Raw genomic sequence first — 72,089 nt, forward strand, 5'->3', positions numbered from 1 at the left:
ATCGGGGTGCTGCCCCCGTCATTGTTCTGGAGCACCAGGTCCAGAGTTGGGTGCGGTCTGCGCCGGCATGCCGATCTGAGGGTTCTGCTGAGCCCTCAGTAGGTGACCCAGATCCCGCGCCATGTTTTGAACCTGGCGCTCTAACTGGGAAACCCGCTCAGGCTGATACGGGGCCCTGTTTTCTCCCCTGGGCTGATCCCGGGAAGGGCAGCTATCCCTTCTTTGGTAGTACCCCTGGTTGGGAAGATTTGGGTACCCCTCCACTCTTGGCCTCCCCTCTCCCGGATTAGGTTGTCTGGGCTCAGGGAATTGGGGAAAGAAGGATGGATGATTTTGGGGTTGGAAATTGGGTGGATACCTGGGGAAAAAGTTCGGCCCAGGATTTGGAGAATGTCTGCCCTCCGGTGGGAAGTTAGGAGGGAAGTTCCCTGGGTTAGGTGCTTGGCTGGATCCCCCCCCCTTGGGCTGGAGGAGTCCACACATAACCCAGGATGGGTCGATTTCCCTTGTAACGGGGACTTACATAATCAGGAGAGCGAGGGACCCCATTTGTGGGGCTGCCTCCCTGGCTCCCTGTCTGTGACTGGCCCGAGGACCTTCTGGGCCTAGCATTATTAGGTGCAGGTAGGTTTTTAGGCCCCCCCATCTCCAAATCCAAAACGTGGGTGACCTTTACCTCTGCCACCTTGGCAGCAGCAGGGGTGCTGTTGGCTTTGGGGTTTTTCTGGGCATTACTTTTGCTATCTACCGGTTTCTGCACCTCATAGATCCGGGTAGCCTGTTCAATGACCCAGTCTAAAGATCTTTTCTCGTGAAAATCCCTCACGAGCTGGGTCATTATATATTTGGGCAAGGCATGGAAAAAAGTATTAACAAATTCTCTGCTGTCTGTGCGCACCCTTCTGGTGGTCTGCGCAAAGGCACGTTTCAGTTCTTGCACAAACTCTTGTGGGGCCTGATCCTCCCCACACTGCAAATTGTAGGCTGCCTTGCGAGCCTCTTGAGGATTTCTATGAGTAGAAAAATGTTTCAAGATGGCCGCCTTATAGGTGGACCATCTTAAATGATTTTGGTCCTCCAGCCCCGCAAAGAAACTGGAGTATTCCGGGGAGAAGGTCCACTTTACATATTGGATACAGCTTTGGCTGTCCTTCAAATGAAAAGTCTCCATCATTTGCTCAAACAACTCTAAGTGCTCCCAAACAGAATACTTGGCGTTCTTATGATAAGGCGTGATGACGCTCCTGATTGCCTTAATCTGTTTCAATGGGTCCTTAATCAAGGCCCTTTTTGCCTTATTGGCCTTTTTGGTTCGGGCAACCCTTGTCCATTCATCTTCTGACTCAGAGGCACTGCTCCCAGAGGTTCCCGTCTGTTCTTCCCGGTTTTCCAGGATTCTGCAAGCCTGGGAATGGCTGGCAGAATGTGGGGACCTGGTCTCCTGTGTCCTGTACCGCTCAGAGGAGTCTTCAGATCCCTCCTTGCTGCCAGGATTTGATGGGTACCCCCCCCACTGACCTAACTTGGCAGAGGTTTTCAGGATGCCCTTAATGGGCCTACTCTCCTGGGGTTCCCCATCAAATTGCACTGTGCTTGGGTGCCCATACCCGGATGCCCGCCCCTCCATTCCTGGGTGGTACTGGCCTATGAGCCCCATGCTTCTTGCTAGATAGTAATCTGCCATCCCTGTGGCCCTGTGCTCATGTGCGCCAGGGGACATGGGGGTGGCAGAGTCCAGGGACTGAGAGAAATAAAGGCCTCTGGTACTAGGGCTCCTGGGGTTATGCTCAGGAGTTTCTCTTTCCCAGCGAACCTCATCTCTATCCGCCCCTGCTCCCTGTTGCAATGCAAGAGCCTGCGCCTTCAGTTCCTCAGTTAAGGCCTTACTACACTCTATCAGTCTCTCCTGCATCGCTACCTGTTGTTGGAGTCTATCATTGTGCTGGCAGAGAGCCTCATTCTCTCTCTGCGTTTCCTGATTGGTCCTGGAGCACTGGGCCAGTCTTTGCTGCAGGAGGGTTACCTCCTGAGCTGTGTCCCTATTGGCCTGCTCCTGTCTTGCCAGAGCATCCTCCACCCTCCTGGTGTGCTCTAGCAAGTCCTGGTGTTCTTTTTGGAGGTCACCCAGTCCCTGGAGGGCCAGGTGATTTTCTTCCATTTTCCTTTTTAAGTGGCAGACTTCCTGGCCTAGGGTATCCCTTTCCTGACTAAGAGCCTGCATCTGTGCCGCCAGGTCGTCCCTTTGCCTTTGGAAGGCACCAGCTTTCTGGCGCTCCAGGTCAAATTCTGCCTGGGTATCCAGGTCTTTCAAAATCAGTTTATTGCTCTCTGCCTTCTCCCTATCTAGGTGGCTTTGCAGGGTGACTACCTGCTCAGCACATGCCCTATTGAAGTCTAACTGTTGCTCCAGCTTTTTCTGGCTCTGCAGTAGGGAGTCCAAACCTTCTTGGTACTCCTTCTGCAAGGCCAGAAATCTGGTATCCTGGTCAGCCTTTTCCTGTTGCAGGATGTCCATATCCCTCTTTTATTTAATGATGTGCTGTCTACTCTCATTTTCTGACTCCTGGCTCCCCTGCAGCCTCTGCTCAGAAGAGACCAGGTCAGATTGGACCTTCTCTAACGCCATCTGTCGCTTATTCGCCAGATCTTGGCTTTCAGTACATTTATCCTGCATGTCTCCCATATATAGGTACAGGTATGCGGCTATCCTAACCATCTTGTCGTGTTCATCCTTAGCTTTAGGAGCCATGTATAGTTCACTCAGGGCCACATGTAGGGGACCCTGATCTCCCCATATATCTGACCCTGTTTCAGTGACCTGTTGCGTGATGGCCTGCAACCAGACCATGCGGTCCTGGTGAGTCCACTCACCTCTCACAAATAACTTATGTAAGAAGTGCTCTCTGGCTATTTTAATGTCTACTAAGGTCGTCATTCTAGAGATTGGTCTCTGTCCTGACTTACAGAAGTTTGTATTTTATTTTTGCAAAACAGACCTTTTTCTTACAGCGTTCTTTTGAGGAGTGCTTTACAGCGTAACACAGCGTGGTGATCCGACCGGATATGTGTATCTGGTCAGCTGGCACGCTGTATTAATCTGCACAAATGGTAGATCTAACCCAAACGTCCGGCACGAGCCCCCAATTTGTAAGAGGATTCAATTCAACACTACAGCTAAGTCAATGCCTAGTCTGGGATACTGAATGGAAACCCTTATTGATATATCTTTATGTCCAGTTCATGCGTTCTGAATGACTACCCCTATATAACACCCCTCCCTTGGAATCCCCCTGACCCCACTGAGCCAAGAAGTAGTTCTGTTTTGCAAGTTAAAAGGTTTATTAAATAATTTAAACAATATATATATATATATATATATATATATATATATATATATATATATATATATATATATATATATATATATATCACACTTTATAATAAATTAATAATTGGATATCACACTTAATCTGATATGATAAAGATTACAACGGAGAATCTGGCACTAGCACACTTGTGAATAGGAACAGAAGAATAAGGTGGTAGAGAATACTTTATATAAGTTCAGATGGATGTAATGTTGAATGAAAAATGCAATACAGAAAATACTCAATATGATTTCAACAAAACAATGTAATCACTTTTCTCTGGCAATCCCCTTCCCCTTTATGCAATGCAGGGAAATGGAAGGAAAGCACACAGTTCTCAGAAATGCAATCAAATGTAATTCAGTTCACCCCAGCAAGCTTAGGTTACAGATCGGAGTTTTAAACACAAGCCCAAAATGCTTTTATATGTGCTGGCAATGAAGTGAAAAATATACTAAAATGCTTTTAATTCCCTCTAGGAGGTTCAGGGTGAGTGAAATCAAGTTAATATTAGTCCAGGCTCACCTTAGCAAGGATCTAGGAGTAATTGGTAGGTTAAACGAATTTTTGGCAAATGAAAGCAAGAAAACTGCTGTTTTCACACGTTGAGAAATTTTCAATTCGCGGCAAAATTCGCGAGTGCGTCTTTCGCGATTACGGCAAAACTATAGGGGGTAGGAATGCGCTTTTAGGTTCGTAGGAAAGCCACGATTCGAAGCTTTCTGAGGAAAGTTACTGCTGGTCTGGTCTGGGTTTCTGGTTCTGGATATTGATAGATTTGAAGTCTGGATCTTTCTGCACAGCTTTCTCTAGAGATTGATGGAGGTAAAGTATGGATTTTCCAGCAGAGCGTCCTGCAGCAAATGGATTTGAAGGTCCCTATCTGTCCTGTCTGTCTGCTTTTATGTGTTTTGAAAATGGGTGTGTGTGCAGCATCACTAGACCCTACCCCTCTCCACTTGTCATTGGCCACTTCATCCGCTTCCACTTGATTGGGGGAATTAAATGAAGTGTCATCATGATGAGGTCTGTTTATGATACAGAGAACCCACCCCTGTCAACTTTACACACCATCTATATTTGCTCAAAAAACATATTTGCACAGGTACACATTTGTTTAAAATTACATGCACCCTTCACATATCACAGGAGGTATACCCTGTCCAAATCTGCTCTTTCTGGGGGCTTGCATTCAGAAATGGCAATATTTTGCACTTTTTAACTGGTTTGCAATTTTGGACATTAACCCAAATTTACACACATGTGCGCAAGGAGTATGGACATTAGTTGATGAAGTGTCAGATTTTTCACATGCACACATTTTGAGTAATATCCTCTTTTCCGTTAAAACCCCCCTGAACATACCACCCGGTCCTAACATGTCTTATAATGTGGGCAGAAAAATCACAAGAATTATGGTGTCATTTAAATAATTTTCACAAGTCCGTACTTTGAGTTATTCATCTTTTTAGAGTTATGTTCTGGCCCCAAAGGGGTGTGGTTTCCCCCCAGCACAAGGTTGAATTTCTGGTTTTTCCAGTTCTGCCAAGCCAGCTTGCTCTCACAGGCAGTGCCCCTCCCCTGTCCTTCCAGGAGGAAGCTCCATTTACGACTCCCGCCAATAAAACATTTGCCTGAGTCAGGACAGGGCTTTGTTCAGAGCTCCTGTATTCTGTGGGGGCTCCCCTTAATTCAATTATCAGAGAGATGGCATATCCTTAGTGTGGCCAGCAAAAGGCAGGTAGGCCTGGGAACACAGCTGTGACTCAAGTTTCACTCCTGATGGGGGGTAGTTGCCAGGCAAAATCGGAATCTCTTTAAGCCAGTTATTAGCTACATGTCATTTCTGTTCCCCAGTTTTCTGCATTCAAATAAAACTAAACATTTTTACATATGCAGCTAGAATGCTGATTCTAAGTTTAAAACTATGACAATTAAACAATTGAAACCTATGTGACACTCAAAAGTAGGTCACTCAGTCAATTTAAACATTTAGATTTTTAGTGTCTTTCAGTCCAAATTTACTTAAACTGCTGAAATCCACAGCTCAGCCAGTCTTGTTATAAACCTTCAAGTCACTTCAGAATATAACTTTACATTGGATCCACCTCTCAGTAAGTCTTTCTTTGGCCTGCTTTGGGTTCATTTATTCAGTTTTATACAAAAAGTAAAATCTGGTGTTGTTATAAAACGCCGACTTTTGGATAGTGGTGAGTACTGGTACTGCACCCCTTTTTGGGATTTAAGAAAATGAATTCCCAACAGTTATGGGTTTGCTTTTGGCAATCAGCATTGCCACTCCCAATGGTTTCAGACTACTGTGTGGGTAGTCCAATGGTGGTTTTAGGCAGTGTCCTTCTGTGCCCATAACATCGGCAAAAATGAGTGGCAGCCTATTCTTCATGCATTTCCCTGTGCATTTTCTGGGAAGCTCTGGCCATCATGATGTTTTCCATGTCAGTACTGCACAGTTTTGAGGTAGGGCTTGGATGCGTGGATAAAAACATCCGACAAGCCCCCCTCTTGCGATGGCCATTCTGTTTCACTGATGGGACTCGCAAGACCTGGGATGTTTCCTCATCTTCTTCCAATAGATGGCACAGTTCAGCATCTTTTTCTCCATCCGGTCGGATCGATCGGTTCTCCTCGCCGGTCCTGATGGGAATATTGGGCGGTACACTGGGCCCCCTTGCGTCATCGTCCCAGTCTCCGGATCGTCCTCCTTGTCCCGTCTCCAGGTTTTCTTTCTCCTAGGATGACAAAGGAAGAGCGGCAATACCTATTCATAGACATTTTTCCACCACTGTTGAGATAGTGGGGCAGCATATGCATTTCATCATAACAAAACATTACATTCTTATTTTGAAAAAAAAACAGTATAACTAAGAGACAGTTTCATGCAAATCACAATATTTTAGAGACTAGATGTGGTATGTTTTATGGTTGGAACTGAATTAGTCTGAGACAGTACCCGCTAGGATTCCAGAGGATTCCTCCAGTTGTTGCAGAGTGTGCCTGGGATGGCAACATTTCAACTGGTTTATGTGGACCCACTTGTCTTCCCCCGCTGCCAAAGGACCTTTGGGGATGTGGATTTTGTAGGCCACAGGGGAGATCTTGTCGATGATCTCAAAGGGTCCCTTCCATGTAGGCAAGAATTTCCGCTGTTTTGCCTGGTTTCTTTGGAAGTTGTATAGATAGACCCGGTCCCCCACCTGATATTCCTTCCTGGAAGTCTTCAGGTCATAGTGGGTCTTCATGCTATCAGCCGATCTTTCTAGATTCCGCTGAGCGTAAGCAAAAGCATGTTGGAGGTGTTTCCTTAAATTCTCCACATACTCATGAGTAGTGGAGGCATTTATCAGTGTCTGCTCTTGGGTCCTGTAGAGCAAATGCTGAGGAAGCACCATCTTGCGCCCAGTCATCAACTCAAATGGTGACATTTTGGTTGCAGATGAAGGGGTAGATCTGATGGCCATTAGGACCAGAGGTAATCGGATATCCCAACTTGGCCCAGAATCTGCCACAAACTTTTTTAAGATGCTCACAATTGTCCGGTTATATCTCTCTACTGCCCCAGAAGAAGCTGGCCTGTAAGCAATATGCAACTTCCTTTTGACCCCCAGTATCTCCCACATCTTTGTCATTACTTCACTGGTGAAGTGGCTACCTCTGTCTGACTCAATCCTTTGAGGTAGACCAAAACGGGAAAAGATATGGTTAATCATCAGGGCAGCTGCGGTTTCTGCCTTGCAATTTGGGGCTGGGAGACATTCCACCCACTTGGTAAACAAGCATGTCACAGTCAACATGTACTTATTCCCCCTAGCAGAGCGAATCACGGGGCCTACAAAGTCGATTTGTAAATCTGACCATGGCAGTGTCATCCCCCGCTTTTGGAGAGGCGCACGGTGTGTGAGGGATGATGGCTGAAATTGTGCACACACAAGACACCCCTTCAAGTATTGGTCGAGGTCCTGCCCCATGTGTGGCCAGTATGCAACCTCTCTTAAGATTTCCAATGTTGTGTGAACCCCCCTATGACCGGCGGTGGCCGCATCATGGGTGTGACTTAACATCAAGCTTCGGATTGAGGTAGTAACCACCCACTGATCGTGGCCAGCTTTGGATTTCCTTACCAGCAAACCGTCTTGGATCCGGAACATTTTTGGACATTTCATCAACACTCTTAGGTCCTCTTTCCCAATGTAATCGGTATCCGTCAGGGGAAAGTTCTCAGGGTCCTCAAGGTGTTGGTAAAACTTACCAATAACTGGATCCCCCTTCTGAGCTGTAATCAAATCAGTATCAGGGGTCTCCTTACTCCATTGTGCAATTGAAAGGTCGTTGTGAGCATTTGTCTGGGACCTAGTGATAGCAGTGACCTGGATTTCCCCCAACAGGGACTCAATCTCAATTAGATCCCCTTGGATGGCCCCGGTTTTGGACAGCTGATCAGCTAAGTCATTTCCAGTTTTGTCTGGTCCCTCTACTTTGGAATGACCCTTGATCTTTTTCCAATAGATGGTCATCTCATTCGAGGTGACCAGATCATCAATGTTTTGGATCAACTTCCCATGTTTCAAGGGTTTGTTGTTAGCACATAACATGCCTCTGGTTTTCCAATTAACCAGGTGCTCCACAAACCCGTTCCGTACATAATCCGAATCTGTGATTATGACCAGTTCGTGGAGTTGATGCTGGACAGCAGTGAGGATGGCCTGATGCACAGCCATCAATTCTGCCACCTGACTACTTCAGGGACCAATTTTGTATCCAGCGGAGGGTTCTGGGGACTCATTCACCCATGCATTCCATACGCCGGCCACCAGTTCTTTCTCCCCGTTGTTGTCAACATGGTAAGAGCATCCATCCACATAGACAGTGAGCATTCCCTCACACTTGTCCTCTTCAAAGACTTTGTGTGGGGAATTAAGGTATGCCTCCGTGTTGTCCTTGATTTTTAGACTTTCGTCCTCGAGACAGTTTTCTCTGGCACAATCATGCAAGTCAGCCAGACCTTGCGCGAGGGGACTCTTCTTGTTTTGGCCATATCGGACCTCCACAGGAAAGCCTTGCATTGACAGAATCCAGGAAGTAATTCGGGAATTACTCACATTTCCGGCCCGGATTCTGTCACTTTGGAGATATTGCAGAGGCTGGTGTGGAGTCTCCACTATGATGTGTTCCCCCTGGGTAAACGGGCGGTAATTCTTCAATGCCCACACCGTTGCCAGGAGTGCCTTCTCACAATCGTTGAATTTTTCCTCCACAGAGGATAAAGTTTTGCTCGCATAGGAGATTACTTTATTGACCTTGTCATGCTTTTGGTATAATACTGCCGTCAAGCACGTATTAGAGAACCCCGTCTCCAGGAAGAACTCCTTGTTTCTGACAGGGTAAGCTAGGCAAGGCGCTTGTGAGAGGCTTCTTTTGAGTTGTCTTACTGCCTCGGATTGTTCTGGACCCCATTCCCACTTGACCCCCCCCTTCAGGAGATGAATCAGGGGTCTGGTGATCTCTGCGTAGCCCTCAATGAACTTTCTGCTGTAATTAGTCAGTCCAAGGAGGCTCCTTAGTTCCCGCAGAGTTGTGGGGTCTTTCAATTTTTGGAGGGCTTCCACTTTCTTTTCCTGGGGACAGAGACCCTGAGGAGTAATCTCATGCCCCAAGAAATTCACACGGGTTCGACACCACTGTGCTTTCTGAAAGGAAAGTTTTGCTCCGGCGGCCCTCAACTGCGTCAGAACATAACGGATCTCCGCTATGTGTTCCTCCACAGATGAACTTTTGATGAGGACATCATCTACATAAGCCAGGTTACCCCTCGCACCCAGGTCGGGCATGGCCTTATGTAGGAAAATATTGAACTCATTACCGGAGTTAAGGTATCCGAAGGGAGTCCGGGTCCATGTATACTGCTGGCCCCCAAAGGTAAAAGCCAGTTTGTATTGGTCCTCCCTGCTGACAGGCACGGTCCAGTATCCATTGGTCAGGTCTATATCAGTGAATACCTGTGACCCCTGGATCTGGGCCAGCCCTTGGTCAATGTAGGGCAGAGGCCATCGGGAAGTATGGACCCGTTTGTTGAGCTCCCTAAGGTCAGCGCAGAGTCTCCACTGGCCGTTTGGCTTCAATATTCCCAGCACCGGATTATTGAAGGTGCTGTGGACGGGACGGATTATTCCCCTGGACTCAAGGTTCTTAATTATTTCAGTAAGGGACTCCATGAATGCGAGAGGCAAACGATATTGTTTCACAAACACTGGAGTCATGCCCGGGTCCGTGGGGACTGTTGTTGTGTGGATGTCGGTGCGACCACAGTCATATGAGTCTACCGCAAAGAGATCTTGGAAATCCAAGAAAACTTGTTTCAACTTTTGCTTTTGTTCCAGAGTCACACAGGCATCAGCTAGGTTGACTCTCTCTTCCACCATCTGCCTGAAGCCTGGAAAGACTTCTGGTTCGGCTATTTCAGCGGCCTCCTCCAGCTGGGTGGAGAAGTCCCTGGTCAGAGTGCTGATTTGGACTGGGGGCTTCAGGTGGGAAAGGCAGCCCTCATGGACTTGGAAAATCACCTCATCCCTCCTGAAGTCACAAGTCACATCTTCCTTACCATAAGGGCAAGAAGTGTACACCAGGAAGTTCCCCCCATGCCGGGTAAAAATCCTGTCTGGTGTTGTATTGTCATCACTGTCACTGTCAACGCAGTCCTTGGGGATTAGCCCTAACAGTTCATTACCTAAATCTATGGAAAAATGTCGGTCATCCACCGCCATTCCAATAATGGTGCCTGCGGCTAGAGTAATACTCTTTAAGTCGCTGTTATCCACCTCTATTAGAATGGTGTCATGTTCTATGTTGACAAATGGTGTTGGGTTTACCCCCAACCCTTGCTGTTGGAGAGAAGCGTTTAGATGTATGTAAGCATCAGGGTTTTTCAAATGTTGTCCTCTTTTAGCTTTCACTTCCAGGGAGAATTGTCGGGTCCTTTCTGGGATGGTGACTTCCTCTTTGATCTGAATTTTAACTGCATAAGGTAGCAATTGAGCTGACCTAAAAGCTTTTTCTGGATCATCAAAGCCCATGGGATTATCCGCTACTCGGGACCAAGCTTTGAAGTTTATTAGGTCCAAACTAATGGCAAAGCGATTGAGAATGTCACTGCCTAAGTAAAAGGCGGCAGGGACGTCTCGCACGACCCAACAATTATGGACTATGCTCTTGTTGCCAATGGAGATTTTGAGCATACACCTGCTTGGCAGGAGATGTTTGGAATTAGGCGCTTCCAGGTCCATTTCCCATTTGTCTATCAGTTTGAATGTGGGTATGGCTGGATCTTTTGGGAGTTGGCGGAACATGGCTTCGCTGATGAAGCTCTTACCGTTGTTCACACACACTCGAGCGAGAACAGAGTCCTTCCCATCATTTAACTGAATAGGGATGAACAACTGCTCTCCAATTTGCTGAATATCAGCCAGGCTCTGAGCTGATTTCACATCTTTCTGGACTATAGGAGTGGGAGTTTCTGATTGTGGATTAGTATAGAATCTCAGAGTGTTTCCTTCCAGCGTGGAGTACCACTTTAGACTGGAAGGAAGGTTGATTTTCAGAAATAGAGAGGACCCCCCATCACCAGTTTGTTGTCCTACTGCTATTACTGTCACGTCTGGAATTTGGCTATTCTGGAAGTGAAATTCTACTTGGTCAGGTTTTTGTTCAACCATGTGGCAGGTGGCGTTTAAACTAACATGGTTGACACTCTGTTTTAATTTTATTGGTCGGCTAGTCTGGGTCCAGAGGACCTTGTTTACACAATCTATTAGGGGTGACAACCTTCTCAGGAGGTCATTCCCCAGTAAACAAGGGGTGCCCTCTGGAGTCACAACTATGACTGGGTGTTTCAACTTGTGTCGCCCAATTTTAATGTCCAAGTCTGCCGTCCCCTCGACGGGAATTTCCTTCCCGTCAAAGTTCTGGAGTTGTCCAGGAAGTGAGGTGAGAGGAATTTGGTAATTCTCTCCCCTTCCTGCATTCAGTTCATCAAAGGCCCTTCTGGACAGAAGGGTAGCTTGAGATCCCGTGTCCACCAGCGCTGAAATTGTACCCTGCCCCTGTACTTGTACCGGGGCATAGTATCTTCCCTCCTTCTCCTCAAGGGGGCACAGATAATGCACATTTTTGGACAACTGGTGGGCTAACTTTCTGGTTTTGGACATCGCTAGCGAAGAGATTTGGGCAGAATTCTGTGGAGAGCCTTGGGAATCTGAAAGAAAAAGTTGGCAACTGGAGATCAGAGCCATTGTGGGTTCCCTTGGCTCCGGTTCTGGGCCGCCCCCCCCTTTTTGGAGGCAGTCACCAGGATGGGTTTGAACCAGGGGATTTTCTTGCTGTTGGTTCTGGGATGAGATGGTGGGCGGCGGTAGCTCAGTCTCCACATCTCCCCAGTCTGGATTTGCATCCCTAGGGACCCAATTTTCTTTGGGAGGAGTTCCCCCCTCTCTGAAGGAGAAGATCCTTTTCCCAGGATCCTCTGAGGATCCCTCTCCCTCAAATTGGAAGATCTGTACCTCCTCCTCAAACTGAGTCTGTTTGGGTCTTTTGTTTCTCCTACCCCCCCTCTGCTCCTTAGGAGGCAGACTTTCAGGGGCAAGAGATTTTGTTTCCGGTTCCTGGGTTTCCAGGGGCTGTTTACAAGTGAGGAAGGAAGCTTCCTCCAAGGCTTTACACCCCCCTTCCCCTTGTGCCTCCTCCCTGGGAACCGGTGAGTTATCGGGGTGCTGCCCCCGTCATTGTTCTGGAGCACCAGGTCCAGAGTTGGGTGCGTTCTGCACCGGCATGCCGATCTGAGGGTTCTGCTGAGCCCTCAGTAGGTGACCCAGATCCCGCGCCATGTTTTGAACCTGGCGCTCTAACTGGGAAACCCGCTCAGGCTGATACGGGGTCCTGTTTTCTCCCCTGGGCTGATCCCGGGAAGGGCAGCTATCCCTTCTTTGGTAGTACCCCTGGTTGGGAAGATTTGGGTACCCCTCCACCCTTGGCCTCCCCTCTCCCGGATTAGGTTGTCTGGGCTCAGGGAATTGGGGAAAGAAGGATGGATGATTTTGGGGTTGGAAATTGGGTGGATACCTGGGGAAAAAGTTCTGCCCAGGATTTGGAGAATTTCTGCCCTCCGGTGGGAAGTTAGGAGGGAAGTTCCCTGGGTTAGGTGCTTGGCTGGACCCCCCCCCCCTTGGGATGGAGGAGTCCACACATAACCCAGGATGGGTCGATTTCCCTTGTAACGGGGACTTACATAATCAGGAGAGCGAGGGACCCCATTTGTGGGGCTGCCTCCCTGGCTCCCTGTCTGTGACTGGCCCGAGGACCTTCTGGGCCTAGCATTATTAGGTGCAGGTAGGTTTTTAGGCCCCCCCATCTCCAAATCCAAAACGTGGGTCACCTTTACCTCTGCCACCTTGGCAGCAGCAGGGGTGCTGTTGGCTTTGGGGTTTTTCTGGGCATTACTTTTGCTATCTACCGGTTTCTGCACCTCATAGATCCGGGTAGCCTGTTCAATGACCCAGTCTAAAGATCTGTTTCTCGTGAAAATCCCTCACAAGCTGGGTCATTATATATTTGGGCAAGGCATGGAAAAAAGTATTAACAAATTCTCTGCTGTCTGTGCGCACCCTTCTGGTGGTCTGCGCAAAGGCACGTTTCAGTTCTTGCACAAACTCTTGTGGGGCCTGATCCTCCCCACACTGCAAATTGTAGGCTGCCTTGCGAGCCTCTTGAGGATTTCTATGAGTAGAAAAATGTTTCAAGATGGCCGCCTTATAGGTGGACCATCTTAAATGATTTTGGTCCTCCAGCCCCGCAAAGAAACTGGAGTATTCCGGGGAGAAGGTCCACTTTACATATTGGATACAGCTTTGGCTGTCCTTCAAATGAAAAGTCTCCATCATTTGCTCAAACAACTCTAAGTGCTCCCAAACAGAATACTTGGCGTTCTTATGATAAGGCGTGATGACACTCCTGATTGCCTTAATCTGTTTCAATGGGTCCTTAATCAAGGCCCTTTTTGCCTTATTGGCCTTTTTGGTTCGGGTAACCCTTGTCCATTCATCTTCTGACTCAGAGGCACTGCTCCCAGAGGTTCCCATCTGTTCTTCCCGGTTTTCCCGGATTCTGCAAGCCTGGGAATGGCTGGCAGAATGTGGGGACCTGGTCTCCTGTGTCCTGTACCGCTCAGAGGAGTCTTCAGATCCCTCCTTGCTGCCAGGATTTGATGGGTACCCCCCCCACTGACCTAACTTGGCAGAGGTTTTCAGGATGCCCTTAATGGGCCTACTCTCCTGGGGTTCCCCATCAAATTGCACTGTGCTTGGGTGCCCATACCCGGATGCCCGCCCCTCCATTCCTGGGTGGTACTGGCCTATGAGCCCCATGCTTCTTGCTAGATAGTAATCTGCCATCCCTGTGGCCCTGTGCTCATGTGCGCCAGGGGACATGGGGGTGGCAGAGTCCAGGGACTGAGAGAAATAAAGGCCTCTGGTACTAGGGCTCCTGGGGTTATGCTCAGGAGTTTCTCTTTCCCAGCGAACCTCATCTCTATCCGCCCCTGCTCCCTGTTGCAATGCAAGAGCCTGCGCCTTCAGTTCCTCAGTTAAGGCCTTACTAGACTCTATCAGTCTCTCCTGCATCGCTACCTGTTGTTGGAGTCTATCATTGTGCTGGCAGAGAGCCTCATTCTCTCTCTGCGTTTCCTGATTGGTCCTGGAGCACTGGGCCAGTCTTTGCTGCAGGAGGGTTACCTCCTGAGCTGTGTCCCTATTGGCCTGCTCCTGTCTTGCCAGAGCATCCTCCACCCTCCTGGTGTGCTCTAGCAAGTCCTGGTGTTCTTTTTGGAGGTCACCCAGTCCCTGCAGGGCCAGGTGATTTTCTTCCATTTTCCTTTTTAAGTGGCAGACTTCCTGGCCTACGGTATCCCTTTCCTGACTAAGAGCCTGCATCTGTGCCGCCAGGTCGTCCCTTTGCCTTTGGAAGGCACCAGCTTTCTGGCGCTCCTGGTCAAATTCTGCCTGGGTATCCAGGTCTTTCAAAATCAGTTTATTGCTCTCTGTCTTCTCCCTATCTAGGTGGCTTTGCAGGGTGACTACCTGCTCAGCACATGCCCTATTGAAGTCTAACTGTTGCTCCAGCTTTTTCTGGCTCTGCAGTAGGGAGTCCAAACCTTCTTGGTACTCCTTCTGCAAGGCCAGAAATCTGGTATCCTGGTCAGCCTTTTCCTGTTGCAGGATGTCCATATCCCTCTTTATTTTAATGATGTGCTGTCTACTCTCATTTTCTGACTCCTGGCTCCCCTGCAGCCTCTGCTCAGAAGAGACCAGGTCAGATTGGACCTTCTCTAACGCCATCTGTCGCTTATTCGCCAGATCTTGGCTTTCAGTACATTTATCCTGCATGTCTCCCATATATAGGTACAGGTATGCGGCTATCCTAACCATCTTGTCTTGTTCATCCTTAGCTTTAGGAGCCATGTATAGTTCACTCAGGGCCACATGTAGGGGACCCTGATCTCCCCATATATCTGACCCTGTTTCAGTGACCTGTTGCGTGATGGCCTGCAACCAGACCATGCGGTCCTGGTGAGTCCACTCACCTCTTACAAATAACTTATGTAAGAAGTGCTCTCTGGCTATTTTAATGTCTACTAAGGTCGTCATTCTAGAGATTGGTCTCTGTCCTGACTTACAGAAGTTTGTATTTTATTTTTGCAAAACAGACCTTTTTCTTACAGCGTTCTTTTGAGGAGTGCTTTACAGCGTAACACAGCGTGGTGATCCGACCGGATATGTGTATCTGGTCAGCTGGCACGCTGTATTAATCTGCACAAATGGTAGATCTAACCCAAACGTCCGGCACGAGCCCCCAATTTGTAAGAGGATTCAATTCAACACTTCAGCTAAGTCAATGCCTAGTCTGGGATACTGAATGGAAACCCTTATTGATATATCTTTATGTCCAGTTCATGCGTTCTGGATGACTACCCCTATATAACACCCCTCCCTTGGAATCCCCCTGACCCCACTGAGCCAAGAAGTAGTTCTGTTTTGCAAGTTAAAAGGTTTATTTGATAATTTAAACTATATATATATATATATATATATATATATATATATATATATCACACTTTATAATAAATTAATAATTGGATATCACACTTAATCTGATATGATAAAGATTACAACGGAGAATCTGGCACTAGCACACTTGTGAATAGGAACAGAAGAATAAGGTGGTAGAGAATACTTTATATAAGTTCAGATGGATGTAATGTTGAATGAAAAATGCAATACAGAAAATACTCAATATGATTTCAACAAAACAATGTAATCACTTTTCTCTGGCAATCCCCTTCCCCCTTTATGCAATGCAGGGAAATGGAAGGAAAGCACACAGTTCTCAGAAATGCAATCAAATGTAATTCAGTTCACCCCAGCAAGCTTAGGTTACAGATCGGAGTTTTAAACACAAGCCCAAAATGCTTTTATATGTGCTGGCAATGAAGTGAAAAATATACTAAAATGCTTTTAATTCCCTCTAGGAGGTTCAGGGTGAGTGACATCAAGTTAATATTAGTCCAGGCTCACCTTAGCAAGGATCTAGGAGTAATTGGTAGGTTAAACGAATTTTTGGCAAATGAAAGCAAGAAAACTGCTGTTTTCACACGTTGAGAAATTTGCAAATCGCGGCAAAATTCGCGAGTGCGTCTTTCGCGATTACGGCACAACTATAGGGGGTAGGAATGTGCTTCTAGGTTCGTAGGAAAGCCACGATTCTAAGCTTTCTGAGGAAAGTTACTGCAAGTCTCTAGCACAAACGGTCACGGAGATATGAGCGATTAAATAAAGGTCGTTTTTCAGATTTGAAATTTTAAAGTTCAAAAAGACAAGTGCAGCTTGCAACTAGAAAATGACAAGTGACAGCTTTACAAATGACAGGTGACAGTTAGGAGACAGTTCTACTTAGATTAAAATAGGATTGAATTATATTATTTTAACTAAGAGATTGGTTCTGCACTGTCTGCTAGGTACTCACAATATATTTTTGAAATAGATGGGCCTCGCCACGGATCTGGTCAGGTTTTGGACTGGACTCCGGTCTGGTCTGGGTCTCTTCACAGTGATATGGGTCAGCTCTGCTCTGCTGGTCTGGTCTGGGTTTCTGGTTCTGGATATTGATAGATTTGAAGTCTGGATCTTTCTGCACAGCTTTCTCTAGAGATTGATGGAGGTAAAGTATGGATTTTCCAGCAGAGCGTCCTGCAGCAAATGGATTTGAAGGTCCCTATCTGTCCTGTCTGTCTGCTTTTATGTGTTTTGAAAATGGGTGTGTGTGCAGCATCACTAGACCCTACCCCTCTCCACTTGTCATTGGCCACTTCATCCGCTTCCACTTGATTGGGGGAATGAAATGAAGTGTCATCATGATGAGGTCTGTTTATGATACAGAGAACCCACCCCTGTCAACTTTACACACAATCTATATTTGCTCAAAAAACATATTTGCACAGGTACACATTTGTTTAAAATTACATGCACCCTTCACATATCACAGGAGGTATACCCTGTCCAAATCTGCTCTTCCTGGGGGCTTGCATTCAGAAATGGCAATATTTTGCACTTTTTAACTGGTTTGCAATTTCGGACATTAACCCAAATTTACACACATGTGCGCAAGGTGTATGGACATTAGTTGATGAAGTGTCAGATTTTTCACATGCACACATTTTGAGTAATATCCTCTTTTCTGCTAAAACCCCCCTGAACATACCACCGGGTCCTAACACGTCTTAAAATGTGGGCAGAAAAATCACAAGAATTATGGTGTCATTTAAATAATTTTCACAAGTCCGTACTATGAGTTATTCATCTTTTTAGAGTTATGTGAGTTATTAAAGGGGTGTGGTTTCCCCCCAGCACAAGGTTGAATTTCTGGTTTTTCCAGTTCTGCCAAGCCAGCTTGCTCTCACAGGCAGTGCCCCTCCCCTGTCCTTCCAGGAGGAAGCTCCATTTACGAATCCCGCCAATAAAACATTTGCCTGAGTCAGGACAGGGCTTTGTTCAGAGCTCCTTTATTCTGTGGGGGCTCCCCTTAATTCAATTATCAGAGAGATGGCATATCCTTAGTGTGGCCAGCAAAAGGCAGATAGGCCTGGGAACACAGCTGTGACTCAAGTTTCACTCCTGATGGGGGGTAGTTGCCAGGCAAAATCGGAATCTCTTTAAGCCAGTTTTTAGCTACATGTCATTTCTGTTCCCCAGTTTTCTGCATTCAAATAAAACTAACATTTTTTACATATGCAGCTAGAATGCTGATTCTAAGTTTAAAACTATGACATTTAAACAATTGAAACCTATGTGACACTCAAAAGTAGGTCACTCAGTCAATTTAAACATTTAGATTTTTAGTGTCTTTCAGTCCAAATTTACTTAAACTGCTGAAATCCACAGCTCAGCCAGTCTTGTTATAAACCTTCAAGTCACTTCAGAATATAACTTTACATTGGATCCACCTCTCAGTAAGTCTTTCTTTGGCCTGCTTTGGGTTCATTTATTCAGTTTTATACAAAAAGTAAAATCTGGTGTTGTTTTAAAACGCCGGCTTTTGGATAGTGGTGAGTACTGGTACTGCACCCCTTTTTGGGATTTAAGAAAATGAATTCCCAACAGTTATGGGTTTGCTTTTGGCAATCAGCATTGCCACTCCCAATGGTTTCAGACTACTGTGTGGGTAGTCCAATGGTGGTTTTAGGCAGTGTCCTTCTGTGCCCATAACATCGGCAAAAATGAGTGGCAGCCTATTCTTCATGCATTTCCCTGTGTATTTTCTGGGAAGCTCTGGCCATCATGATGTTTTCCATGTCAGTACTGCACAGTTTTGAGGTAGGGCTTGGATGCGTGGATAAAAACATCCCACAAGCCCCCCTCTTGCGATGGCCATTCTGTTTCACTGATGGGACTCGCAAGACCTGGGATGTTTCCTCATCTTCTTCCAATAGATGGCACAGTTCAGCATCTTTTTCTCCATCCGGTCGGATCGATCGGTTCTCCTCGCCGGTCCTGATGGGAATATTGGGCGGTACACTGGGCCCCCTTGCGTCATCCTCCCAGTCTCCGGATCGTCCTCCTTGTCCCGTCTCCAGGTTTTCTTTCTCCTAGGACGACAAAGGAAGAGCGGCAATACCTATTCATAGACATTTTTCCACCACTGTTGAGATAGTGGGGCAGCATATGCATTTCATCATAACAAAACATTACATTCTTATTTTGAAAAAAAAAAACAGTATAACTAAGAGACAGTTTCATGCAAATCACAATATTTTAGAGACTAGATGTGGTATGTTTTATGGTTGGAACTGAATTAGTCTGAGACAGTACCCGCTAGGATTCCAGAGGATTCCTCCAGTTGTTGCAGAGTGTGCCTGGGATGGCAACATTTCAACTGGTTTATGTGGACCCACTTGTCTTCCCCCGCTGCCAAAGGACCTTTGGGGATGTGGATTTTGTAGGCCACAGGGGAGATCTTGTCGATGATCTCAAAGGGTCCCTTCCATGTAGGCAAGAATTTCCGCTGTTTTGCCTGGTTTCTTTGGAAGTTGTATCGATAGACCCGGTCCCCCACCTGATATTCCTTCCTGGAAGTCTTCAGGTCATAGTGGGTCTTCATGCTATCAGCCGATCTTTCTAGATTCCGCTGAGCGTAAGCAAAAGCATGTTGGAGGTGTTTCCTTAAATTCTCCACATACTCATGAGTAGTGGAGGCATTTATCAGTGTCTGCTCTTGGGTCCTGTAGAGCAAATGCTGAGGAAGCACCATCTTGCGCCCAGTCATCAACTGAAATGGTGACATTTTGGTTGCAGATGAAGGGGTAGATCTGATGGCCATTAGGACCAGAGGTAATCGGATATCCCAACTTGGCCCAGAATCTGCCACAAACTTTTTTAAGATGCTCACAATTGTCCGGTTATATCTCTCTACTGCCCCAGAAGAAGCTGGCCTGTAAGCAATATGCAACTTCCTTTTGACCCTCAGTATCTCCCACATCTTTGTCATTACTTCACTGGTGAAGTGGCTACCTCTGTCTGACTCAATCCTTTGAGGTAGACCAAAACGGGAAAAGATATGGTTAATTATCAGGGCAGCTGCGGTTTCTGCCTTGCAATTTGGGGCTGGGAGACATTCCACCCACTTGGTAAACAAGCATGTCACAGTCAACATGTACTTATTCCCCCTAGCAGAGCGAATCACGGGGCCTGCAAAGTCGATTTGTAAATCTGACCATGGCAGTGTCATCCCCCGCTTTTGGAGAGGCGCACGGTGTGTGAGGGATGATGGCTGAAATTGTGCACACACAAGACACCCCTTCAAGTATTGGTCGAGGTCCTGCCCCATGTGTGGCCAGTATGCAACCTCTCTTAAGATTTCCAATGTTGTGTGAAACCCCCTATGACCGGCGGTGGCCGCATCATGGGCGTGACTTAACATCAAGCTTCGGATTGAGGTAGTAACCACCCACTGATCGTGGCCAGCTTTGGATTTCCTTACCAGCAAACCGTCTTGGATCCGGAACATTTTTGGACATTTCATCAACACTCTTAGGTCCTCTTTCCCAATGTAATCGGTATCCGTCAGGGGAAAGTTCTCAGGGTCCTCAAGGTGTTGGTAAAACTTACCAATAACTGGATCCCCCTTCTGAGCTGTAATCAAATCAGCATCAGGGGTCTCCTTACTCCATTGTGCAATTGAAAGGTCGTTGTGAGCATTTGTCTGGGACCTAGTGATAGCAGTGACCTGGATTTCCCCCAACAGGGACTCAATCTCAATTAGATCCCCTTGGATGGCCCCGGTTTTGGCCAGCTGATCAGCTAAGTCATTTCCAGTTTTGTCTGGTCCCTCTACTTTGGAATGACCCTTGATCTTTTTCCAATAGATGGTCATCTCATTCGAGGTGACCAGATCATCAATGTTTTGGATCAACTTCCCATGTTTCAAGGGTTTGTTGTTAGCACATAACATGCCTCTGGTTTTCCAATTAACCAGGTGCTCCACGAACCCGTTCCGTACATAATCCGAATCTGTGATTATGACCATTTCATGGAGTTGATGCTGGACAGCAGTGAGGATGGCCTGATGCACAGCCATCAATTCTGCCACCTGACTACTTCAGGGACCAATTTTGTATCCAGCCGAGGGTTCTGGGGACTCATTCACCCATGCATTCCCTACGCCGGCCACCAGTTCTTTCTCCCCGTTGTTGTCAACATGGTAAGAGCATCCATCCACATAGACAGTGGGCATTCCCTCACACTTGTCCTCTTCAAAGACTTTGTGTGGGGAATTAAGGTATGCCTCCGTGTTGTCCTTGATTTTTAGACTTTCGTCCTCGAGACAGTTTTCTCTGGCACAATCATGCAAGTCAGCCAGACCTTGCGCGAGGGGACTCTTCTTGTTTTGGCCATATCGGACCTCCACAGGAAAGCCTTGCATTGACAGAATCCAGGAAGTAATTCGGGAATTACTCACATTTCCGGCCCGGATTCTGTCACTTTGGAGATATTGCAGAGGCTGGTGTGGAGTCTCCACTATGATGTGTTCCCCCTGGGTAAACGGGCGGTAATTCTTCAATGCCCACACCGTTGCCAGGAGTGCCTTCTCACAATCGTTGAATTTTTCCTCCACAGAGGATAAAGTTTTGCTCGCATAGGAGATTACTTTATTGACCTTGTCATGCTTTTGGTATAATACTGCCGTCAAGCACGTATTAGAGAACCCCGTCTCCAGGAAGAACTCCTTGTTTCTGACAGTGTAAGCTAGGCAAGGCGCTTGTGAGAGGCTTCTTTTGAGTTGTCTTACTGCCTCGGATTGTTCTGGACCCCATTCCCACTTGACCCCCCCCTTCAGGAGATGAATCAGGGGTCTGGTGATCTCTGCGTAGCCCTCAATGAACTTTCTGCTGTAATTAGTCAGTCCAAGGAGGCTCCTTAGTTCCCGCAGAGTTGTGGGGTCTTTCAATTTTTGGAGGGCTTCCACTTTCTTTTCCTGGGGACAGAGACCCTGAGGAGTAATCTCATGCCCCAAGAAATTCACACGGGTTCGACACCACTGTGCTTTCTGAAAGGAAAGTTTTGCTCCGGCGGCCCTCAACTGCGTCAGAACATAACGGATCTCCGCTATGTGTTCCTCCACAGATGAACTTTTGATGAGGACATCATCTACATAAGCCAGGTTACCCCTCGCACCCAGGTCGGGCATGGCTTTATGTAGGAAAATATTGAACTCATTACCGGAGTTAAGGTATCCGAAGGGAGTCCGGGTCCATGTATACTGCTGGCCCCCAAAGGTAAAAGCCAGTTTGTATTGGTCCTCCCTGCTGACAGGCACGGTCCAGTATCCATTGGTCAGGTCTATCGCAGTGAATATCTGTGACCCCTGGATCTGGGCCAGCCCTTGGTCAATGTAGGGCAGAGGCCATCGGGAAGTATGGACCCGTTTGTTGAGCTCCCTAAGGTCAGCGCAGAGTCTCCACTGGCCGTTTGGCTTCAATATTCCCAGCACCGGATTATTGAAGGTGCTGTGGACGGGACGGATTATTCCCCTGGACTCAAGGTTCTTAATTATTTCAGTAAGGGACTCCATGGATGCGAGAGGCAAACGATATTGTTTCACAAACACTGGAGTCATGCCCGGGTCCGTGGGGACTGTTGTTGTGTGGATGTCGGTGCGACCACAGTCATATGAGTCTACCGCAAAGAGATCTTGGAAATCCAAGAAAACTTGTTTCAACTTTTGCTTTTGTTCCAGAGTCACACAGGCATCAGCTAGGTTGACACTCTCTTCCACCATCTGCCTGAAGCCTGGAAAGACCTCTGGTTCGGCTATTTCAGCAGCCTCCTCCAGCTGGGTGGAGAAGTCCCTGGTCAGAGTGCTGATTTGGACTGGGGGCTGCAGGTGGGAAAGGCAGCCCTCATGGACTTGGAAAATCACCTCATCCCTCCTGAAGTCACAAGTCACATCTTCCTTACCATAAGGGCAAGAAGTGTACACCAGGAAGTTCCCCCCATGCCGGGTAAAAATCCTGTCTGGTGTTGTATTGTCATCACTGTCACTGTCAACGCAGTCCTTGGGGATTAGCCCTAACAGTTCATTACCTAAATCTATGGAAAAATGTCGGTCATCCACCGCCATTCCAATAATGGTGCCTGCGGCTAGAGTAATACTCTTTAAGTCGCTGTTATCCACCTCTATTAGAATGGTGTCATGTTCTATGTTGACAAATGGTGTTGGGTTTACCCCCAACCCTTGCTGTTGGAGAGAAGCGTTTAGATGTATGTAAGCATCAGGGTTTTTCAAATGTTGTCCTCTTTTAGCTTTCACTTCCAGGGAGAATTGTCGGGTCCTTTCTGGGATGGTGACTTCCTCTTTGATCTGAATTTCAACTGCATAAGGTAGCAATTGAGCTGACCTAAAAGCTTTTTCTGGATCATCAAAGCCCATGGGATTATCCGCTACTCGGGACCAAGCTTTGAAGTTTATTAGGTCCAAACTAATGGCAAAGCGATTGAGAATGTCACTGCCTAAGTAAAAGGCGGCAGGGACGTCTCGCACGACCCAACAATTATGGACTATGCTCTTGTTGCCAATGGAGATTTTGAGCATACACCTGCTTGGCAGGAGATGTTTGGAATTAGGCGCTTCCAGGTCCATTTCCCATTTGTCTATCAGTTTGAATGTGGGAATGGCTGGATCTTTTGGGAGTTGGCGGAACATGGCTTCGCTGATGAAGCTCTTACGTTGTTCACACACATTCGAGCGAGAACAGAGTCCTTCCCATCATTTAACTGAATAGGGATGAACAACTGCTCTCCAATTTGCTGAATATCAGCCAGGCTCTGAGCTGATTTCACATCTTTCTGGACTATAGGAGTGGGAGTTTCTGATTGTGGATTAGTATAGAATCTCAGAGTGTTTCCTTCCAGCGTGGAGTACCACTTTAGACTGGAAGGAAGGTTGATTTTCAGAAATAGAGAGGACCCCCCATCACCAGTTTGTTGTCCTACTGCTATTACTGTCACGTCTGGAATTTGGCTATTCTGGAAGTGAAATTCTACTTGGTCAGGTTTTTGTTCAACCATGTGGCAGGTGCCGTTTAAACTAACATGGTTGACACTCTGTTTTAATTTTATTGGTCGGCTAGTCTGGGTCCAGAGGACCTTGTTTACACAATCTATTAGGGGTGACAACCTTCTCAGGAGGTCATTCCCCAGTAAACAAGGGGTGCCCTCTGGAGTCACAACTATGACTGGGTGTTTCAACTTGTGTCGCCCAATTTTAATGTCCAAGTCTGCCGTCCCCTCGACGGGAATTTCCTTCCCGTCAAAGTTCTGGAGTTGTCCAGGAAGTGAGGTGAGAGGAATTTGGTAATTCTCTCCCCTTCCTGCATTCAGTTCATCAAAGGCCCTTCTGGACAGAAGGGTAGCTTGAGATCCCGTGTCCACCAGCGCTGAAATTGTACCCTGCCCCTGTACTTGTACCGGGGCATAGTATCTTCCCTCCTTCTCCTCAAGGGGGCACAGATAATGCACATTTTTGGACAACTGGTGGGCTAACTTTCTGGTTTTGGACATCGCTAGCGAAGAGATTTGGGCAGAATTCTGTGGAGAGCCTTGGGAATCTGAAAGAAAAAGTTGGCAACTGGAGATCAGAGCCATTGTGGGTTCCCCTGGCTCCGGTTCCGAGCCGCCCCCCCTTTTTTGGATGCAGTCACCAGGATGGGTTTGAACCAGGGGATTTTCTTGCTGTTGGTTCTGGGATGAGATGGTGGGCGGCGGTAGCTCAGTCTCCACATCTCCCCAGTCTGGATTTGCATCCCTAGGGACCCATTTTTCTTTGGGAGGAGTTCCCCCCTCTCTGAAGGAGAAGATCCTTTTCCCAGGATCCTCTGAGGATCCCTCTCCCTCAAATTGGAAGATCTGTACCTCCTCCTCAAACTGAGTCTGTTTGGGTCTTTTGTTTCTCCTACCCCCCCTCTGCTCCTTAGGAGGCAGACTTTCAGGGGCAAGAGATTTTGTTTCCGGTTCCTGGGTTTCCAGGGGCTGTTTACAAGTGAGGAAGGAAGCTTCCTCCAAGGCTTTACACCCCCCTTCCCCTTGTGCCTCCTCCCTGGGAACCGGTGAGTTATCGGGGTGCTGCCCCCGTCATTGTTCTGGAGCACCAGGTCCAGAGTTGGGTGCGTCTGCGCCGGCATGCCGATCTGAGGGTTCTGCTGAGCCCTCAGTAGGTGACCCAGATCCCGCGCCATGTTTTGAACCTGGCGCTCTAACTGGGAAACCCGCTCAGGCTGATACGGGGCCCTGTTTTCTCCCCTGGGCTGATCCCGGGAAGGGCAGCTATCCCTTCTTTGGTAGTACCCCTGGTTGGGAAGATTTGGGTACCCCTCCACCCTTGGCCTCCCCTCTCCCGGATTAGGTTGTCTGGGCTCAGGGAATTGGGGAAAGAAGGATGGATGATTTTGGGGTTGGAAATTGGGTGGATACCTGGGGAAAAAGTTCTGCCCAGGATTTGGAGAATTTCTGCCCTCCGGTGGGAAGTTAGGAGGGAAGTTCCCTGGGTTAGGTGCTTGGCTGGATCCCCCCCCTTGGGCTGGAGGAGTCCACACATAACCCAGGATGGGTCGATTTCCCTTGTAACGGGGACTTACATAATCAGGAGAGCGAGGGACCCCATTTGTGGGGCTGCCTCCCTGGCTCCCTGTCTGTGACTGGCCCGAGGACCTTCTGGGCCTAGCATTATTAGGTGCAGGTAGGTTTTTAGGCCCCCCCATCTCCAAATCCAAAACGTGGGTGACCTTTACCTCTGCCACCTTGGCAGCAGCAGGGGTGCTGTTGGCTTTGGGGTTTTTCTGGGCATTACTTTTGCTATCTACCGGTTTCTGCACCTCATAGATCCGGGTAGCCTGTTCAATGACCCAGTCTAAAGATCTTTTCTCGTGAAAATCCCTCACGAGCTGGGTCATTATATATTTGGGCAAGGCATGGAAAAAAAGTATTAACAAATTCTCTGCTGTCTGTGCGCACCCTTCTGGTGGTCTGCGCAAAGGCACGTTTCAGTTCTTGCACAAACTCTTGTGGGGCCTGATCCTCCCCACACTGCAAATTGTAGGCTGCCTTGCGAGCCTCTTGAGGATTTCTATGAGTAGAAAAATGTTTCAAGATGGCCGCCTTATAGGTGGACCATCTTAAATGATTTTGGTCCTCCAGCCCCGCAAAGAAACTGGAGTATTCCGGGGAGAAGGTCCACTTTACATATTGGATACAGCTTTGGCTGTCCTTCAAATGAAAAGTCTCCATCATTTGCTCAAACAACTCTAAGTGCTCCCAAACAGAATACTTGGCGTTCTTATGATAAGGCGTGATGACGCTCCTGATTGCCTTAATCTGTTTCAATGGGTCCTTAATCAAGGCCCTTTTTGCCTTATTAGCCTTTTTGGTTCGGGTAACCCTTGTCCATTCATCTTCTGACTCAGAGGCACTGCTCCCAGAGGTTCCCGTCTGTTCTTCCCGGTTTTCCCGGATTCTGCAAGCCTGGGAATGGCTGGCAGAATGTGGGGACCTGGTCTCCTGTGTCCTGTACCGCTCAGAGGAGTCTTCAGATCCCTCCTTGCTGCCAGGATTTGATGGGTACCCCCCCACTGACCTAACTGGGCAGAGGTTTTGAGGATGCCCTTAATGGGCCTACTCTCCTGGGGTTCCCCATCAAATTGCACTGTGCTTGGGTGCCCATACCCGGATGCCCGCCCCTCCATTCCTGGGTGGTACTGGCCTATGAGCCCCATGCTTCTTGCTGGATAGTAATCTGCCATCCCTGTGGCCCTGTGCTCATGTGCGCCAGGGGACATGGGGGTGGCAGAGTCCAGGGACTGAGAGAAATAAAGGCCTCTGGTACTAGGGCTCCTGGGGTTATGCTCAGGAGTTTCTCTTTCCCAGCGAACCTCATCTCTATCCGCCCCTGCTCCCTGTTGCAATGCAAGAGCCTGCGCCTTCAGTTCCTCAGTTAAGGCCTTACTCGACTCTATCAGTCTCTCCTGCATCGCTACCTGTTGTTGGAGTCTATCATTGTGCTGGCAGAGAGCCTCATTCTCTCTCTGCGTTTCCTGATTGGTCCTGGAGCACTGGGCCAGTCTTTGCTGCAGGAGGGTTACCTCCTGAGCTGTGTCCCTATTGGCCTGCTCCTGTCTTGCCAGAGCATCCTCCACCCTCCTGGTGTGCTCTAGCAAGTCCTGGTGTTCTTTTTGGAGGTCACCCAGTCCCTGGAGGGCCAGGTGATTTTCTTCCATTTTCCTTTTTAAGTGGCAGACTTCCTGGCCTAGGGTATCCCTTTCCTGACTAAGAGCCTGCATCTGTGCCGCCAGGTCGTCCCTTTGCCTTTGGAAGGCACCAGCTTTCTGGCGCTCCTGGTCAAATTCTGCCTGGGTATCCAGGTCTTTCAAAATCAGTTTATTGCTCTCTGCCTTCTCCCTATCTAGGTGGCTTTGCAGGGTGACTACCTGCTCAGCACATGCCCTATTGAAGTCTAACTGTTGCTCCAGCTTTTTCTGGCTCTGCAGTAGGGAGTCCAAACCTTCTTGGTACTCCTTCTGCAAGGCCAGAAATCTGGTATCCTGGTCAGCCTTTTCCTGTTGCAGGATGTCCATATCCCTCTTTATTTTAATGATATGCTGTCTACTCTCATTTTCTGACTCCTGGCTCCCCTGCAGCCTCTGCTCAGAAGAGACCAGGTCAGATTGGACCTTCTCTAACGCCATCTGTCGCTTATTCGCCAGATCTTGGCTTTCAGTACATTTATCCTGCATGTCTCCCATATATAGGTACAGGTATGCGGCTATCCTAACCATCTTGTCTTGTTCATCCTTAGCTTTAGGAGCCATGTATAGTTCACTCAGGGCCACATGTAGGGGACCCTGATCTCCCCATATATCTGACCCTGTTTCAGTGACCTGTTGCGTGATGGCCTGCAACCAGACCATGCGGTCCTGGTGAGTCCACTCACCTCTCACAAATAACGTATGTAAGAAGTGCTCTCTGGCTATTTTCATGTCTACTAAGGTTATCATTCTAGAGATTGGTCTCTGTCCTGACTTACAGAAGTTTGTATTTTATTTTTGCAAAACAGACCTTTTTCTTAGAGCGTTCTTTTGAGGAGTGCTTTACAGCGTAACACAGCGTGGTGATCCGACCGGATATGTGTATCTGGTCAGCTGGCACGCTGTATTAATCTGCACAAATGGTAGATCTAACCCAAACGTCCGGCACGAGCCCCCAATTTGTAAGAGGATTCAATTCAACACTACAGCTAAGTCAATGCCTAGTCTGGGATACTGAATGGAAACCCTTATTGATATATCTTTATGTCCAGTTCATGCGTTCTGGATGACTACCCCTATATAACACCCCTCCCTTGGAATCCCCCTGACCCCACTGAGCCAAGAAGTAGTTCTGTTTTGCAAGTTAAAAGGTTTATTTGATAATTTAAACAATATATATATATATATATATATATATATATATATATATATATATATATATATATCACACTTTATAATAAATTAATAATTGGATATCACACTTAATCTGATATGATAAAGATTACAACGGAGAATCTGGCACTAGCACACTTGTGAATAGGAACAGAAGAATAAGGTGGTAGAGAATACTTTATATAAGTTCAGATGGATGTAATGTTGAATGAAAAATGCAATACAGAAAATACTCAATATGATTTCAACAAAACAATGTAATCACTTTTCTCTGGCAATCCCCTTCCCCCTTTATGCAATGCAGGGAAATGGAAGGAAAGCACACAGTTCTCAGAAATGCAATCAAATGTAATTCAGTTCACCCCAGCAAGCTTAGGTTACAGATCGGAGTTTTAAACACAAGCCCAAAATGCTTTTATATGTGCTGGCAATGAAGTGAAAAATATACTAAAATGCTTTTAATTCCCTCTAGGAGGTTCAGGGTGAGTGAAATCAAGTTAATATTAGTCCAGGCTCACTTTAGCAAGGATCTAGGAGTAATTGGTAGGTTAAACGAATTTTTGGCAAATGAAAGCAAGAAAACTGCTGTTTTCACACGTTGAGAAATTTGCAAATCGCGGCAAAATTCGCGAGTGCGTCTTTCGCGATTACGGCACACTATAGGGAGTAGGAAAGCCACGATTCTAAGCTTTCTGATGAAAGTTACTGCAAGTCTCTAGCACAAACGGTCACGGAGATATGAGCGATTAAATAAAGGTTGTTTTTCAGATTTGAAATTTTAAAGTTCAAAAAGACAAGTGCAGCTTGCAACTAGAAAATGACAAGTGACAGCTTTACAAATGACAGGTGACAGTTAGGAGACAGTTCTACTTAGATTAAAATAGGATTGAATTATTTTAACTAAGAGATTGGTTCTGCACTAGGTACTCACAATATATTTTTGAAATAGATGGGCCTCGCCACAGATCTGGTCAGGTTTTGGACTGGACTCCGGTCTGGTCTGGGTCTCTTCACAGTGATATGGGTCAGCTCTGCTCTGCTGGTCTGGTCTGGGTTTCTGGTTCTGGATATTGATAGATTTGAAGTCTGGATCTTTCTGCACAGCTTTCTCTAGAGATTGATGGAGGTAAAGTATGGATTTTCCAGCAGAGCGTCCCGCAGCAAATGGATTTGAAGGTCCCTCTCTGTCCTGTCTGTCTGCTTTTATGTGTTTTGAAAATGGGTGTGTGTGCAGCATCACTAGACCCTACCCCTCTCCACTTGTCATTGGCCACTTCATCCGCTTCCACTTGATTGGGGGAATGAAATGAAGTGTCATCATGATGAGGTCTGTTTATGATACAGAGAACCCACCCCTGTCAACTTTACACACAATCTATATTTGCTCAAAAAACATATTTGCACAGGTACACATTTGTTTAAAATTACATGCACCCTTCACATATCACAGGAGGTATACCCTGTCCAAATCTGCTCTTCCTGGGGGCTTGCATTCAGAAATGGCAATATTTTGCACTTTTTAACTGGTTTGCAATTTCGGACATTAACCCAAATTTACACACATGTGCGCAAGGAGTATGGACATTAGTTGATGAAGTGTCAGATTTTTCACATGCACACATTTTGAGTAATATCCTCTTTTCCGCTAAAACCCCCCTGAACATACCACCGGGTCCTAACACGTCTTAAAATGTGGGCAGAAAAATCACAAGAATTATGGTGTCATTTAAATAATTTTCACAAGTCCGTACTATGAGTTATTCATCTTTTTAGAGTTATGTTCTGGCCCCAAAGGGGTGTGGTTTCCCCCCAGCACAAGGTTGAATTTCTGGTTTTTCCAGTTCTGCCAAGCCAGCTTGCTCTCACAGGCAGTGCCCCTCCCCTGTCCTTCCAGGAGGAAGCTCCATTTACGACTCCCGCCAATAAAACATTTGCCTGAGTCAGGACAGGGCTTTGTTCAGAGCTCCTGTATTCTGTGTGGGCTCCCCTTAATTCAATTATCAGAGAGATGGCATATCCTTAGTGTGGCCAGCAAAAGGCAGATAGGCCTGGGAACACAGCTGTGACTCAAGTTTCACTCCTGATGGGGGGTAGTTGCCAGGCAAAATTGGAATCTCTTTAAGCCAGTTTTTAGCTACATGTCATTTCTGTTCCCCAGTTTTCTGCATTCAAATAAAACTAAACATTTTTACATATGCAGCTAGAATGCTGATTCTAAGTTTAAAACTATGACATTTAAACAATTGAAACCTATGTGACACTCAAAAGTAGGTCACTCAGTCAATTTAAACATTTAGATTTTTAGTGTCTTTCAGTCCAAATTTACTTAAACTGCTGAAATCCACAGCTCAGCCAGTCTTGTTATAAACCTTCAAGTCACTTCAGAAAATAACTTTACATTGGATCCACCTCTCAGTAAGTCTTTCTTTGGCCTGCTTTGGGTTCATTTATTCAGTTTTATACAAAAAGTAAAATCTGGTGTTGTTTTAAAACGCCGGCTTTTGGATAGTGGTGAGTACTGGTACTCACCCCTTTTTGGGATTTAAGAAAATGAATTCCCAACAGTTATGGGTTTGCTTTTGGCAATCAGCGTTGCCACTCCCAATGGTTTCAGACTACTGTGTGGGTAGTCCAATGGTGGTTTTAGGCAGTGTCCTTCTGTGCCCATAACATCGGCAAAAATGAGTGGCAGCCTATTCTTCATGCATTTCCCTGTGCATTTTCTGGGAAGCTCTGGCCATCATGATGTTTTCCATGTCAGTACTGCACAGTATTGAGGTAGGGCTTGGATGCGTGGATAAAAACATCCCACAAATAGCGTCGGCAGTAATTGCACTGAAAATTCCCCATTGGGTCGAATGGACCCAATGGTGAATGGGGAATTACAGTTACTGCCCAACCCGTGATCCGGTGGTAATACCGCCGCAGGGTTGGGCGGTAACACAAATACAGTTGGGCAGTATCACTGTCAGGATACACGCCAACTTGTGATGAGACGTAGTGTCTTCCCAAATAGTATTTGTATAGCAAAAAAGGGCATAGCTGCATCACCAGAAAACATACACAAACACCCCTATTACATTGCAAAGATGGGTCCTTCAGCATCTACGTATTCAACCCATCCCTAAACATTTTCAGCCTGATTCATGGATTATTTGCGCCAAAATTTGTTGAACAGGGATTTGCGGGCAGAATGGCGCACACATCCTGTTTTTTTCCGGAGCAAATGATCCATGAATCAGGCCCTTTATTTTTTAGATATTGCCCAGTTAGTGTCTCTATTCCAGCGGTTTCCATGTTTGCTTCCCAAGAGGTAAATCCACTTCATAATGCCAGGATATCCACACAAAATATGTTTCAGTACAGTATATCTTAATTAGGCATAATGCCACTGTCCAAGGGCATCGCCAGGTGGTACAGGTCCTTGGCCCTCATTACAACACCGGCGCTAAACCATGGCGCTATTAGCACCATGGTTGGTGCCGGTGTTGTAACAAGTCCGCCATGGTGAAATGGGGAAATACCGCCCCATTCCAAGGTTGGTGGGGCAGTATTTCCCCATTTCCCCATGGCCCTTCCCCATTCCCATTTTTGCCTCATAGGGCTCAATGGGAATGGGGAAGGTGGCAATTACGGTACCGCAAATTGCGGTACCGTAATTGCCTGCGAGGTCCCTTTGCGGGTCTCTACTTTAACAGCTGGTCCAGACCAGCCATTCAGGTTGGGTCCTGCAAAGGGACCTCGTAGTAAGGCGCTAAGTGGTTAACGGCACCGCAGCCTTTTACGGCGCCGTTAACCACTTAGCGCCTGGGTCGTAATGAGGCCCCTTGTCCGAAGTCAACGGAGTTAACTGCACTACCCTTTCCCCTCCTCCTGGCACGTCTCCCCTTCCATCTTTCCCTCACTTGTGCGATCTGAATGACACAAGGCCTAGTACGATTGTTATTTTGTCCTCCCTTTGTTTCCCCCTCCTTGTCTTGTCGGGCCTAGAAACACTTGTGTACAGTCGCATTATAAATGCCACATCCTATCATAGAAGGCTCGAGCAAAGCGAGAACGTTAAGAGAGAGCCCTGAGACGTTAACCCTTAGTACTGGCCCAAGGAAGGGGGGGGCATTACTGCTATTAGCACATTCGGCCAATGATTGTAGAATGTTCAGTTTAAAACTAGGAGAGACAAAGGAGAAACAATGGAATTACACCAGTCATTGAGCCTCATTATGAGTTTGACAGTGTGGACAAAAACATCAACGCAGTGGTAACAGCCTGTAAATAAAAGATGTGTTTTTCCCCCACACCTCAGTTCAGTAAGTTAATTTAGGGCCGGCCTTAGTTTTGTAAATGAAGCAGATAGAAAAGGGGGAATCTCTGCCATGGTTGTTCACAAAACAATTGGTGGCTCTCGCAGCACTTGGCAGAGTTCGGTTTCCAAGGTCAACAGATGCAGTCTCCGGCGCGGTTTGTCATCTATATTCACGGCCGATATTTATAGTACTTTACTTGTTTGATCGGCTGTTGGTCTAAATGCCAGTTCTGTTCTTATTCTTTCTAAATATCATGGTCTTGGTATTATGCGCGCTTATCTTAAGGTTGTGGTTGTCGGCATGCGTAGTTAATTGCGTCATCATACCTTGAAGACCTTTGGGAGTGTAACTGATCAAAAGGAGGTCATCTGCATAACCCAAACCACTTAAGTTCATGTTATCCAATCCAGGTGGATAGGCAGTGGGTGACGTCATGTCTAGGTTGAACAAAAGTGGGACCAGAATACAGCCTTGTTTCAGGCCCTGTTTTGTGGGTATAGAAACAGTGAGAATGCCATTCCAGTCCACTCTGCTCTGGAAGAAGTTTCAGTGTATAAAGAACGTCTGGTGAGCTGAAAGTTAGTCCCCACTCTTTTAGTATTGTTCACAGTTTTTGTCTATTGATGGTGTCAAACGCAGCACTGAAGTCTACAAATGCGAGTAACAGGCAGATTGCGGGCCTCATCATGAGTTGGGCGGGGTGGTAAAAATTAAGCAGTAAAAGCATTACCGCTCCATTACTACACTGGGCCAATCACGAGTTTGGGAGAAAGTTGCTGGATTGACTTCCAGCTCTGAGCTATAAGTGAATGTGCTGACTTTCCACCCATTTATGGTGCAATTACTGCCACAGTAATTGCGTCGAAAATGCCCCATTGAGTCGGATGGTTTAAGGTCATTTCATCTAAAACCATTGCATCTAATGCCATTCCATCTAAATTTTTCCATCTAAAACATTTCCATCTAATGCATTTTTTTTTTTTTTTGGTGGGTGGGTCCCCCAAGCCCCTGTTTTTCACCCTTTAAAACACACCTAAACAAAAATGATCCTTTTCCCCTCCAAAAAACATGCATTAGATGGACATTTTTTAGATGGAAACTTTTAGATGGATTGGTATTAGATGGAATGGGTTTAGATGAATTTGCTAGATACCAGTCCTATGGACTGAAATAAATTGGGATTTACACCACCACTTGTAATCCAACGGTAATACTGCAGGACCAAGTGGTGGTAACAGTAAGTGTGTTGATGGTATTCTGGAAGATTTACCGCCGGGATACCGCTCAACTCGTGATGAGGCTGGTGCGTCTCTTCCGGTCACTTTCCACCATGGATGCCAGTGCAATGACATTATCCATGGCCGAGTGGCCTTTTCCGAAGCCAGTACGGTTAAAAGGTAGCATCTTGTTTTTTGTCCAGACACAAAGATCTTCCAATAAAATTCTCGGAAAAATGTTCCTGGTGTGTCAAGCATTACGCATATCCTGTAACTTGCTGGATCTGTGTGAGAACCACATATATAGATCGGAATTGTGATACATTTCCTCCAATATTCCAGTAGCAGGCCAGTCTTATGTGTTGGAAGAGATTAAATAGAATGATGCTCCAGATGTCGGGGCTCAGTTTCAATAAGGCATTACATATGCCATTAGGGATAGGCGCTCTGGAGTCCTTGCTTCTTTGGATGTAATTTAAGATGTTTTCTTGTGTATGTGCATTTCTTCAGTCTGCTCCATGCCGTTTTCCCCTCAGTGGCTATTTTTTGGATTGAGTTTCTCCCATCGCAGTATAGGTCCTACATAACCCATGTTTCCTGCAAGTCTACCACAGTGAATTCTTCCATCAGTTTCCCAAATTCCCTCTGCTTGTTGGTAATGTGCGTGCCCCCTGGTGTCCCAGTTTAGCAAGCACTTCCAATAGCTAGGGCCTGGATATGATGTTTGGTTGAAGCACTCCGGCCAACCAAGACCATTCTCTAGCATCAAGGTCTTGGTGAGAGGTTGGGGTGCTCAATTTGAAGTGGGTACTCCTTTGTCCTTGCACGTTTACTGATATGCTTGTTGCACCATTCTACAGATCAGGCCTCCGATCTCAAGATTTCATGGACTGCTCTTTCAAATTTGTTTCCATCAAGCCTTTCCTCATTTGTGAGTTTGTCAAACAGCAGTGAACCCTTATGGTCCTTTTAATTGAGGTAACACATCGTACAATGGATGGGATGCAGAATAACTCTTACACCAAATAATAAGACCAACTCAGGAAGTTGGCAAAATGTCACAGATGACTGTTTTATTTTCAATTGTCCAAAACAGGAAGTTACAACAGACATCAACATATTTCATAAAAGCGCATTCTTATATAACAGAAATTTGACATTTGTGACGTCACACTACGTGGCAAACAAGAAAAAACTATGTAGGATTGTGGTTGGCTGAAGGGGAACATCTAAGTATACTTTCTATACTGGGTGGGATTGTGATTGGATGTCCACAGTCAAGTGGACAACTTATGGTCACCCCTAGTGCAAGTAATCTTTGACGGTTATTAGATACACGGTACATCATTGGCTTTCCAACTATAAGCCCCTTCATTATACGGTCTTCTACAATTGGTTCGCACGCTTGTACCGTTCTTGAACATTTGATTCACTAGCAGCACGTAAGCTGGCACCCGAGGTGTCAGTAGGTGGACTTGAGCATGTCTCCCCACCCAATTAGCCCCATATCTCTCATCACTCATGCCTTCTGCCATTCGAATTGTCTTTGAACTCGGCCTTGTAGTTGCTTCTTGCTCCTTGGAATAAAAGGGAGTATGGGCACATCTCATCACAGTTCTGGTCTGTGTGCCCCACTCCTATTTACTTCCTTGCTCACGTGGCAGTAGACCGTGAATCGGTCCATTTTATAACATTTAATTGTCTTGAATTAATAATCTTGGCACTCATGATGTTCTTTCTTTGCAACTTAACAAGTGATGGACTGGCATCTCACATTCACTGTTCTTCAAGGACTGATGCTTCAGTCTTTGACACCATGCCAGACAGACTTCTTGGTCTTGCTTTGAGCTCCTGCTAATTATCTGCTGTGACACAAGCATAGCTATCCATCCTTCTTTCTCCATGGGTTAGAGCTTACTAAAGTGTGAAATCGAATATCTAGAATATGTATATATATATATATATATATATATATATATATATATATAATGGCGGCACCACCTGTAGTCTATTTCACTACGTATAGCCAGCCTTATGATTACTTAGTCTACTTGCGTCACAGCATCTGTACAGTTATACAACGGCTTGCATTTTCTGCAGTGTTCTTTGCATGTGCAATCTTCAATCCGCATGTGAAAGTTCACTCGATTCTTTACTTCGTCATCAGATTCTATAAGGTCTATGCATCTTCTTTTGACCATCCTTCTTAGTGCGTCACGCTCACTTATTGTGATGTCACAACTCCTTATTTCTCTTATTTTCATATTCCTTCGTGGACTTTCTCCAAGAGATTGTTAGCTCTCCGGGGATACATCAGATGTGGTTTTCTCAGTGGATATCTTGTCTCAAAGACTCTCCTCGGAATGGTCACAGTTACTGGTGTTGTGCACGTTGCAATTTCTGCTTCCCAACATATAGCTAGCAGAGGGGGGGAGTTCCTGTAGAGTTATTTAGCTCCTCCTCTACAGCAGTCACACAAATGCAGAGTGGTTGATCACTACAGTGTACCTGATGTCTCTAGAGACAAAATGAACAATTGCCGTGGTTAATGGCTCGGATTCCAGCTGTTGCATGATGCTTATGTCATTAGTATCCGTCATCCAAAGCACAAAGATATAGCGCATTAAAGGCAATACTTTGCTCCGATTTAGGATGAACTCTTGTGAAGGGTCGAATAAGCATTGAATTTGTAGACCTAATTCACAATTTTTGTTATCACATTTCCATGTGTTGGTTTTATTATGAGCAGCTGTTAGTTCCATTTTACTTATTAAAGGGTTCAGTTGTGGGACCGTGTTGTACTTATTCAGTGTCAAAGTGTTCCCCTTACAGGGCAAGACCTAGCTTATAACCTGTTTTGGTTGGTTTCGGCCTCCTTAAACAGACGGCTAACCCCTTCAAAGATAGTTGAGTCCTCTGCCATGTCCAAGCAAGCCAAACATAAGGCATCTCCTTTTGGTCAAGATAATGCGATCAAGTTATCCCATATGTCGCCTGTTTTTCTATTAGTTCTAAGCTTAGGCACAGAGTCATTTACAGGAAGATCCAAGTTGTAGTTCTTCTCTTCACCTGGCCTGTAGTTTTCCACTTAAGAGGAGATAGAATGGTTGTGCATTGAACTGTTCCCTGCCACCTTCCGCTTGTTTTTCTTTTTCACATTCCTACCAGTATTTTTCATTTGGTGCAGACTCAGGCCCCCTGTATGTATCTTTGAATTGAGTGTGGATTCACAATTAAACATGTGTTCAGTCCTGGATCTATTGCTTATTTTTGTAGTTGCATCAGTTGAATTAATAGGGTTTGTAGTGTGGCAATTATTGACTAGAGAGCAGGGGTTTTGTAAGGTCTGGAAAGGATCTGGGGCTATGCTAATGTTGGAACTCTCAGGACTCAGGGCTGACTAGCCTTTTGGTTGTAGAACCTGATCTTCTATCCGGGGCTACAACCAAGAGACCCGGGTCTATAGCCCTCTCAGCAACCCCCTAGCAACGCCTCTGCTAGAGAGCATGTTCAAGTTCTGTCCCCCTGCCTTCCGCAGAAGAATCGAAATTATAAGATAAGAAAGGACACATTTGAAACTGCACAGTAAATTCTCCTGGAAATGCAGCGGGCACAAATAATGGTTAGTTTTGCTACACAAGCAGGGGGAACATAAGGTATTAACTTGCAAAATGTGTGTGTTTTACAATAGAATATATTAGGTGACGGGAAGGCATGTACCCACGATAGGGGCTCACTACACATGTAGGGCAGGACATTTGTAGACAGAATAAGGTTGTGGCTACCCATAGGTAGATATAATGTGACAGGCATGCACCAGGAAATTGGATAATACCAAGCAAATGTGTCCTGCAGAGGGAAATGACATGACAAGCAGTTGCCATTTTAAAACTGCAACAAACAGAGCAGAGAAGTAAACACTGCAGCTTTAAGAGAGGAGCCAGTTAAGCACGCTATTTGAACAAATACATTTAATTCAGGGAAATGCTGTGGCCAGCTAGATGGTAGCTGCCTCAAAGAAATGTCAAAACCCAAGCCTCCGTAGGGGAGGGTTACATGGCAGAACAAGATACCAATGTTTGCATCCAACTGTCAAGATAAATCAAGTTACGATAATATGGCAGACTATTTGAAGTCTATGGGATGCACTGAAGATCCCAGGAAGTTCATAGGTAGTTGGCAGATTAATGTCTCATCGATGCGACTAAAAAGACAAGTAATTACTGCCCACATGTTGAAAGCAGAATGATTTATAATAATAGTTATTCATAAATTCAAGAACAGGATGGCACAATTCCTTTTGCAAGAAATGGTCCTTGAGACTCGAGACATCATAGCGGGTTTAATTAAGAACAAAGGCGATATATTTGTTTTCTCCTCCTATCTACATAAACATGTCATCATGCAGCCAGTTCTTGGAGAGTGTGACCACATGTTAACCGATAAGCACATGTCTTTTTTCACTGCAGAAGTAATGTAGAGCCTGTTACAAAAAAAGGGGGACATTCAATAGTACAGTGTACAGGGTGAAGCCCTAACAGGCTAGTGTATTAACACAAAAAGAGTAGCAACACACAACTGTATGTGATTTTAAAGGAGCAGTGAAACATTTCGCTCAACTCAAAAAACATGAGTATGCACAGTGACCTGGGAGATACTGGGTCAATGAGAAAGACAGAAGGATAGGTGGAAAATAACTTCCTGTCCCTACCTAGTCCCTAGGGGAAGACTTTCCCTAGGAAGTGCTGATGGAATGCTTACAAAAAGGGGACAGTAAAAGATGGCAAAGAGAAGTCATTTTTGAAAAAACAAAACAATTAAGAAATAGTTAAACTCCTGTATGCCCCAGGTCACTGATATCCTCAAAGAGGAGTTTAGGCTGTAAGGTGTTTAAAAAGAGTACACACCTTGGGTTAGGAAAAAAGGGGAGGTTGATCTGACTATTATGGGTTCAAAATGTTTTAATATCCCGTAGTCAGGTCAAGGTATCCCAAGGTAGCGCTGATTAAGAACTAGACAACATACAACTCAGGACAGTGCTGCAAGTTATGACTTTCTGTAGCAGGTACTCTCTAGATGAGGTGAGCTTAAGTTTAAAGTGAAGACAAACAAAGCCCACAGGGCCCGTCCAAAGCAAATAATAGGCAGTTGAACAGGGCGTGGCACAGTTATAAAGAACATATACAAGGTTGTTCATGGTATAAGTAAAGCTAATTTTGGCCTCCACCATGTATCAACCACTGTCTACCGGTTTCAGTGGTGTATATGTTGGTGAAACCACTTTCATCAGGACAGTCTTCTTAAAAACAGGGGTATATGGTGATTCTCATCAGTCATTCACCATTTCCTACCGCAGAGTGCATATCTTACCCTGCTTCTTAACGCAAATGCAGGCAAGGGTCAAGAGGAGAACCCAGGATAAAAAAAAAAATAAACCATGGTCATTCCCCAAACACTGCCACAGGCTAAAATGCTCAGAGACAACAGGGTAAAGAATCTGTGTCTCTCTACAGGTAAGTGCCAAAAGGACCTGTCCATTTTACACACTATAGATACAATAAAACAGTACAAACAACAGTTATTTCTGTATCTACAGAACATAAAGACAAAAAAGCTGTGCATGACAACTTGATAGGTTGTTTTGTCTTGTAGCATGTATATTTTCTCAAGTAAAATGTTTTCAAGTCAAATCCCACAAAGGCAAAAAAGCACGGTGGATGCGGGCCAAACATTAACCCTCCAGCTGCAGTGGGTCTGTTCTGCCGTCAGGGTTGATAGGGTTTTGTTTGTGAATTCATTAGTCCGTGTGTGTTGTATAACACGGCAGGTCACTAGGAAGGAAGAGGACAGGGCAATCAGAAGCAGTACGGTCTGCGCCGGCCACTCCTTCCCTCCCTCCCCTTTGTGAGCATTCTACATTGCTACTGGAACGTCAGAGCAGAAAGAGGCATCTATACCTTCGTCTTCTCATACACGAGCGGGCAGAGGCAGCTGCGCTGTGCATCACCGTGCAGTGTAATTCGACCAGCTGCTATCATGCACTCTACATTGCTCCTGGAGCTTCGGAACAAAGAGAAGCATCTACACCTTCGTGTTCCCATATACAGGCGGGCAGAGGCGGCCACGCTGTGCATCACCATGCAAAGTCATACGACCTTATCCCGCAACTCGTTACAGGCTTAAGAATATATGCCAAAACCACTTACTTGCTCTCCGCGGTACGACCAGCCTTTAAATCCCGTATGGTCTTCGGTCGGTGTGCAGGTCCCAGATAAGGGCTAGCGCGTCCGTGCGTCACGTGTGGTGGTCACATGTATATTTGACGGATCGCGTGTCTACGCGACTCGGAAGCGCATGTCTTAATTCTGAAAAGCCTGAGTAGAGGGCCGTGAGTCAGGCAAGTCAGGCAAGCCGAAAAGATGGGCTGGTACGGAGCAAAAACAAATGTGCAAAAACCCACCTATGTTTGACAAAGCGGGCCAAAGGGCCACTGCATGCAATAGGATGTTGGGAGAGTGCATGACAGGGGTGAGCCATGACCATGATGTTATAATCATTCCTGGGATTGAGTAGATTCCTGTAATTAGATATAGGTAGTGCTGGGAGTAAGGGAAGGGATCTAGATGATCCTATGTCATCAAGACAGGTCTGATGGTAAAGGAATGCTTACATAATTACATAATTACAGAGAGGGCTTGCCACGGGATGGACTCATAAGCCCACCTGTATCTGTTTTTAAACGGAAGATCCAACTCTGTTCTTGTTTGAGAAGCATGCTGGCAATATCACCTCCTCTTCTGTCTGGGGCATTTAACCCTTTCTACGATGTTCCAACTGATGCCCTGTGGTGTATGTTTATGTAGGAGAAAGTGAGCCACCAGGGGTGCATTTTCATGTTTTGTTCTTATACAAGACATGTGTTCTTGTATTCATTTTTTATGGGTCTGCTAGTCATCCCTATATAGATGAGATTACAGGGGCATTTTATCACATAGATAGCATTGGCTGTGTTACAGTTGGTAAGTGTATTTTGTTTCCAAACTGTACGAAGACCCAAATCAAGGGTTCTGGTCTGTGTAGTGAGGTTGCATACATTGCAGTGGCCGCAGGGAGTATGTCCAACTGCTGGTGTGGTATCCCATAGTGTGGTTTGTTTATCATTACTGGCTTCCTGATAGGAATGCACAAGGATATCTCTAATGTTTTTTTCTTTTTCCGATGGCAAAACGCAGGGGTGGGAGATTAACAGTCCCTACGTTAAGAATCGGCCAGAGTTTAAGGATTTCCCTCTTAATTATGTTTGTTTTAGTGGAATATCCAAAGACCGCAGTGATGGTTTTTTGTCCTTCTGGTCGTGCTGTCTGTTGCAAAAGTAATATCCCGCGGGATATTCCTCGCACGTTTTCGAGCTTGCCTAATAATCTTCCTAGGATATCCTCTGTCAAGTAGTCGTTCTTTGAGGATTAAGGATTGGGTGTCATTTTCCTGAAGGCTGGAACAATTCCTCCTGTATCTGAGGAATTATCCAAAAGGCAAGTTGTCGCGGAGGGTTTTTGGACGGAGTATTGCAAAAGGGAATTGCGATCCGTGGGTTTTCTAAAGATGGTGGTGTTCAAAGTCCCTGCGTCTGCATTTATCTCCACGTCAAAAAATGGTGTCATTTGTTTGTTAGCGCTGTGGGTGAATTTTAGATATCTATTTCTGGAGTTCAGCCACAGCATAAATTCATTCAGCGCAACTTCATTGCCTGTGAAGACCAAGAAGATGTCATCAATGTATCGAGCCCATACTGAGATGTTAGGTAGGTATGGGTTTGTTGTGGGGTATATGTGTGTCTCCTCAAAGTGGACATATAGGTTTGCCAGGGACGGGGCAAAAGTTGCTCCCATAGCAGTACCGGAGCACTGTTGAAAAAAGGTTTCTTTGTACAGAAAGACATTTTTTGTCAGTGCTATTTCTGTTAATTGTAAAATGAATTGAATCGGCATATCAATGGTGGGGCCCATCTCTTGGAGGGTTTTCTCGACTATAAGTAGAGTCTCCATTTGTGGGATGTTGGTATATAATCGCTCTATGTCGAGGGTGTGCAGGTATTGTGTGCCTGGGTCAAAAGGTAAGTTCTTAACCATTTGAAGGATACTTGTTGTGTCCTTTAAGTAGGATTGCATTTTGGGAACTTCCGGTCTGAGGAAGAAATCCACAAATTCTGAAAGTGGCTCCAGAATGGATTTCCGTCCCATCGTGGCAGGGTATTTTGGGTGTGGCTGGGCCTGGAACTACTTGGCCTGGAACTACTTTACTTGGGCGATTTAAACCACACCCAAACAGCAGAACACGCTTCACGTTTTTCTGCACTCCTGCAGCGTAACGCACATCGCGTCCAGCTCCTGCTCATCTGTTTCTCCGGCGGCCCGATCCTGAAGATCCAGATTCCATTAATAACCTGGAAGAACAAGAACAGCATTAGCGTGCAAGAACACTTACCTGTGAAGTAACCGGTCTTGAATCCATCTTGCGCTTCGCTTATCTCGCCCATCTCCGGAGTTCGCTGCAACCTACAAAGGTAAAGAAACATGGACGGCATTAATAACAATTCTTACCTGGGCAAACAGCGAGTCCTGGCAGCACCCTGCACTTCTCTTACCTCGACCATCTCCGGGTTTCACCGCAACCTGCAAGGGAGAAGGAACAAGGTCAGCATTAACAAAGCACTTACCTGGGCAAGCAGTGCTTCGATCGCTCATCACTCCCGAACATCACCGCAACCTGTACAAAGAAGGGAAGAGAACACAGGTTAGCAATTAACACCAATAAACAGCGCAGCACTACGCGCATCAATAACTCACCGTGGTCTTTGCCAACTCCGAGATCGCAACCATCCCTGTGAAAACAAAAAGTGACATTGTTAGGGAACAGCATAGTGGAGCAAGATTCTGAGAAGACAGAGAAAATGGAGGGAAAGAAAGAGACAGAATAAAGACGGAAAAGACATTTTAACTCACCTGGAAGACACCAAGCAGAGTCAGAGTCAGAGCCGGTCTGGACCCGACATAAGGGTACACGGACCAGTGAAGCAACTAGGTCCAAGGAACAGCCGCACCAACCACACACCCGTGCACAGAGACACAGGACGGAGAGTTCAATGCTAAAGGAGGGTCTTGGCGCTTCATCCAGGACCTCAGGCCCTTGAACAACATAGTGGAAGCAGAATACCCCATAGCAGCAAACCCGGCCACAATATTGTGTGGCATTCCAGCAGAGGCATCACGATTTACAGTGATTGACCTCAAAAATGCCTTTTTCTCAATACCCCTGCACCCAGACTCACAAGATCTAACAAGCTTCACGTACAGAAACATAAAATGGAAACACACCAGATTGCCACAAGGGTACTGCGAGTCACCCTCAATTTTCAACAGAGTAATACAGATGGACTTGGGAAACATTGAAGTGGAAAGCACAGTGTTGCAGTATGTTGACGATATAATAGTTTGCAGCATAAGCGAAAAGCAATGCAGAGAAGACTCATTGAAGATGCTGACAATATTGGCTGAAAAGGGTTACAAGGTAGACAAAGAGAAGTTACAGTACTGTCAGGAACAGGTATTATACATTGGCCAGCTCATATCCCAATACGGAAGAAAGATTGCACCACAAAGAGCACAGGCCATATCAAAAACGCCGTTGCCACAAACAGTGAGGGAACTGCAGCAGTTCCTGGGACTGTGCAACTACTGCAGAGCATGGGTATTTGGTTACAGCTCATGCATAGGACCCCTACGTGAGGCATTAAGAGAAGCTAACAAAGGGGAGAAAAAATTGGGGTGGACAATGGAAATGAAAGAGGCCTTTGATGAACTGAAAGATGCAATATCAACTGCTCCGGTACTGGCCACCCAAGATTATGAACGACAATTTTTTATATTTTCACATTGCAACTCAGCAGTAATGAAAGCAGTGTTGGCTCAAAAAACAAGCATGGGTTACAAACCAGTAGCATTTTACAGTGGTCACTTGGATCCTGTAATGTTAGGACATTTCCCCTGCGAACAAGGTCTCGCCGCAGCTGCCTTCGCAGTAGAGAAAGCATCATCAATTACAATGGGGTGCCCAACCACACTATTTGTGGAACATGCACTATTTGCAATATTGAACAAGCCTAAGTCCACACTAACCACACAGAGGGCGTCAGGTTATGAGATCATCTTATCTAGACCAGAATTATCAATTGTTAGATGCAGTACAGTTAATCCTGCAAGGTTTATAGCGGAAGTGATTGAGGAAGGCGACTATGCGCATGATTGTACGCAGACTACCGAAATGTACTCATGTAGTAGAAAAATTGAAGAGGACGCGCTAAATGGAGGAGAGCTCTTCTTCATTGATGGGTCATCAACAATAGACCAAAGTGATGGGATAAGGAGAACTGGGGCAGCAGTGGTAAAAATGACAGAGGAATCGGTGTATGTGGCGGTGAAATGCGTACAATTACCAAACATTACTCTGCTCAAGCAGCAGAATTGGTTGCACTGATCTTGGCGTTGAAGGAAAGCTTTGACAAAAGAGTAACTATATATTCTGACAGCGCATATGTCACGTCTACGGTCCACTCAGGATTGTCCAAATGGAGGAGAAGAGGATTTAGGAGAGCTGACGGCACCCCAGTGCAACATGCTCTCTTATTAGCTGAATTAATTGAAGTAATAAATGACCCCCAAGAATTAGCTTTGGTCAAATGTACTGCACACACTAATGGAGAAGATCATATCTCACAAGGAAATGCAGCAGCAGACGCACATGCGAAGTATGCCGCATATTTTGGTGAGATATGGAACCCCCCAGAGTCAGAGAGAGGGAGAGGGAGGGGGATAGCTAAAGAGATGTTGATAAGAGAAGGGTACACCCATCTCCCAGCCACACAGATAATGGAGTTACAAGCGGCTGCACCAATGGCAGAAAAAGAAATATGGGTAAAAAGAGGATGTACAATGTCACCAACTGACGCACTATGGTGCCAGGGTAACACTGGAAAGATGGTAATGCCATTGGCACTATTGAACACCGCCCTGAGCCAACTTCACCACCCAGCCCACAGAGGCAAGGAAGTTATTGCAGCACGAATTAGGGAAGATTGGTTCTGTCCCGAGTTAAATTCCCATGTGACAAATTTTATCAGCAATTGTCTCACATGTCAACAGTTTACGGCCGGTCACACGCTGAAAGTGATAAAAGGTACTATACCCCGGCCAGAGGGACCTTTCCTGCACATCCATATTGACTATGTTGATATGATCAACGTATGTCAAGGAAATAGGTATATGATTGTAGTGGTATGCCCATTCTCCAGGTGGATTGAGGCAGGACCCTGCTCACATCCAGATGCATTTAGAGCAGCCAAATTTCTAGTGAGGGAGGTTTTCCCCAGGTGGGGAGTGTGCGAAGTACTGCGGTCGGATAATGGCCCGCATTTCGCTAATGAAATGTTCCAGCACATCACATCCTTACTGAACATCAAGCATAAATTTGCATGTGCATATCACCCACAGGCCAACGGTGTATGCGAACGCCTGAATGGCCTACTGAAGGAGGCAATTGCAAAGATACAGCAAACAACAAAGAAGAGTTGGTTGTATTGCCTTCCGCTAGCTCTATTTGAGCTGAGGAATAGACCAGGCTCCGACCACCACCTCACTCCTCATGAGGTGGTGACCGGACGACAAATGCGCCTTCCTCTAACGCCAACATCAAGGGCATTCACAGACTATGAAAACACTGCAACTGTTCTTGGTGATGAAATGTACCAATATGTGTCTTCTTTGGTTACTAGTGTAGTGTTTGTGTCTCAACAGCTCGAGCGCACGCGGGGCGGGTCAAAGAGTTACCAGCAAGAAGACGAGGACCAAGGACCGGAAAAGGAAAAACTGTGCAGAATTGCTAAAGGTGACCACGTGCTACTCCGCAATTTCAATAGAAAGTGGAACAGCCCACGCTTCACTGGTCCCCACCTTGTAGAGGAGGTATCTACAAGAGCAGTAAAGTTGCAGGACAAGCATGCTTGGAATCACCTACACGACGTAAAGATCTGCAAACTCCAGACCCGCCCTAGCGTCACCGACAGGGCCATTGGAAGAACAACGACAGCGTCACCCATGGAGGAAGAGACTTCTACCACAGCTGACGACCTAAGTGTCTCCATACCCTGCCACCCCCCAGATTCCCCAGAGACAACTACTGAAACTGGTAATTGCTATACCGCCCACCCCATGGTCACACGATCAAAGAGTAAAGAGACTTGCGCCAGCTGAGCCCAAACCCTCTGCCCATCGACCCCCTACCCACTACAGTAACCACCCAATTGACGGACATTGTCTTGCACATATACACATGTAAACACTTGAATGTTCTCTTTTTCCTTTTTCGCACATGCAGGTACCGCATATTATTGTATTGCTAAGAAAACAGATAACTAACAAAGTTCATTGCCCAGGAGTAGATGCTATCCTCAGACGATAACTACCCTGAAGCCCTATCACACCAATTTGTCTATCACATAAAAAGGCCAAAGTACCTAAAAAGAAGGAGGGTACGTGTCCACTACACAGCATTTATCTTGGCCATAGAACAATCAATGCCCCATCTTCACCAACACTTGCCTGCCCTAAGAGACAGATCGCTTAGATTGGCGTGGGAACAGCTCTTCGCCTGGGCACTGAACGACTACTTGATAGGGAGAGCGTGAAAACAACAACTAACACTAATAACAAGCATATTGAGAATTTTCAGGCGGGCAACTGTAACGTCGCAAGAATAAGCTGCCGGACTGCAGCAAGGAAAGAGCAAAATGCCGGTGAGACTAGCCTTTGTAATAAAGATGATAGGGATTTTGATGATCACTGGGTTTTTGGCTGCCTCTGTATGACAGAAAAGTTATGCTATCAATATTTTGGCTGTACCCAAACCTACTATACCCCCACCCACGGCTGCAACAGGTGTCACATCAGGTGGTACTAGCAAGATCCCACATAAGGGAAATAGAGTTAAACGCAGCACATACTCAGATAATAAAGGCATTGATAACTACATAACAGATTCAGCACACTTCTCGAACAACATGTGGTACCAACACATGACCCAAATAGGTAAGCAGACAACAGAAGACAGCTGCTACATCTGCTCATTGATCCCATACGCCATGAGCGCTTCTCGAACATTCGTTGCCACGGAAATAGATGAAAAGACAGCACGATGTATAATATACTTGGCACTGTTCCAAACGAAAGGGAGATTTCAAGGGACGGTGGTGAACCTGGTGTGGAAAACGCGAGACACATATCCATACGAAAACAACTTCCTCAAGACTTATTTGAGTTACCACAAGAGCAGTTTGCATGCTGAAGCATTCAGATACATGACAAGTGGCCCTGAAAAGGGAGAAACAAAGAAAGTAACACTACAATAGCTACCATGTGACTGGTACGCCACTGAAGTTCCTGGTAAACAAGGATGTTGGGAAAGACCACTGGTAACAATAACCGGGAAGGTGTACATGGACAACAAATGGGACATAGGAGTGATTGGCAGCAACATGGTAACAAGAGAAAATATTACAACTATTAATGAACACAATAACAGATGTTGGACGATTTGGATCAAGTACGTACCCATGCTGACGTGGATAGAGAAGGATGAAGACCCAATAAGCATACTGCCGCTGTCTGCACCTAAGATATGCTACCAACATAGAGGAGAAGTGAACAACACCAACTGTGCAAGCGTGATGGAGTTACCTGAGGGGGGAGCAGGAACAGCAGTATTAATGGACCATTATTGGGCCTGCGGAAACAAGGCATACCACACACTGCCCCCTCTGTGGAACGGTATATGCACAATGGTACACGTTAATGTACCATCATTAGTGGTGCCCCAGAAATATGTGAACATGGCGAACTTCCCTAAAATGGATGAAGGAAACAAGAGGAAGAAGAGATCTGTAAAACCTCACAAGGGGTCAGAGAACAAAAACAAAAACACCAACAATGTATTGAATAGAAAGAAAAGACAAGGAGAACCTCTGACAGGAAATTACCTATGGGGAAGGTCGGAAACAGCACTCACTTCAATCCCACCAGAACACAGACTATTCAGCAGAGCAGCAATGTTCTTCTCGTCAATAATACATCCGGACTACAAGCTTACTCAAACGCAAAATGGCTCCAGATAACTTGATGGGAGCTAATGATGACAATTAATTCTACAGTAAATGGATTCAACGCAATAAAAGAGGAACTGCGAGCAGTAAGGATGGTAGCACTACAGAACAGATATGTATTGGATCTCCTTACAGCAATGGAAGGAGGAGTCTGCGCAAAGATAGGGCAATCATGCTGCACATTCATTCCTGCTAACGATGCTGACAATGGTACACTGCCAGAAGCAGTATCACAACTGGCCCAGATGCACTCCAAAATGATGAATGAAAGTAAAGGAGTGAAGAAGGATGACAGCTGGTTTTCAATGTTATGGTCATGGATGCCATCTTGGCTGTCGGACAGACTGAAGATTATAGTTGGATGCATAATACTGGCTGGAGCTGTACTGATCATAATAAGATTTTGGAAGGCCCGGAAGGCACGAACTACAGACGAAATGATCGAAATGGTTGGTATGCACCCCTTAATGTCGGCAGATGATGGCCAGCACACGGACGCAATAATAAAAGAAAGAGAAAAACTGCGCAAACAGATCATCACCAACCACCTGGACCCACCATCTGTGAAGCTCGAAAACCCAAGAAACCCAAGGAGCTACATAGGGAAGTGGGTATACTGCACACCTGGAGGAACATGTGTATATATGCATTGGTCATTTGAAGACCATGTCAACTACTATGGACACTTGGGAGGAGTAACTAAAATATGGAGAGTGAGAGGAGATAAGGAAAAAGATATGTTTGTGGTCGAAAAGTCGACCAGAGGGGGGACTGAAGTGGGAGAATGGAACAAAAGGCTCCCACCAATCCCCTCACGCCCCTGGCCTAGAGGATCGCGGCCCAGACACCCGCCACGAGAGGAGTTTGCTTATCTACCAGACGACCAAATACCCTGGTACAGGAACATACGGATGTGCCCACCAGCCTGCCCACCAGCCTGCCCTGCCCATGCCGACGCCTGCAGCATGGATGAACTCGACTGAACCATTCAACAGTAAATGAACACATCTTTAGAGATGCCATGACGACCTAGCCAACGGTCAGCACACCCGTGCAAACATGCACACTGGACACTCCCACACCAATCCACACGAAGAACATATTCAGTGCTATGACGTAGGTGACGGGCACACCCACTGACGCGCATCTTTATTATTTTTCACATAGCTTTTTCAAAACGCAGAAACGCAGGACGCACAACAAACTCATCTAAAATTGTTGCTGACGCTTCTCCTACCCCATGCATTGCAATGAGAAATATAACAAAGACATGATACTAGGGATAAAGCAATATGATACCATAACCTAAAGCGCCGTACATCAAACATCCCCACCTATGCACCAGGCCCAAGTAGGCCGCAAGCAAGAGCCTCCATGAACATTGAACGAGCAAGAGTACAATTGCTGACCCTGCAGAATGAGCCCGGCGAGAACAGACAGTCAAGGGCACAATGTTGCAAACTCGCATGCCACAAGCCGAAGCCAAGGTCACACCTGCAAACTAAGCCAGACACACAGTGGAAAATGCAATATTAAATGTGCAGAATTCTGCCTTAACCACGGTCTCTCCTCACGTGAGCAAGCCGAACCTGATAGTGTGCCAGGCCCAGGAGGAAGGAGGCGCCTGGATCCCACGTTTTGAGACACAGGCAGCAACAATTAAGCGACTCAATGGACATCTGCGGCAGTGGGAGTAGTCTGCCCTCCAGCATATGAACAAATCCTGCACATACCCATAGTTATACATTGTTGCAAATGACAGGTGCACCGCGAGCTGGGAACAGCGATGGTCCCAGACTGGGGGGCTCGCGAGTGGACCAATCAGAACATGGGGCACTTATCACTGATGCGATTAACATTAGCCAATCCTCAGGGGTCTTCATGTAACAATTTGTATGTATCTAATTGAAGGGACAACCCAAGTATACCACCTGACTGACCCTCAACCACTAACAGCGTTCTCTATACGTATGCTATATTAACCCTACCACTTGGGGAACCAATCCAGAGTGGCGATAGGTTTTTTGCTAACTTTCCCAGGTGACGCGAGTAGCGCGTCATACTGAGGTAAAAAGGGCCTGTGAGCCCCACGAAGAGACAGAAAGTGTCAGGATGGACGCGTACGATCCTTGACCCATCCCTGCCATTTTGTTTAATAAACAGCAGAACCACCTTGCTTCTTGCGTGTGCCTCATACTCATTTTTGGGATACGCGGGAGGAGTTGGGGCCTCCCTGCCCGGAGGTCCGCGGACGGCCCAGCCGACCCCGGTAGAATTTCCCCCCCGACAGTGGGGTACGGACAAACTTATTTGTGTGAAGCATCTAACTTCTTTATGAATTCTAATGAGACTATTCTACTGCAGCATCAATGTTACAAGCAGTTAACTCTCTCCTTTAAGTACGAAAGCCAGGGATGTCATTTCACCAAAATGCCAGGTGTATCGGAAGTGACATCACACAACCCTTGACCCCGGGTGACATCACAGGAAGTGATGTAAATTGACTCCACCCCGAAGTGATATCGCGAGATGCGTTGGAACGCGACCTTTCACCCGTTGACAAAACAGGAAGTGCTATCACATAGCATTGTACACTACAAAAAATATGGTTACGATATCACTATAATGTGATGTACATTTCATACAAGAATGGATCGCCATATGTATCATTAAGATCAGTGTGCATAGGCCCATATTACCAAATTACTGTGAATGCAAGCAGACGTCCACGACCAAATGATAATGATGTGTTATTACTTACGCTTAAGCAATTTATATAGAAAAAATATACACCCAATATCACCCAACCTGTGTTGGTACTCATTTATCGACCTCAGAAGTACAAAAGGCTGAGTTGAGGCTTTTAAGAACAGGCTAAATCAGTGACTCACTCCCTGAAGTGTGCCTGAAATAAACCTTTAATGAGTCTAGCAATTATTGTATAGAATTCCAGAAATACACATTATTTGGTATTCCTAATCTTTCTTATTTAGGGTCAGTGCTGAAAGTGTTAGACTTGTGTCACTCCTTTTCTTCTTTTTCTTCTTTTTTTTAAGGGGATTTAACAAGAAGGCCAGCCACTCCAGAACTAAAGAGCCACATGGTGCTGGTCACAGCCGATGAGCTTGAAAAAAAAAAATGTCTAGAGGTCGCAAGGATGACCACAGAGATTTACTTACTTCTGAGGTAAGGAGCCTCATACATAAGCAATGAGACAAGAAAAAGGGATATGGAGGTAATTCTGGGCTGAGGAGCTGATTTTGGTGTGGGAGAGACAGGGATGTGTGGGGGGTTGGGGTGGGATGAGGATTGTGTGATACATCGTAATGGTCATCCATGTCCAGGCTCAGCAGGCTTGCTATGTGGTATGAGTGGCTACAGAGGTATTCTAGTGCAGCCAGTCTAGTCATTTCTTAGTTTGGCTTGACTTTTCTTTAGCTGGGCATCTCTGATAAAGCAGTCCTGCTAAGTGTAATTACCTGGCTAGACTGGCATTTAGGTGCTGCCAGTCTAGCCATTTCTTATTGCAGCATTGTATATTTTTATGGGCATGTGTGATAAAATAACCATGATAAGTGTTAATGCTTCGACTGGCATTTTGGTGCAACCAGTCTAGAAATGTCTAAATGTGGCCTGGCATGCTTTCCTGTAATAAGTTATTACGTATCTAAACTGGTCTACATTGTGCAGCCAGTTGGACATATTTTCATTGTGGCATGGCATTTCTTATAGCACAGCATTATATTAATTAAAGCATTAATGTTCCTATGCACTGTTGGTGTCTTGCATGTATTGGATTTTTAGATTGCTGTTACCCTAAAAAACTATTGCAAACGCTCTGGTCTTTTAGCCAATTTAGCTCAGAAAGTGTGCTGTATATCGCATTAAAACACATATTTATATATGTCTCCTAGTGCAGTGTGTGGCATACCACTGCAGCAGCACGTTTGTGGTGTATTGCGCAAGCATGGTAATCTAGACTGGCCCAGAGGGTGGCGCGACCCGTGATTTGTTGCCAAGTTGGGGGTGACCTCCTCAGCATGGCTCGCAGGGGGGCCCCCACATTTTGTGTTAAGCCACTGCTCCACACTACATCACTGCCCCGAAAATATAAAATTAAATGAACAACTGCAAGCGCCAAAACGTCTGGCGTTGCCAATGCTTGTTTTGGAACTAGAGTTCAAATCATATTGGATATTTTAAAATCACGTTATAGTTGAAAGGAACCGCCAAGCCCGTCCCTAGCGCGTGGTCTTTTCACCCACAGCACAAAATGTGCGGCACTAAGCGATTTTCCCAACAGCTCGAGCTCGACTTTCCGCTGGGGTTTAATAACGTCGCTGCGCTCTCGGATTATATATACTTTGTTGCTAGGCAATGGACCCTCAAAAGCCAAGCGAGTCCTTGGGTGTCCCCGGCTGTTTGCCATTGAGTTTAAGGGCTGACACTCCTTTTAGCATCAGTGTGATGTTTTACAGAATGGCTCCAGGCACAGACACACATCACTGGGTTCAGAAAGTTGCATGCTGCTATTGTCATCTCCTTTCCTTTTGTCATTCACAACATCCTCTGCTCCCTTGAACCGACCTCGAGCCCAGTGCGTAGCCATCTACCTTGTATGATAAATACAGTCTCCCTTCCCAGTGTGATCTTGCCAGCCCGCTTTTTGGCCTTCCCATGTATGTGTTCTTTAATTAGTCTTCTCTAACTCTTTAAACAATTAAGGGTTTGATTACAAGTTTGGCAGTAATGATAAAACATGCAGCATTTGGAAACACTGCCCGTTTTACAGCTCCGTTGTGCCCCCGAAACCTTGCCTTATTGCTGCTTGTGTGCACGGAAGCGGTGCCGCGTGTCATATTATCACAAACACGACATTGCCCCATGAAGTCTTACTGGTCTCCAAAATGGAGAATAATTGAAGGACCTGCATGAGATTGCGGCAATTCCGTTTGCTGGTATTTCTAGGAGAAATACCACCAAGCTTGTAATCGAGCCCCGGACCTCATTACAAGTTTGGCGGTATTCCAGTGGTAAATCGGGTGGAATACCGTTAAATGGAATTACTGTTACTGTCACTTGGTCCCGGGGGTTTATCCCAGGATTACAAGTGTTGGGAGTGCGGTGTTAGTCCCCATTTAGGATTACCAGCGGCGGAAGTACCAAGTGGTAATTCCGAAATTTTTTGGAGGAGAAAGTGGAGGATTTACCTCCAGCATCAAGTTTCAAGCTGGAGGCAAATCGTCCACTTTTCCTCCAAAATCGGAAGAATTACCACTCGGTAATTCCACCAGTGGTAATTCCACAGAATACTTTATAATAAGGCCCAAAGTGCTTGCATTCCCTGCCCATCTTGCGTACAGTCACACACATCTGTGCAAAGCTGCTGGTTTAGAGAAATGCTCAAAATCACCCCAGGATATTCCTTAGCAACAGTGCCAAGTTTCATCTTCCATTCATCTTCGCTTAAAATAAGCTTTTAATGTATTGCCAAAACCAATTACTATATAGTCAGCTTCTTCACGAGTTGGGCGGTAGCCCTTAAATACGGCGGTAACGCTATTACCACTGCATTTAAGGGTCCTCCCAATCTCGGGCTGGCACCATTTACCTCCAACTCTAAGCTGAAGCTAAATGCACTGCAGTCTCTAGCACAAACGGTCACGGAGATATGAGCGATTAAATAAAGGTCGTTTTTCAGATTTGAAATTTTAAAGTTCAAAAAGACAAGTGCAGCTTGCAACTAGAAAATGACAAGTGACAGCTTTACAAATGACAGGTGACAGTTAGGAGACAGTTCTACTTAGATTAAAATAGGATTGAATTATATTATTTTAACTAAGAGATTGGTTCTGCACTGTCTGCTAGGTACTCACAATATATTTTTGAAATAGATGTGCCTCGCCATGGATCTGGTCAGGTTTTGGACTGGACTCCGGTCTGGTCTGGGTCTCTTCACAGTGATCTGGGTCAGCTCTGCTCTGCTGGTCTGGTCTGGGTTTCTGGTTCTGGATATTGATAGATTTGAAGTCTGGATCTTTCTGCACATCTTTCTCTAGAGATTGATGGAGGTAAAGTATGGATTTTCTAGCAGAGCGTCCCGCAGCAAATGGATGTGAAGGTCCCTATCTGTCCTGTCTGTCTGCTTTTATGTGTTTTGAAAATGGGTGTGTGTGCAGCATCACTAGACCCTACCCCTCTCCACTTGTCATTGGCCACTTCATCCGCTTCCACTTGATTGGGGGAATGAAATGAAGTGTCATCATGATGAGGTCTGTTTATGATACAGAGAACCCACCCCTGTCAACTTTACACACAATCTATATTTGCTCAAAAAACATATTTGCACAGGTACACATTTGTTTAAAATTACATGCACCCTTCACATATCACAGGAGGTATACCCTGTCCAAATCTGCTCTTCCTGGTGGCTTGCATTCAGAAATGGCAATATTTTGCACTTTTTAACTGGTTTGCAATTTCGGACATTAACCCAAATTTACACACATGTGCGCAAGGAGTATGGACATTAGTTGATGAAGTGTCAGATTTTTCACATGCACACATTTTGAGTAATATCCTCTTTTCCGCTAAAACCCCCCTGAACATACCACCGGGTCTTAACACGTCTTAAAATGTGGGCAGAAAAATCACAAGAATTATGGTGTCATTTAAATAATTTTCACAAGTCCGTACTATGAGTTATTCATCTTTTTAGAGTTATGTTCTGGCCCCAAAGGGTGTGGTTTCCCCCCAGCACAAGGTTGAATTTCTGGTTTTTCCAGTTCTGCCAAGCCAGCTTGCTCTCACAGGCAGTGCCCCTCCCCTGTCCTTCCAGGAGGAAGCTCCATTTACGACTCCCGCCAATAAAACATTTGCCTGAGTCAGGACAGGGCTTTGTTCAGAGCTCCTGTATTCTGTGGGGGCTCCCCTTAATTCAATTATCAGAGAGATGGCATATCCTTAGTGTGGCCAGCAAAAGGCAGGTAGGCCTGGGAACACAGCTGTGACTCAAGTTTCACTCCTGATGGGGGGTAGTTGCCAGGCAAAATCGGAATCTCTTTAAGCCAGTTTTTAGCTACATGTCATTTCTGTTCCCCAGTTTTCTGCATTCAAAGAAAACTAAACATTTTTACATATGCAGCAGAATGCTGATTCTAAGTTTAAAACTATGACATTTAAACAATTGAAACCTATGTGACACTCAAAATTAGGTCACTCAGTCAATTTAAACATTTAGATTTTTAGTGTCTTTCAGTCCAAATTTACTTAAACTGCTGAAATCCACAGCTCAGCCAGTCTTGTTATAAACCTTCAAGTCACTTCAGAATATAACTTTACATTGGATCCACCTCTCAGTAAGTCTTTCTTTGGCCTGCTTTGGGTTCATTTATTCAGTTTTATACAAAAAGTAAAATCTGGTGTTGTTTTAAAACGCCGGCTTTTGGATAGTGGTGAGTACTGGTACTGCACCCCTTTTTGGGATTTAAGAAAATGAATTCCCAACAGTTATGGGTTTGCTTTTGGCAATCAGCATTGCCACTCCTTATGGTTTCAGACTACTGTGTGGGTAGTCCAATGGTGGTTTTAGGCAGTGTCCTTCTGTGCCCATAACATCGGCAAAAATGAGTGGCAGCCTATTCTTCATGCATTTCCCTGTGCATTTTCTGGGAAGCTCTGGCCATCATGATGTTTTCCATGTCAGTACTGCACAGTTTTGAGGTAGGGCTTGGATGCGTGGATAAAAACATCCCACAAGCCCCCCTCTTGCGATGGCCATTCTGTTTCACTGATGGGACTCGCAAGACCTGGGATGTTTCCTCATCTTCTTCCAATAGATGGCACAGTTCAGCATCTTTTTCTCCATCCGGTCGGATCGATCGGTTCTCCTCGCCGGTCCTGATGGGAATATTGGGCGGTACACTGGGCCCCCTTGCGTCATCCTCCCAGTCTCCGGATCGTCCTCCTTGTCCCGTCTCCAGGTTTTCTTTCTCCTAGGACGACAAAGGAAGAGCGGCAATACCTATTCATAGACATTTTTCCACCACTGTTGAGATAGTGGGGCAGCATATGCATTTCATCATAACAAAACATTACATTCTTATTTTGAAAAAAAAAAACAGTATAACTAAGAGACAGTTTCATGCAAATCACAATATTTTAGAGACTAGATGTGGTATGTTTTATGGTTGGAACTGAATTAGTCTGAGACAGTACCCGCTAGGATTCCAGAGGATTCCTCCAGTTGTTGCAGAGTGTGCCTGGGATGGCAACATTTCAACTGGTTTATGTGGACCCACTTGTCTTCCCCCGCTGCCAAAGGACCTTTGGGGATGTGGATTTTGTAGGCCACAGGGGAGATCTTGTCGATGATCTCAAAGGGTCCCTTCCATGTAGGCAAGAATTTCCGCTGTTTTGCCTGGTTTCTTTGGAAGTTGTATAGATAGACCCGGTCCCCCACCTGATATTCCTTCCTGGAAGTCTTCAGGTCATAGTGGGTCTTCATGCTATCAGCCGATCTTTCTAGATTCCGCTGAGCGTAAGCAAAAGCATGTTGGAGGTGTTTCCTTAAATTCTCCACATACTCATGAGTAGTGGAGGCATTTATCAGTGTCTGCTCTTGGGTCCTGTAGAGCAAATGCTGAGGAAGCACCATCTTGCGCCCAGTCATCAACTCAAATGGTGACATTTTGGTTGCAGATGAAGGGGTAGATCTGATGGCCATTAGGACCAGAGGTAATCGGATATCCCAACTTGGCCCAGAATCTGCCACAAACTTTTTTAAGATGCTCACAATTGTCCGGTTATATCTCTCTACTGCCCCAGAAGAAGCTGGCCTGTAAGCAATATGCAACTTCCTTTTGACCCCCAGTATCTCCCACATCTTTGTCATTACTTCACTGGTGAAGTGGCTACCTCTGTCTGACTCAATCCTTTGAGGTAGACCAAAACGGGAAAAGATATGGTTAATCATCAGGGCAGCTGCGGTTTCTGCCTTGCAATTTGGGGCTGGGAGACATTCCACCCACTTGGTAAACAAGCATGTCACAGTCAACATGTACTTATTCCCCCTAGCAGAGCGAATCACGGGGCCTACAAAGTCGATTTGTAAATCTGACCATGGCAGTGTCATCCCCCGCTTTTGGAGAGGCGCACGGTGTGTGAGGGATGATGGCTGAAATTGTGCACACACAAGACACCCCTTCAAGTATTGGTCGAGGTCCTGCCCCATGTGTGGCCAGTATGCAACCTCTCTTAAGATTTCCAATGTTGTGTGAAACCCCCTATGACCGGCGGTGGCCGCATCATGGGCGTGACTTAACATCAAGCTTCGGATTGAGGTAGTAACCACCCACTGATCGTGGCCAGCTTTGGATTTCCTTACCAGCAAACCGTCTTGGATCCGGAACATTTTTGGACATTTCATCAACACTCTTAGGTCCTCTTTCCCAATGTAATCGGTATCCGTCAGGGGAAAGTTCTCAGGGTCCTCAAGGTGTTGGTAAAACTTACCAATAACTGGATCCCCCTTCTGAGCTGTAATCAAATCAGCATCAGGGGTCTCCTTACTCCATTGTGCAATTGAAAGGTCGTTGTGAGCATTTGTCTGGGACCTAGTGATAGCAGTGACCTGGATTTCCCCCAACAGGGACTCAATCTCAATTAGATCCCCTTGGATGGCCCCGGTTTTGGCCAGCTGATCAGCTAAGTCATTTCCAGTTTTGTCTGGTCCCTCTACTTTGGAATGACCCTTGATCTTTTTCCAATAGATGGTCATCTCATACGAGGTGACCAGATCATCAATGTTTTGGATCAACTTCCCATGTTTCAAGGGTTTGTTGTTAGCACATAACATGCCTCTGGTTTTCCAATTAACCAGGTGCTCCACGAACCCGTTCCGTACATAATCCGAATCTGTGATTATGACCAGTTCGTGGAGTTGATGCTGGACAGCAGTGAAGATTGCCTGATGCACAGCCATCAATTCTGCCACCTGACTACTTCAGGGACCAATTTTGTATCCAGCGGAGGGTTCTGGGGACTCATTCACCCATGCATTCCCTACGCCGACCACCAGTTCTTTCTCCCCGTTGTTGTCAACATGGTAAGAGCATCCATCCACATAGACAGTGGGCATTCCCTCACACTTGTCCTCTTCAAAGACTTTGTGTGGGGAATTAAGGTATGCCTCCGTGTTGTCCTTGATTTTTAGACTTTCGTCCTCGAGACAGTTTTCTCTGGCACAATCATGCAAGTCAGCCAGACCTTGCGCGAGGGGACTCTTCTTGTTTTGGCCATATCGGACCTCCACAGGAAAGCCTTGCATTGACAGAATCCAGGAAGTAATTCGGGAATTACTCACATTTCCGGCCCGGATTCTGTCACTTTGGAGATATTGCAGAGGCTGTGTGGAGTCTCCACTATGATGTGTTCCCCCTGGGTAAACGGGCGGTAATTCTTCAATGCCCACACCGTTGCCAGGAGTGCCTTCTCACAATCGTTGAATTTTTCCTCCACAGAGGATAAAGTTTTGCTCGCATAGGAGATTACTTTATTGACCTTGTCATGCTTTTGGTATAATACTGCCGTCAAGCACGTATTAGAGAACCCCGTCTCCAGGAAGAACTCCTTGTTTCTGACAGGGTAAGCTAGGCAAGGCGCTTGTGAGAGGCTTCTTTTGAGTTGTCTTACTGCCTCGGATTGTTCTGGACCCCATTCCCACTTGACCCCCCCCTTCAGGAGATGAATCAGGGGTCTGGTGATCTCTGCGTAGCCCTCAATGAACTTTCTGCTGTAATTAGTCAGTCCAAGGAGGCTCCTTAGTTCCCGCAGAGTTGTGGGGTCTTTCAATTTTTGGAGGGCTTCCACTTTCTTTTCCTGGGGACAGAGACCCTGAGGAGTAATCTCATGCCCCAAGAAATTCACACGGGTTCGACACCACTGTGCTTTCTGAAAGGAAAGTTTTGCTCCGGTGGCCCTCAACTGCGTCAGAACATAACGGATCTCCGCTATGTGTTCCTCCACAGATGAACTTTTGATGAGGACGTCATCTACATAAGCCAGGTTACCCCTCGCACCCAGGTCGGGCATGGCCTTATGTAGGAAAATATTGAACTCATTACCGGAGTTAAGGTATCCGAAGGGAGTCCGGGTCCATGTATACTGCTGGCCCCCAAAGGTAAAAGCCAGTTTGTATTGGTCCTCTCTGCTGACAGGCACGGTCCAGTATCCATTGGTCAGGTCTATCGCAGTGAATACCTGTGACCCCTGGATCTGGGCCAGCCCTTGGTCAATGAAGGGCAGAGGCCATTGGAAAGTATGGACCCGTTTGTTGAGCTCCCTAAGGTCAGCGCAGAGTCTCCACTGGCCGTTTGGCTTCAATATTCCCAGCACCGGATTATTGAAGGTGCTGTGGACGGGACGGATTATTCCCCTGGACTCAAGGTTCTTAATTATTTCAGTAAGGGACTCCATGGATGCGAGAGGCAAACGATATTGTTTCACAAACACTGGAGTCATGCCCAGGTCTGTGGGGACTGTTGTTGTGTGGATGTCGGTGCGACCACAGTCATATGAGTCTACCGCAAAGAGATCTTGGAAATCCAAGAAAACTTGTTTCAACTTTTGCTTTTGTTCCAGAGTCACACAGGCATCAGCTAGGTTGACTCTCTCTTCCACCATCTGCCTGAAGCCTGGAAAGACTTCTGGTTTGGCTATTTCAGCGGCCTCCTCCAGCTGGGTGGAGAAGTCCCTGGTCAGAGTGCTGATTTGGACTGGGGGCTTCAGGTGGGAAAGGCAGCCCTCATGGACTTGGAAAATCACCTCATCCCTCCTGAAGTCACAAGTCACATCTTCCTTACCATAAGGGCAAGAAGTGTACACCAGGAAGTTCCCCCCATGCCGGGTAAAAATCCTGTCTGGTGTTGTATTGTCATCACTGTCACTGTCAACGCAGTCCTTGGGGATTAGCCCTAACAGTTCATTACCTAAATCTATGGAAAAATGTCGGTCATCCACCGCCATTCCAATAATGGTGCCTGCGGCTAGAGTAATACTCTTTAAGTCGCTGTTATCCACCTCTATTAGAATGGTGTCATGTTCTATGTTGACAAATGGTGTTGGGTTTACCCCCAACCCTTGCTGTTGGAGAGAAGCGTTTAGATGTATGTAAGCATCAGGGTTTTTCAAATGTTGTCCTCTTTTAGCTTTCACTTCCAGGGAGAATTGTCGGGTCCTTTCTGGGATGGTGACTTCCTCTTTGATCTGAATTTCAACTGCATAAGGTAGCAATTGAGCTGACCTAAAAGCTTTTTCTGGATCATCAAAGCCCATGGGATTATCCGCTACTCGGGACCAAGCTTTGAAGTTTATTAGGTCCAAACTAATGGCAAAGCGATTGAGAATGTCACTGCCTAAGTAAAAGGCGGCAGGGACGTCTCGCACGACCCAACAATTATGGACTATGCTCTTGTTGCCAATGGAGATTTTGAGCATACACCTGCTTGGCAGGAGATGTTTGGAATTAGGCGCTTCCAGGTCCATTTCCCATTTGTCTATCAGTTTGAATGTGGGAATGGCTGGATCTTTTGGGAGTTGGCGGAACATGGCTTCGCTGATGAAGCTCTTACCGTTGTTCACACACACTCGAGCGAGAACAGAGTCCTTCCCATCATTTAACTGAATAGGGATGAACAACTGCTCTCCAATTTGCTGAATATCAGCCAGGCTCTGAGCTGATTTCACATCTTTCTGGACTATAGGAGTGGGAGTTTCTGATTGTGGATTAGTATAGAATATCAGAGTGTTTCCTTCCAGCGTGGAGTACCACTTTAGACTGGAAGGAAGGTTGATTTTCAGAAATAGAGAGGACCCCCCATCACCAGTTTGTTGTCCTACTGCTATTACTGTCACGTCTGGAATTTGGCTATTCTGGAAGTGAAATTCTACTTGGTCAGGTTTTTGTTCAACCATGTGGCAGGTGCCGTTTAAACTAACATGGTTGACACTCTGTTTTAATTTTATTGGTCGGCTAGTCTGGGTCCAGAGGACCTTGTTTACACAATCTATTAGGGGTGACAACCTTCTCAGGAGGTCATTCCCCAGTAAACAAGGGGTGCCCTCTGGAGTCACAACTATGACTGGGTGTTTCAACTTGTGTCGCCCAATTTTAATGTCCAAGTCTGCCGTCCCCTCGACGGGAATTTCCTTCCCGTCAAAGTTCTGGAGTTGTCCAGGAAGTGAGGTGAGAGGAATTTGGTAATTCTCTCCCCTTCCTGCATTCAGTTCATCAAAGGCCCTTCTGGACAGAAGGGTAGCTTGAGATCCCGTGTCCACCAGCGCTGAAATTGTACCCTGCCCCTGTACTTGTACCGGGGCATAGTATCTTCCCTCCTTCTCCTCAAGGGGGCACAGATAATGCACATTTTTGGACAACTGGTGGGCTAACTTTCTGGTTTTGGACATCGCTAGCGAAGAGATTTGGGCAGAATTCTGTGGAGAGCCTTGGGAATCTGAAAGAAAAAGTTGGCAACTGGAGATCAGAGCCATTGTGGGTTCCCTTGGCTCTGGTTCCGGGCCGCCCCCCCCCTTTTTGGAGGCAGTCACCAGGATGGGTTTGAAGCAGGGGATTTTCTTGCTGTTGGTTCTGGGATGAGATGGTGGGCGGCGGTAGCTCAGTCTCCACATCTCCCCAGTCTGGATTTGCATCCCCCCCTCTCTGAAGGAGAAGATCCTTTTCCCAGGATCCTCTGAGGATCCCTCTCCCTCAAATTGGAAGATCTGTACCTCCTCCTCAAACTGAGTCTGTTTGGGTCTTTTGTTTCTCCTACCCCCCCTCTGCTCCTTAGGAGGCAGACTTTCAGGGGCAAGAGATTTTGTTTCCGGTTCCTGGGTTTCCAGGGGCTGTTTACAAGTGAGGAAGGAAGCTTCCTCCAAGGCTTTACACCCCCCTTCCCCTTGTGCCTCCTCCCTGGGAACCGGTGAGTTATCGGGGTGCTGCCCCCGTCATTGTTCTGGAGCACCAGGTCCAGAGTTGGGTGCGTTCTGCGCCGGCATGCCGATCTGAGGGTTCTGCTGAGCCCTCAGTAGGTGACCCAGATCCCGCGCCATGTTTTGAACCTGGCGCTCTAACTGGGAAACCCGCTCAGGCTGATACGGGGCCCTGTTTTCTCCCCTGGGCTGATCCCGGGAAGGGCAGCTATCCCTTCTTTGGTAGTACCCCTGGTTGGGAAGATTTGGGTACCCCTCCACTCTTGGCCTCCCCTCTCCCGGATTAGGTTGTCTGGGCTCAGGGAATTGGGGAAAGAAGGATGGATGATTTTGGGGTTGGAAATTGGGTGGATACCTGGGGAAAAAGTTCGGCCCAGGATTTGGAGAATGTCTGCCCTCCGGTGGGAAGTTAGGAGGGAAGTTCCCTGGGTTAGGTGCTTGGCTGGATCCCCCCCCCTTGGGCTGGAGGAGTCCACACATAACCCAGGATGGGTCGATTTCCCTTGTAACGGGGACTTACATAATCAGGAGAGCGAGGGACCCCATTTGTGGGGCTGCCTCCCTGGCTCCCTGTCTGTGACTGGCCCGAGGACCTTCTGGGCCTAGCATTATTAGGTGCAGGTAGGTTTTTAGGCCCCCCCATCTCCAAATCCAAAACGTGGGTGACCTTTACCTCTGCCACCTTGGCAGCAGCAGGGGTGCTGTTGGCTTTGGGGTTTTTCTGGGCATTACTTTTGCTATCTACCGGTTTCTGCACCTCATAGATCCGGGTAGCCTGTTCAATGACCCAGTCTAAAGATCTTTTCTCGTGAAAATCCCTCACGAGCTGGGTCATTATATATTTGGGCAAGGCATGGAAAAAAGTATTAACAAATTCTCTGCTGTCTGTGCGCACCCTTCTGGTGGTCTGCGCAAAGGCACGTTTCAGTTCTTGCACAAACTCTTGTGGGGCCTGATCCTCCCCACACTGCAAATTGTAGGCTGCCTTGCGAGCCTCTTGAGGATTTCTATGAGTAGAAAAATGTTTCAAGATGGCCGCCTTATAGGTGGACCATCTTAAATGATTTTGGTCCTCCAGCCCCGCAAAGAAACTGGAGTATTCCGGGGAGAAGGTCCACTTTACATATTGGATACAGCTTTGGCTGTCCTTCAAATGAAAAGTCTCCATCATTTGCTCAAACAACTCTAAGTGCTCCCAAACAGAATACTTGGCGTTCTTATGATAAGGCGTGATGACGCTCCTGATTGCCTTAATCTGTTTCAATGGGTCCTTAATCAAGGCCCTTTTTGCCTTATTGGCCTTTTTGGTTCGGGTAACCCTTGTCCATTCATCTTCTGACTCAGAGGCACTGCTCCCAGAGGTTCCCGTCTGTTCTTCCCGGTTTTCCAGGATTCTGCAAGCCTGGGAATGGCTGGCAGAATGTGGGGACCTGGTCTCCTGTGTCCTGTACCGCTCAGAGGAGTCTTCAGATCCCTCCTTGCTGCCAGGATTTGATGGGTACCCCCCCCACTGACCTAACTTGGCAGAGGTTTTCAGGATGCCCTTAATGGGCCTACTCTCCTGGGGTTCCCCATCAAATTGCACTGTGCTTGGGTGCCCATACCCGGATGCCCGCCCCTCCATTCCTGGGTGGTACTGCCCTATGAGCCCCATGCTTCTTGCTAGATAGTAATCTGCCATCCCTGTGGCCCTGTGCTCATGTGCGCCAGGGGACATGGGGGTGGCAGAGTCCAGGGACTGAGAGAAATAAAGGCCTCTGGTACTAGGGCTCCTGGGGTTATGCTCAGGAGTTTCTCTTTCCCAGCGAACCTCATCTCTATCCGCCCCTGCTCCCTGTTGCAATGCAAGAGCCTGCGCCTTCAGTTCCTCAGTTAAGGCCTTACTACACTCTATCAGTCTCTCCTGCATCGCTACCTGTTGTTGGAGTCTATCATTGTGCTGGCAGAGAGCCTCATTCTCTCTCTGCGTTTCCTGATTGGTCCTGGAGCACTGGGCCAGTCTTTGCTGCAGGAGGGTTACCTCCTGAGCTGTGTCCCTATTGGCCTGCTCCTGTCTTGCCAGAGCATCCTCCACCCTCCTGGTGTGCTCTAGCAAGTCCTGGTGTTCTTTTTGGAGGTCACCCAGTCCCTGGAGGGCCAGGTGATTTTCTTCCATTTTCCTTTTTAAGTGGCAGACTTCCTGGCCTAGGGTATCCCTTTCCTGACTAAGAGCCTGCATCTGTGCCGCCAGGTCGTCCCTTTGCCTTTGGAAGGCACCAGCTTTCTGGCGCTCCAGGTCAAATTCTGCCTGGGTATCCAGGTCTTTCAAAATCAGTTTATTGCTCTCTGCCTTCTCCCTATCTAGGTGGCTTTGCAGGGTGACTACCTGCTCAGCACATGCCCTATTGAAGTCTAACTGTTGCTCCAGCTTTTTCTGGCTCTGCAGTAGGGAGTCCAAACCTTCTTGGTACTCCTTCTGCAAGGCCAGAAATCTGGTATCCTGGTCAGCCTTTTCCTGTTGCAGGATGTCCATATCCCTCTTTTATTTAATGATGTGCTGTCTACTCTCATTTTCTGACTCCTGGCTCCCCTGCAGCCTCTGCTCAGAAGAGACCAGGTCAGATTGGACCTTCTCTAACGCCATCTGTCGCTTATTCGCCAGATCTTGGCTTTCAGTACATTTATCCTGCATGTCTCCCATATATAGGTACAGGTATGCGGCTATCCTAACCATCTTGTCGTGTTCATCCTTAGCTTTAGGAGCCATGTATAGTTCACTCAGGGCCACATGTAGGGGACCCTGATCTCCCCATATATCTGACCCTGTTTCAGTGACCTGTTGCGTGATGGCCTGCAACCAGACCATGCGGTCCTGGTGAGTCCACTCACCTCTCACAAATAACTTATGTAAGAAGTGCTCTCTGGCTATTTTAATGTCTACTAAGGTCGTCATTCTAGAGATTGGTCTCTGTCCTGACTTACAGAAGTTTGTATTTTATTTTTGCAAAACAGACCTTTTTCTTACAGCGTTCTTTTGAGGAGTGCTTTACAGCGTAACACAGCGTGGTGATCCGACCGGATATGTGTATCTGGTCAGCTGGCACGCTGTATTAATCTGCACAAATGGTAGATCTAACCCAAACGTCCGGCACGAGCCCCCAATTTGTAAGAGGATTCAATTCAACACTACAGCTAAGTCAATGCCTAGTCTGGGATACTGAATGGAAACCCTTATTGATATATCTTTATGTCCAGTTCATGCGTTCTGAATGACTACCCCTATATAACACCCCTCCCTTGGAATCCCCCTGACCCCACTGAGCCAAGAAGTAGTTCTGTTTTGCAAGTTAAAAGGTTTATTAAATAATTTAAACAATATATATATATATATATATATATATATATATATATATATCACACTTTATAATAAATTAATAATTGGATATCACACTTAATCTGATATGATAAAGATTACAACGGAGAATCTGGCACTAGCACACTTGTGAATAGGAACAGAAGAATAAGGTGGTAGAGAATACTTTATATAAGTTCAGATGGATGTAATGTTGAATGAAAAATGCAATACAGAAAATACTCAATATGATTTCAACAAAACAATGTAATCACTTTTCTCTGGCAATCCCCTTCCCCTTTATGCAATGCAGGGAAATGGAAGGAAAGCACACAGTTCTCAGAAATGCAATCAAATGTAATTCAGTTCACCCCAGCAAGCTTAGGTTACAGATCGGAGTTTTAAACACAAGCCCAAAATGCTTTTATATGTGCTGGCAATGAAGTGAAAAATATACTAAAATGCTTTTAATTCCCTCTAGGAGGTTCAGGGTGAGTGAAATCAAGTTAATATTAGTCCAGGCTCACCTTAGCAAGGATCTAGGAGTAATTGGTAGGTTAAACGAATTTTTGGCAAATGAAAGCAAGAAAACTGCTGTTTTCACACGTTGAGAAATTTTCAAATCGCGGCAAAATTCGCGAGTGCGTCTTTCGCGATTACGGCAAAACTATAGGGGGTAGGAATGCGCTTTTAGGTTCGTAGGAAAGCCACGATTCTAAGCTTTCTGAGGAAAGTTACTGCTGGTCTGGTCTGGGTTTCTGGTTCTGGATATTGATAGATTTGAAGTCTGGATCTTTCTGCACAGCTTTCTCTAGAGATTGATGGAGGTAAAGTATGGATTTTCCAGCAGAGCGTCCTGCAGCAAATGGATTTGAAGGTCCCTATCTGTCCTGTCTGTCTGCTTTTATGTGTTTTGAAAATGGGTGTGTGTGCAGCATCACTAGACCCTACCCCTCTCCACTTGTCATTGGCCACTTCATCCGCTTCCACTTGATTGGGGGAATTAAATGAAGTGTCATCATGATGAGGTCTGTTTATGATACAGAGAACCCACCCCTGTCAACTTTACACACCATCTATATTTGCTCAAAAAACATATTTGCACAGGTACACATTTGTTTAAAATTACATGCACCCTTCACATATCACAGGAGGTATACCCTGTCCAAATCTGCTCTTTCTGGGGGCTTGCATTCAGAAATGGCAATATTTTGCACTTTTTAACTGGTTTGCAATTTTGGACATTAACCCAAATTTACACACATGTGCGCAAGGAGTATGGACATTAGTTGATGAAGTGTCAGATTTTTCACATGCACACATTTTGAGTAATATCCTCTTTTCCGTTAAAACCCCCCTGAACATACCACCCGGTCCTAACATGTCTTATAATGTGGGCAGAAAAATCACAAGAATTATGGTGTCATTTAAATAATTTTCACAAGTCCGTACTTTGAGTTATTCATCTTTTTAGAGTTATGTTCTGGCCCCAAAGGGGTGTGGTTTCCCCCCAGCACAAGGTTGAATTTCTGGTTTTTCCAGTTCTGCCAAGCCAGCTTGCTCTCACAGGCAGTGCCCCTCCCCTGTCCTTCCAGGAGGAAGCTCCATTTACGACTCCCGCCAATAAAACATTTGCCTGAGTCAGGACAGGGCTTTGTTCAGAGCTCCTGTATTCTGTGGGGGCTCCCCTTAATTCAATTATCAGAGAGATGGCATATCCTTAGTGTGGCCAGCAAAAGGCAGGTAGGCCTGGGAACACAGCTGTGACTCAAGTTTCACTCCTGATGGGGGGTAGTTGCCAGGCAAAATCGGAATCTCTTTAAGCCAGTTATTAGCTACATGTCATTTCTGTTCCCCAGTTTTCTGCATTCAAATAAAACTAAACATTTTTACATATGCAGCTAGAATGCTGATTCTAAGTTTAAAACTATGACAATTAAACAATTGAAACCTATGTGACACTCAAAAGTAGGTCACTCAGTCAATTTAAACATTTAGATTTTTAGTGTCTTTCAGTCCAAATTTACTTAAACTGCTGAAATCCACAGCTCAGCCAGTCTTGTTATAAACCTTCAAGTCACTTCAGAATATAACTTTACATTGGATCCACCTCTCAGTAAGTCTTTCTTTGGCCTGCTTTGGGTTCATTTATTCAGTTTTATACAAAAAGTAAAATCTGGTGTTGTTATAAAACGCCGACTTTTGGATAGTGGTGAGTACTAGTACTGCACCCCTTTTTGGGATTTAAGAAAATGAATTCCCAACAGTTATGGGTTTGCTTTTGGCAATCAGCATTGCCACTCCCAATGGTTTCAGACTACTGTGTGGGTAGTCCAATGGTGGTTTTAGGCAGTGTCCTTCTGTGCCCATAACATCGGCAAAAATGAGTGGCAGCCTATTCTTCATGCATTTCCCTGTGCATTTTCTGGGAAGCTCTGGCCATCATGATGTTTTCCATGTCAGTACTGCACAGTTTTGAGGTAGGGCTTGGATGCGTGGATAAAAACATCCGACAAGCCCCCCTCTTGCGATGGCCATTCTGTTTCACTGATGGGACTCGCAAGACCTGGGATGTTTCCTCATCTTCTTCCAATAGATGGCACAGTTCAGCATCTTTTTCTCCATCCGGTCGGATCGATCGGTTCTCCTCGCCGGTCCTGATGGGAATATTGGGCGGTACACTGGGCCCCCTTGCGTCATCGTCCCAGTCTCCGGATCGTCCTCCTTGTCCCGTCTCCAGGTTTTCTTTCTCCTAGGATGACAAAGGAAGAGCGGCAATACCTATTCATAGACATTTTTCCACCACTGTTGAGATAGTGGGGCAGCATATGCATTTCATCATAACAAAACATTACATTCTTATTTTGAAAAAAAAAACAGTATAACTAAGAGACAGTTTCATGCAAATCACAATATTTTAGAGACTAGATGTGGTATGTTTTATGGTTGGAACTGAATTAGTCTGAGACAGTACCCGCTAGGATTCCAGAGGATTCCTCCAGTTGTTGCAGAGTGTGCCTGGGATGGCAACATTTCAACTGGTTTATGTGGACCCACTTGTCTTCCCCCGCTGCCAAAGGACCTTTGGGGATGTGGATTTTGTAGGCCACAGGGGAGATCTTGTCGATGATCTCAAAGGGTCCCTTCCATGTAGGCAAGAATTTCCGCTGTTTTGCCTGGTTTCTTTGGAAGTTGTATAGATAGACCCGGTCCCCCACCTGATATTCCTTCCTGGAAGTCTTCAGGTCATAGTGGGTCTTCATGCTATCAGCCGATCTTTCTAGATTCCGCTGAGCGTAAGCAAAAGCATGTTGGAGGTGTTTCCTTAAATTCTCCACATACTCATGAGTAGTGGAGGCATTTATCAGTGTCTGCTCTTGGGTCCTGTAGAGCAAATGCTGAGGAAGCACCATCTTGCGCCCAGTCATCAACTCAAATGGTGACATTTTGGTTGCAGATGAAGGGGTAGATCTGATGGCCATTAGGACCAGAGGTAATCGGATATCCCAACTTGGCCCAGAATCTGCCACAAACTTTTTTAAGATGCTCACAATTGTCCGGTTATATCTCTCTACTGCCCCAGAAGAAGCTGGCCTGTAAGCAATATGCAACTTCCTTTTGACCCCCAGTATCTCCCACATCTTTGTCATTACTTCACTGGTGAAGTGGCTACCTCTGTCTGACTCAATCCTTTGAGGTAGACCAAAACGGGAAAAGATATGGTTAATCATCAGGGCAGCTGCGGTTTCTGCCTTGCAATTTGGGGCTGGGAGACATTCCACCCACTTGGTAAACAAGCATGTCACAGTCAACATGTACTTATTCCCCCTAGCAGAGCGAATCACGGGGCCTACAAAGTCGATTTGTAAATCTGACCATGGCAGTGTCATCCCCCGCTTTTGGAGAGGCGCACGGTGTGTGAGGGATGATGGCTGAAATTGTGCACACACAAGACACCCCTTCAAGTATTGGTCGAGGTCCTGCCCCATGTGTGGCCAGTATGCAACCTCTCTTAAGATTTCCAATGTTGTGTGAACCCCCCTATGACCGGCGGTGGCCGCATCATGGGTGTGACTTAACATCAAGCTTCGGATTGAGGTAGTAACCACCCACTGATCGTGGCCAGCTTTGGATTTCCTTACCAGCAAACCGTCTTGGATCCGGAACATTTTTGGACATTTCATCAACACTCTTAGGTCCTCTTTCCCAATGTAATCGGTATCCGTCAGGGGAAAGTTCTCAGGGTCCTCAAGGTGTTGGTAAAACTTACCAATAACTGGATCCCCCTTCTGAGCTGTAATAAAATCAGTATCAGGGGTCTCCTTACTCCATTGTGCAATTGAAAGGTCGTTGTGAGCATTTGTCTGGGACCTAGTGATAGCAGTGACCTGGATTTCCCCCAACAGGGACTCAATCTCAATTAGATCCCCTTGGATGGCCCCGGTTTTGGCCAGCTGATCAGCTAAGTCATTTCCAGTTTTGTCTGGTCCCTCTACTTTGGAATGACCCTTGATCTTTTTCCAATAGATGGTCATCTCATTCGAGGTGACCAGATCATCAATGTTTTGGATCAACTTCCCATGTTTCAAGGGTTTGTTGTTAGCACATAACATGCCTCTGGTTTTCCAATTAACCAGGTGCTCCACGAACCCGTTCCGTACATAATCCGAATCTGTGATTATGACCAGTTCGTGGAGTTGATGCTGGACAGCAGTGAGGATGGCCTGATGCACAGCCATCAATTCTGCCACCTGACTACTTCAGGGACCAATTTTGTATCCAGCGGAGGGTTCTGGGGACTCATTCACCCATGCATTCCCTACGCCGGCCACCAGTTCTTTCTCCCCGTTGTTGTCAACATGGTAAGAGCATCCATCCACATAGACAGTGAGCATTCCCTCACACTTGTCCTCTTCAAAGACTTTGTGTGGGGAATTAAGGTATGCCTCCGTGTTGTCCTTGATTTTTAGACTTTCGTCCTCGAGACAGTTTTCTCTGGCACAATCATGCAAGTCAGCCAGACCTTGCGCGAGGGGACTCTTCTTGTTTTGGCCATATCGGACCTCCACAGGAAAGCCTTGCATTGACAGAATCCAGGAAGTAATTCGGGAATTACTCACATTTCCGGCCCGGATTCTGTCACTTTGGAGATATTGCAGAGGCTGGTGTGGAGTCTCCACTATGATGTGTTCCCCCTGGGTAAACGGGCGGTAATTCTTCAATGCCCACACCGTTGCCAGGAGTGCCTTCTCACAATCGTTGAATTTTTCCTCCACAGAGGATAAAGTTTTGCTCGCATAGGAGATTACTTTATTGACCTTGTCATGCTTTTGGTATAATACTGCCGTCAAGCACGTATTAGAGAACCCCGTCTCCAGGAAGAACTCCTTGTTTCTGACAGGGTAAGCTAGGCAAGGCGCTTGTGAGAGGCTTCTTTTGAGTTGTCTTACTGCCTCGGATTGTTCTGGACCCCATTCCCACTTGACCCCCCCCTTCAGGAGATGAATCAGGGGTCTGGTGATCTCTGCGTAGCCCTCAATGAACTTTCTGCTGTAATTAGTCAGTCCAAGGAGGCTCCTTAGTTCCCGCAGAGTTGTGGGGTCTTTCAATTTTTGGAGGGCTTCCACTTTCTTTTCCTGGGGACAGAGACCCTGAGGAGTAATCTCATGCCCCAAGAAATTCACACGGGTTCGACACCACTGTGCTTTCTGAAAGGAAAGTTTTGCTCCGGCGGCCCTCAACTGCGTCAGAACATAACGGATCTCCGCTATGTGTTCCTCCACAGATGAACTTTTGATGAGGACATCATCTACATAAGCCAGGTTACCCCTCGCACCCAGGTCGGGCATGGCCTTATGTAGGAAAATATTGAACTCATTACCGGAGTTAAGGTATCCGAAGGGAGTCCGGGTCCATGTATACTGCTGGCCCCCAAAGGTAAAAGCCAGTTTGTATTGGTCCTCCCTGCTGACAGGCACGGTCCAGTATCCATTGGTCAGGTCTATAGCAGTGAATACCTGTGACCCCTGGATCTGGGCCAGCCCTTGGTCAATGTAGGGCAGAGGCCATCGGGAAGTATGGACCCGTTTGTTGAGCTCCCTAAGGTCAGCGCAGAGTCTCCACTGGCCGTTTGGCTTCAATATTCCCAGCACCGGATTATTGAAGGTGCTGTGGACGGGACGGATTATTCCCCTGGACTCAAGGTTCTTAATTATTTCAGTAAGGGACTCCATGAATGCGAGAGGCAAACGATATTGTTTCACAAACACTGGAGTCATGCCCGGGTCCGTGGGGACTGTTGTTGTGTGGATGTCGGTGCGACCACAGTCATATGAGTCTACCGCAAAGAGATCTTGGAAATCCAAGAAAACTTGTTTCAACTTTTGCTTTTGTTCCAGAGTCACACAGGCATCAGCTAGGTTGACTCTCTCTTCCACCATCTGCCTGAAGCCTGGAAAGACTTCTGGTTCGGCTATTTCAGCGGCCTCCTCCAGCTGGGTGGAGAAGTCCCTGGTCAGAGTGCTGATTTGGACTGGGGGCTTCAGGTGGGAAAGGCAGCCCTCATGGACTTGGAAAATCACCTCATCCCTCCTGAAGTCACAAGTCACATCTTCCTTACCATAAGGGCAAGAAGTGTACACCAGGAAGTTCCCCCCATGCCGGGTAAAAATCCTGTCTGGTGTTGTATTGTCATCACTGTCACTGTCAACGCAGTCCTTGGGGATTAGCCCTAACAGTTCATTACCTAAATCTATGGAAAAATGTCGGTCATCCACCGCCATTCCAATAATGGTGCCTGCGGCTAGAGTAATACTCTTTAAGTCGCTGTTATCCACCTCTATTAGAATGGTGTCATGTTCTATGTTGACAAATGGTGTTGGGTTTACCCCCAACCCTTGCTGTTGGAGAGAAGCGTTTAGATGTATGTAAGCATCAGGGTTTTTCAAATGTTGTCCTCTTTTAGCTTTCACTTCCAGGGAGAATTGTCGGGTCCTTTCTGGGATGGTGACTTCCTCTTTGATCTGAATTTTAACTGCATAAGGTAGCAATTGAGCTGACCTAAAAGCTTTTTCTGGATCATCAAAGCCCAT

This window comes from Ambystoma mexicanum, chromosome 11 (genome assembly GCF_040938575.1).
Source record: "Ambystoma mexicanum isolate Mex_15411 chromosome 11, UKY_AmexF1_1, whole genome shotgun sequence".
NCBI classification, from domain to species: Eukaryota; Metazoa; Chordata; class Amphibia; order Caudata; family Ambystomatidae; genus Ambystoma; species Ambystoma mexicanum.